The 69,346-nt window shown below is 50.3% G+C and overlaps 4 protein-coding genes across 7 annotated transcripts in view; all 4 read right to left on the bottom strand.

Annotated features, from left to right (window-relative positions):
* LOC144274538 (zinc finger protein RFP-like) overlaps positions 1–6,931 on the bottom strand; it is an 18,669-nt gene extending 11,738 nt beyond the window's left edge. Inside the window, exon 1 of the mRNA XM_077833416.1 lies at positions 6,727–6,931. The gene's annotated coding sequence lies outside the window, so the exon portion shown is untranslated. The remainder of the gene's footprint in view (positions 1–6,726) is intronic.
* A 6,187-nt stretch (positions 6,932–13,118) lies between these two features.
* On the bottom strand, positions 13,119–28,346 carry LOC144274144 (zinc finger protein RFP-like). Its single transcript, XM_077832789.1, has 8 exons — positions 28,226–28,346; positions 20,656–21,050; positions 18,935–19,030; positions 17,701–17,931; positions 17,379–17,401; positions 16,538–16,653; positions 14,962–15,006; positions 13,119–13,633 (listed from the first exon to the last, which is right to left on the bottom strand). The coding sequence occupies exons 1-8, from the start codon at positions 28,344–28,346 to the stop codon at positions 13,119–13,121; spliced, it is 1,542 nt and encodes a 513-aa protein (XP_077688915.1).
* A 2,463-nt stretch (positions 28,347–30,809) lies between these two features.
* On the bottom strand, positions 30,810–49,434 carry LOC144274519 (butyrophilin subfamily 1 member A1-like). 4 transcript variants are annotated; one of them, XM_077833390.1, is made up of 10 exons: positions 49,194–49,434; positions 46,862–46,981; positions 45,513–45,866; positions 43,257–43,538; positions 41,759–41,863; positions 38,987–39,007; positions 36,695–36,715; positions 33,954–33,974; positions 33,208–33,240; positions 30,810–31,542 (listed from the first exon to the last, which is right to left on the bottom strand). In XM_077833390.1, exons 2-10 carry the CDS (start codon positions 46,959–46,961, stop codon positions 31,028–31,030), a joined length of 1,452 nt encoding a protein of 483 aa, XP_077689516.1. In that variant the 5' UTR covers positions 46,962–46,981; positions 49,194–49,434; the 3' UTR covers positions 30,810–31,027. The 4 variants fall into 4 exon arrangements, with proteins under 4 accessions (XP_077689516.1, XP_077689518.1, XP_077689517.1 ...); XM_077833392.1 differs by lacking the exons at positions 36,695–36,715; positions 38,987–39,007 and adding an exon at positions 40,750–40,770; XM_077833391.1 differs by lacking the exon at positions 36,695–36,715.
* Positions 49,435–53,013: 3,579 nt separating this feature from the next.
* On the bottom strand, positions 53,014–68,481 carry LOC144274143 (zinc finger protein RFP-like). The gene is made up of 9 exons (XM_077832788.1): positions 68,361–68,481; positions 66,900–67,151; positions 60,794–61,188; positions 59,073–59,168; positions 57,839–58,069; positions 57,517–57,539; positions 56,677–56,792; positions 54,973–55,017; positions 53,014–53,603 (listed from the first exon to the last, which is right to left on the bottom strand). The coding sequence occupies exons 1-9, from the start codon at positions 68,479–68,481 to the stop codon at positions 53,014–53,016; spliced, it is 1,869 nt and encodes a 622-aa protein (XP_077688914.1).
* Positions 68,482–69,346: the final 865 nt, after the last annotated feature.

Here is a 69,346-nt window from a genome sequence, read left to right as displayed (position 1 = left end):
AGAAAGAAAAAGGTTGAGAACCTCTGATCTAGACCATCCCTGGCAGGTGTTTGTCTAACCTGCTCTTAAAAATCTCCAGTGAAGGAGATTCCACAACCTTCCTAGGCAATTGATTCCAGTGCTTAACCACCCTGACAGTTAGGAAGTTTTTGCTGATGTTCTACCCAAACCCCCCTTACTGCAATTTAAGCCCATTGCTTCTTGTCCTATCCTCAGAGGTTAATGAGAACAATTTACCTCCCTCCTCCTTGTAACAACCTTTTAGGTACTTGAAAACTGTTATCATGTGCCCTCTCGGTCTTCTCTTTTCCAGATTAAACCATCTTCCCTCATCAGTCATGTTTTCTAGACCTTTAATCATTTTTGTTGCTCTTCTCTGGACTGTTTCCAATTTGTTCTCATCTTTCCTGAAATGTGGCACCCAGAACTGGACACAATACTCCAGTTGAGGTCTAATCAGTGTGGAGTAGAGTGGAAGAATTACTTCTTGTGACGTTTGCTTTTTTTGCAACAGTGTTACACTGTTGACTCATATATAGCTTGTGGTCCACTATGACCCCCAGATCCCTTTCCACAGTACTCCTTCCTAAGCCGTCATTTCCAACCCCAGAGCCCACAACTTCACCCACCCTGCACTCCAAACCCCTCAGCTCCAGCCTGGACACCCCTCCTACATCCCAAACCTCTCGGCTCTGGCCCTACCCCAGAGTCCTCCTGACCCAGCCTGGAGCCCCCTCCTGCACCATGAATCCCTTGTTTCTGGCCCCATCCTGGAGCCTGCACCCCCAGCCAGAGGCCTTATCCCCTCCTGAGCACTGTGGGAGGGGGTTTGGAGTGCAAGCTCTGGGAGGGAGTTTAGGTGAGGGGTGCGGCTCTGACCTGGGGCAGAGGATTGGGGTGCAGGAAGAGGTGCGGACGTGTGGGCTCTTGGAGGAAGTTTAGCACCTCAGCATGTTATATAGGAGAAAGGAACAGCAGTGACACAGACACAGAAACTGACAGAAGACTCTTTTAAATACTCAAAATGTGAGCGGCAGAGTTTGAGGGAGGGAGCGTCTGTGCAATATTTCCCAGCATTCAGTCTGCTGGCGGGAGCAGGAACGTAGCCCCGCAGCGCTTACATACGACCGAGCGGAGCTGCAGTGTCTAAGCACTGACAGTCGAGGGATTGGGATGCCTGTGCCTGCAAGAACACAGCCCTCTGCTCTGGCAAACAGCATCCTGGGAGGAGATATAAAAAAGCCTCTGCCCCTTCCCCCCACCTCAGGGCCATCCTTATCCCTGTCCTTAACCATATGCCATGTACACAGTTGCGTAGGGCACCAGGAAATTTGCTCCGGTTCTTCCTGCCTTTTCCCGCCCCACCCCTTCCCCACCCCAGCCTGCCTCTTCCCGCCCCCACTCCACCCCAGCCCCGCCCCCGCTCCACCCCAGCCCCGCCCCCGCTCCCCTGAGGAGTGCAGCAGGGCCGGGACTGCACTCCCCGGTCTGTGCGCTGGGCTGGAGCCTGTCCTGTGTCACTCTCCTGTGCCCCGTGCAGCCGGGCTCCCCACCCTGTCAGTCCTGCTCCCCCAGCCATCCCCTGGGCTGGTTCCAGCTGCCGGCTGGGAGGCGGGCAAGGTCCGGGGCCAGGAACACCTGGGCAGATGCTGAAGTGTCACTCAAAAACTTTCCTTCACCTGATTAGCTGCTGTTGTTGCCATTCCGGGCTAAGAGCCAATGACTGGTAGGCGCTGTGGGTGCCAGCCCCTCACCTGCACCCCCACCATCCCTGACCTGTGCCCAGGCGCTGCCCCACAGTGGTGGGTGCAGGGTCAGTGCAATCCCTGGCTGGAAGGGGCTGTGTCCAGGCCCTGGGACTCTGGGGCAAGAGGTCAGGGCAGGGCGGAGCAGAGAAGCTGTTGCGGGTCACATTGGGGCTTCGTGGACGGGGGAGCGCCCGCCTACCCTCCGTCTGGCCCTCGCTGTCGGAGGGAGCCAGCCCAGTTCATCACCATGGGTGCTCTGAGCCTCTGCCCCAACCCGGATCACAGCGCTATGTGCCTCTGGGCCTGCCTCTTGCCCTCTCCTGCAGTCTCAGTTAACTGTGCCTGTACCATGCACCGAGCCTGCCTGTTCTTAGTGCTGCGTTGGTCTGAGCTCAGTGTGTCTGGGCCCCATCCCTGTGCCATGCGCCGAGCCTGCCTGTTCTCAGTGCTGCATTGGTCTGAGCTCAGTGTGTCTGTGCCATGCCCCCAGCATGTCCCATCACAGCACCAAGCAGAGCCAGCCTGCCTGGTGTTGCTGGGCAGGAGTCCAGACAGCCTGGCCCCGCAGAGAACAGACCCAGCCCAGCCAGGATCCTGGCACCAGCCTGGCTGGGGGCTTTTTCAGCCTCATCCCGCATCACTGTCCTGTGCTTCTGACTCCCCCGCAGCATGGCCCTCCAGCCTGAGCCTAGGATGCCAGGGTGTGTGTGAAAAGCATCACCAGGCTCCGGGTAACCATAGGTGGGTTTTTTAAATAACTTCAGCAAAAAATGATTTGGGGGAAGTTTGTTTCTGTGCAAACTTCCTGCCTTTCACCATCAACCCCTCCCTCCATCTCTTTCCCCTCCCCTTCCATGTCATTGAAGGCAAGTGGAGACTTCCTCTGCAGGAAGGAAGGAAGGAAGCCAGGTAAGCAGGGATGGTGGGCTGGGTTGTTTCTAAGAATTTGCCACTTGATATGTTTAACCTGAGGTAAAATATTCATCCTTGTGTGACCCTCCTGCCAGATGGAGTCGGTGGCGAGAAGCGCCGGGTTCAGTATCCAGGGTGCCTCTTAACAATACAGCACAGAACCAGCTCGAGTCCCCACCCCGTAACCTGGGACAATTACACACCACCCCAGTTGCCTCTAGAGGCAACACTTTGCCCTCTCACAAGCACAGAGTGGGAGAGGGGTAGAGAAGAAACATCTAATAAAATGGAGGAAAGTAACCCGGCGTTGACTCCGGAAAATGCCGCACGCAGGATTCATAAGCATAGTACCACAATCAAAACACCTACCCCGAGTATGCTGGCCAGTGTCCTTTTGCCTCAGGGTCTTACATCCAGCAACCAAAAGTTCCCCTTTAACGTGCCCCTCTCTTCTCTCTCCAAAGCACCCCACTCACACTTGATATCCTTGGTCAGGGAGGACACAAAATTCATAGATGGGTTCACTTGAGTTCACCTCCCACCCAGGAAAGGGTGGAAGGGGGAAAAAATGTCACTTGCTCTTCCAGCCACTCCATAGCACCCACTGGGATGTCCTATGGTCCCACCACTTTGCACAGCTCTCAGTGATTTCAGCTGTTAGCAGGGGAGCCTCACCGCTAGTGCAGACTGCACAGTGTCTTTCACCAGATAAATTGTCCTATAGAGCTGGTTATCAGTGATTTCAGCTCTAGTGGTCACTTAACAAAACAAAAGACTCTTCACAGAGCCTAAGGAGCTTTATTTCTAAACAGGGAAGAGGAAACACCTACAACTTTTAAGCAGCATCCACACTACCAGACAGAAGACACCAACACCCATCTCCACATAGATTTGGCATCTGAGCCCCTTGCTTAATGGGTTCAGTTGAGTTAAGGGTGACCCCCCTCAATCAGGACCAGCTCAGCACAGTTCTGCTGCCCTTTACTCACACAATCAGGATAACAACATTCCACGACCCCTGCATTCAATACTCAAGTGATTTGTAACCCAACACCAGTTAAAATTGATCACTTGGGCAACATTACACAGCTCTGTCTGCTAGATACCTGGGCGGAATGGGTGTGTTCATGTAAATACAGCCTGGTCCTGAAGATTCCCCCCATCCCTAGCTCATCACTAGCTGTCAGGGTACAGTTCATTCACACTTTGCATACACCCAGGTCAAAGGATAAAACAAAAATCATTCCCCTACCTTGTGTCTATGTAACAAATGTCGCCACAGCACCAGGGTCTCTGGGGAGCTCATGGCTACCCCTTTCCTTTGAGTTACATTGAATCCAGCAGAAGCCTTTTTAATAAAGTAGTTTATTCTAAAGTATAGATTGTTTCATCTGAGCATCTGGGGTAATTTGAGTGGTTTCTAATGAATGTTTGAATTCTTCCCCCTCTCTGTGCACTGACTGAGGCTCAATGCTAGAGGAAAAGGAGGGGAATAGCAAGAAATCAGGATAGAGAAGAGAAAAATACTTTACCAAAACATGATTTGCGTTCAAATCTGATTTGTTAGAAAAAGGAACTATTAACTGTAGTTTCTGGTCACTGTGTCCTTCAAGGTTTTAGAGCTGGTAGATCTCATCCTCTCACACCTTGTTTTTAATGATAGGTTCGAAGCAGAAAACAAACATTCCTGATTTTTCAACTCCCAACTGGTTTCTCAACTTTGAATGGATAATTCATTGAACTGAGCTAGTTGGGTACATGGAAATGAATAAAATATTTTTTTTGCACTTGCAGAAGAGGTTAGTGCTGTCAAAAGCTGGGTGAGCCCTTCACAAAATTCTGGTTCCACCACTTCATTGATCTTATTTTCTTTAAAACTTCTGCAGCAAACATGTACTGCTTGAATGTTATATATATATATATAGTATCAGTTGTCATAGTATCAGTTGTCATAATTTTAATTTGAGAGATAAACCAGTATTTAATTTAAATTAAAAAATCCAAGTGAAAGAAAAACCTCTGATATATTTTTTAATCATTTTTTAAAGATCAATTTTCTTCCACCCTGAGTGTCTGACATTTCCTTCAGACCCCTATTGCCAGCACTTTGAGGAATTAAATGAATAGGTGTGATACATTGGTTTGTGTAGATTGGATGAATTATTGCAGAAAGCTGAAATTTGTCTGTGCCTTTCAAAAACAGACCAGCAGCACCGCCAACCCCAGTATTCAAAAGTCAGTGTAACTCCCACCCTAATATGTTAGGTGTGTGTGGTATTGTCCGATGTTGTGTTGTCTGCAGTGGCACTTGAACAGTTTTTACAGTGGGGGTGCTGAAAGCCAGTGAAAGTACCCCCAACATTATTACCTCGTGCCCCCCCTTACCCCGTCCACACCCCACATGCCCTCCCCTCAGAGCTGGGGCTGGGAGCAGGGCTGTGTCTCCAGAAGGGTGGGGCACAGACAGGGGTACAGGGGCTGTGGCTGGGGTCACAGCTAGTGGCAGGCAGGAGTGGATCCCCACATGCGGGGCCAGGATCAGAGCCCTGGGACCAGGAGTGGAGCCCCACATAAAATCTGGGAACGCTGCACCCCCCCACACCCCTACTTCCCATGCCTATGATTGTGTAGTCTTGTAGCTTTGATTCGCTATAAAACTGCATAATTGCTTAATTATGGGAACATATACAAGCTATAAATTTTTGTGGGGTGGGTTTTTTTTTTGTGCTTTATAAAACTAGAACATTACGGCTTTCAGAAAATTACCGAATACTGTGAGATTTAAAAAAAAAAAAAAAAATCACAAAAATCACAAGTAACTATGAGAGTTGACAATACTGAACCTGGTCAAAAATGCTTAAACAAAAATGATTTTTCAATTTAATATGGCTTTTATAAAAAAAATTAAAAACTGATGATTTCCTATTATTTTAATGTTTCTAATTTCTCAACAAAATGATGCTAAATGAAAAAAATATTTCAAATTGATTCAAAATGAGAAACTCTAATCAAATGGAATAAAAGCATTTTATTCACCCATCCCTTATCCTGTCTCAAAGGAGAAAAGGGAGAAAAAATAAAAACTGGAAAAAACCCTAAAAACTAATATTTTGTGCAATAATACATGATTAAAAATTTAAAAATAAACAAAAAATGTTTTAAAAATACAAACATAAATTTCCCAACAATACGACCATTTGTAAATAGCTGTACTCCGATAGGTTTCTTCATGATATTGCCCCTTGAATGGCTTTTCACACAGGAGGAGATAATCTGTTACACAATGTATAAATTTCCCTCTTTTAGTATGGCCTGAAGTCCCTACTCAGTGACACTCCTGAACACAGGATCAACATTAGGCACATGCTTAAGTCCCACTGAGTTCAGGAGGAGAAAAGGAGGCAGTTTTCTGTTTCAATTGATTCTGAGCATAATTTTATTTTTTATAAGAACAAAAGGATTCACCGCCCCCCCGCACCGCAGTCAAGAGGCAGAAAACTGCAATGAGAGCACAGGCAGAAAACTAGACTGATGACCGCTGGGTTTGGTGCAGGAAGCTTCCTGCATTTAAAATAGAGGAAGTTACAAATCTCCTCCAAGAACAGTCTTGGGCCCACTGTTCTTGAATAAAATTCAGCAAAAGAAAGAAATGACAAATTCAACAAGCTGCAAAAGTCTCGTCTTACATTGCTATGAAAACAATCTGAAATCTATTTGATAGTACATCACTTTGAATGTAGACATACTGTAAACTTCCCAGAGAATCACAGACTATCAGGGTTGGAAGGGACCTCAGGAGGGCATCTAGTCCAACCCCCTGCTCAAAGCAGGACCAATCCCCAATTTTTGCCTCAGATTCCTAAAGGCCCCCTCAAGGATTGAATTTACAACCCTGGGTTTAGCAGGCCAATGCTTGAACCACTGAGCTATCCCTCCTCCCTCCCATAAAGAGAGAAACAAATTCTCACAGGATTATTTACTCCTTGTGTTTTGAATAATCTGTCCAAGCAATAAGGATCGTGCATTAGACGTTAGAAACAGTCCTTCTGGAGCAAAATTAACCCACCTGGTTGGGTCTTCTGAGAAGTTTAACACCTCCCGGGTGTGGCCAGACTTGGCTCCTCTGGCTGGGACAGTCCCATGCTCGGTGACTGTTCCCGTCGGTCTCGGAGGCGGCTCAGCTCATTCTGGCGAGCGAGGAGCTGCAGTTTTGCCTCGGGGCTTCTCCGGGGAAGGCTGTGAACAGAAACGGGGGTTTGTTCCGATCGATAAACGTGGCTCGGCTCGCAGCCTTCGCCCGGGGACAGTGAAAGTAACACTGGAAATTGCCTCAGTCCAACCCCTGTCCCGGGGGGAGGGGAGAGTTTCCTCTTAAAGACACAGCCCCAGTCCCGCGGGGCCGCCAGTGGGGGGAAACCGGAACTTTCTGTTAAAAATTAACATAAAGGGGCTTTGTTGTTGTTGTTGTTGGGGGGGGGGTGTGTGTGGGGGGGTTTTTTTTTCTATTTAGTTTATTAGACTCAGCAAAAGCAGGAAGCAGATTCTCTCTGAAATCAGGCCTGGATTCAGGTAACTGGGTCGCCTGAACAACGGACTCTCAGTCCAGTCAGGATTTCAAAAAGAGAAAAGCTTTTGCTGAATATCATAAATTAAATGGCAAAAAAACACCCACCCACCCCAGCCAACAACAAAGCCCCTTTTGTTAACATAAAGTGACAGTTTCCCACTGACGATCGTGACCTTCCAAAACAGCAAGGTCATCAGAAGTGATTTGCTCTGTTGTTGCCGCCGTGCTGGCCCCGGTCTATGAGAGAGACAAGGTGGAGGATGTTTGATCTTTTATTGGATCAACTTCTGTTGGGGAAAGAGACAAGCTTTCCAGCAACACAGACCTAAAGAAGAGCTCGGTGTCACTCCAAGGGAGGAAGTATTGTTTCATGGTCTCTGTGCGTATATAATGTCTTCTGCAGTTTCCACGGTATGCATCCGATGAAGTGAGCTGTAGCTCACGAAAGCTCATGCTCAAATAAATTGGTTAGTCTCTAAGGTGCCACAAGTACTCCTTTTCTTTTTGCTCCAAAGCTCGTCTCTCTCAACAACAGGAGTTGGTTCCATAAAAGATTTTATCTCCCCCACCTGGTCTGAGTTCATCAAAACTCAATCTTCTGAAAACCAAGAAATACAAAGTTAAGGTACGGGCCGGTGCACCCTTAACTCTGCCCCCATGGGGCTGTCACTAGTCACTGGGAAATGATCTGGATGCACCCCAGCTGTATTCCTAGTGTGAGGTATAGCTCGACCAAATGGGAGAGCTGTGACTCCAGGATGAGGGGATAGGAGATTAATTTGAGGGCTTCCTGCTGTCACATGGGGGCTGCATCTTGCCAGAGCCCATGGCCCTCCCACCACCCTCTGGTCACTCCTGGCTCACCAAGGGCACCATTTCAGATTTTTGGAGGCGGGAAAAACTTTAAGCGTGATTCCAGGCAGGGGTGAAAGTAAGTAGAGGGCCTTACCGGTACGCCAGGTCCCTCCTGGGCAAGGTGGGGGGTGGCTCTGGCCCCTGGAAAGGGCAGGGCCTGGGGTGGAAGGGATGGGATGGGGACCAGACTCCCGCAGCCAGCTCTTCATGGCCACCACTGCCGCAGCGGCTGGGAGCACTAAGGACTTTTAAATTCCCGGGGCCCCTCCAGGGCAGCTGCCCCTTTTGCTTCCCCCCAACAGTCGCCCTGCCGGTACGGGCAAGCAAAAGGGGCAGCGATGTTAAAAGTGCTGCCCCGGAAGTGCTTAAATGTTGGCCATGTACAGGCCGGTACCGGCAGCCGGTGCTTGTCAGTTCACCGTACTGGCCCGCACGAGCCCTCTTTCACCTCTGATTCCAGGGGCTACTTAGACACCTGAAAATTCTAGGTTTTTTGCAGATAACTTAGGAGTTAGCTGACAGGAGCCCTGTATCTAATTCCTGTATAAAGAAAGACAATATATCTACAAACTGCAATTAAAGCCACATTTTGAGTATATGTAAATTTAGAAAAATCAGGAGATAATACAGCAAAATATTCCCAATCCCAAGTCTTGAGGTATCAATTCCGGAGCTTTACAAAAGTATCAGAAACACATGTTTGATACTTTGTACGCTATCTTTAGTAGACATAAATAAAATCTGCTTAATTTCTCTAACAGACACATTCTGTATTACTGCCATTATCTACTCCGTTTTAGTTAACTGTTTTTCACACCACTAAAAATGTATTTACTTAATTTTAACATACATGATTAAGGTTTTTCTCTCTTTTATTAGGAATGGGAATTTATTTTTCTAATTATTTTGGCATTTTTGTTTACTGATCACAGTCATGTACGCGACTCACTAACTTTTGACTCCATCATTGCTATTAGTATCAGACTTGGAACTTTTATTTTTGTGTGACTTTTAAGTTATTTTACAGATAAAAATACCCTTTGTAAATAAGCAACCTGCATCTGCACAGTGTCTAAAGTTATGTGTTTAGCTATTTTTTTTAAAAAAAACTGGCATTGCTAAGTTGATAACAAGCTAAATTTACATTCGAGGAGGATACTATTAGTGGATTGCATCACTTTAAGTAATGAATGACAAAGCACAACATGCTAATAACAGTAATACTGAGAATTACTCCAGCCAGGACAGGTTAGGCGTTTTAGAACTCACTCCTCAAAGAATTAAATTTAAGCATAAGAGAGAAATAAAATTATGAAATGCGCAGACCAGTCAAAAAAAACCCCTAAAATAACAGCCCTGCAATCCTCAACCAACTTTGAAAGAATAAAATTACAGAGAACATAGGTGCCTTGCTCATTTCAACAGGAAGTAACAACAACAATAATACAAGTGTGTGTTGCAGGAGAGTGTGTGTATCTGGGGAGTGAGAGACAGTGTGTGGGTGTGTGAGAGAGACAGCGCGCTGTCACTTTAAGCTCAGCACTCACTAGTCTGAAGGCTTGTTCAGACAGCAGCAGCTCCCACTCCTCACCCAGAAGCAGCAGCAGAGACTCCTGTCCCCACACCCCAGCTCAGCAGAGACAGGGTACATGGGTGGGGGAGGGGGACACCCCATTATTAGTCCACCCCTGCCCTCACCCCACTCTGCACAGCAGACAGGAGGTTCCCAGGAACAGGGTGGCCAGGGGGGCTCCAAGGCGGGGGTAGGAGGGCTGCAGGAGCAGTGGTGGCTGCAGACTGGAGAAGAGCAGCAGGGAGAGGAGGGGCACCCTGCACCAGAGGTTTCCCCCCATAGAACGGCACCCCTGGGTGGTCAGCCATCCACCCACCCCTAAGGCTGGCCCTGTTATCAGAGACAACATTTATCAAGAGACACTGGGCACTAGAGGGTCACAGGAACAGCCCTGCAATGCACAAAGCTGAGTGAGGGGCCTAGACTCCCTATACCAGGGGTGGCGCATAGGCCCTGACTCCAGGGCTGGAGCTACAGACGCCAACTTTCCAATGTGCCGGGGGGGCTCACTGCTCAAGCCCATGCTCTGACCCAGGCCCTGCTCCCACTCCACCCCTTTCCCCAAGGCTACTGCCCCTTCCTCCCCCCAAGCCTCCAGTGCATGTGAAACAGCTGATTGTGGCAGGGAGGAGGCATGGAGAGGAGGGGGAGGCACTGATTGGTGGGGCCCATGGCAGGTGGGAGGCACTGGGGGCTGGAGGGAGGGAGCTGATGGGGGTGCTGCTGACATATTACTGAGGCTCAGCTCTACACCAGGGGGTTAGGCAGGGGGCTAGGCAGCGGGTTTCACACCTCAGATAGGGGGAGAGTCCCCAAAGAATGTGCCTAGGGACCCCAAGACTGGAGCAGTGGATGGCTCTGTTCCAGTCCCAAAGGCTTGAATTATCTGGGGATCCTGGGGCTCAGATGCTTGGGTTCCCCTCACTGCAGTCCGATCGCACCTCACCAGGTCTGAGATACAGACTCACACACCAGTAAACAGAAACCCTCTCAGAGCCCAGCATCCAAACCCCCTTAACTCTGACCAGGTGAGTTCTGGAGACATGAATGGAGAGGTCTCCCCCTCAGGGCTGCCACATCCCTTTGCCTTGGGCTGAGGGGGGCTCTTTCCTGGATGCTTCTCCCTGTTCCTGGATAAAAGTCTCTCCCTCCAGGGCTGCCACCTCCTGCTCCCTTTGCCTTGGGGTGGGAAGGTTTCTATTAATGGTTGTTCCTGGGCTGGGGAGAGGCTGTCTCCTGTTCCACATCTTCCACCGTTCTGTATGGCCAGGATAGAGCAGCTGGTGACTTTAACCAGAGACATCTGTGGCCAGGAGCTGCCCCGACTCTGCTGCTGGGAATGTGGCAGCCCCGGCAGGGGGAGCGGGGAGATGGAGCACGGGAGGAGGCAGAAAAGCAGCAAGATAGACCGGAGAACCCAAGGGGCCTGTCTGTGACTCCATGTTCAGGCTGTTCTGGTGCTTGAGGGGTTCACATTTGATATCTAGCGTGGGGTTTGTACCCTGGTTTGTAACTGTTTGCCCTGAGGTTGGTACTCACATTCGTGAGCTACTCTAGACCGTGGAGTTGAACCTGGGTCTCCCACGTGCCAGCTGAGGGCTCTCACCGTGGGGGTAAAAGTTATCAGGCAGGTGACATCACAAAACCCACCTCCACCTTCTCCCCACCCCCACAATCACATTGTGTGTGGAGCGAGGCAGGTGCCTGACTCATTCCAGCAAGAAACGCCTCAGGTGCCAGAGCCACCGGAGGTCAGGCAGTGGGTTCCCGTCTGTGGGTGGCTGAGCAGAGACCGACGCCCCCCTGCAGCCCTGATTTAGGCATCTGTCGGTGAGAGGGGGAGGGCTTAGGACACCCCTCCCCCCTTGTCAGCATCTCCCCTTGTCTCGCTTAGATGGCTCCCCGCCTAGTGAGCTGGCTTTTGTGAATCACATTGAAAGGTGCCTCTGATGCCCACGCATTGTCTAGGGGGTTCAGGCACCTGACTCAGCTTTGCAGAATGTGATTTTCTGGTTGCCTACAAACTAGGCCCTGTGGCGCTCAGCATTACAACACCAAGTCCCGTCATGAATTGTCCCCTGTGCAACCAGCCATCTCTCCACAGAGCACAGCTGAGCAACTCCTCATTGACACGGGTGTGGACAGGACAGAGGCAGAGCACAGGCTGGTTAACGACACATCCCAGTAAAACACAAAATTCTCCTCCTAGAGGCGCGATATTCCCTGTGGGGGTTGGGGGGACACAACCAAGTCAGGAAGCAAATCCCAGGACTCTGCCCCCGACAACTGCAGCTGGGACATTAAAGTGGAACAAACAAGAAGAATTGTTTGTAATGTTTTATTTTAAAGTAAATAACTAAAGGTGGTAAGTAAACAGAGCTGAGAAGGAGCCTTAAAAACCACAGCACGGCAAGCAGATCCCCAGCTAGGAGAACAGTTTTCTTAATGGCTCTAAAATAGCACCAATGGCCAGGAATTAATGTAGGGAATTAATGAGTTACACTCTCACTTTCAGTAACATATCATAAATCTCTCTGTTCCCTTTCCTTTATACTCTCCTTTTCTGTTCATTATTCTTACCCTCACTTCTGATCCTTATTTAATTTTCTGTGTTTCTCCCACTCTCCTCCCCTCCCTGTAACAGATCAGCCCCCATGGCTGCTCCATTCCACCCCCTCCACCCCCAATTTTATCCCTTCCCCTCTTGCTGCCCCCAGGCTGGTTCCCCTGTCAGGGATAGTTTCCTGTCACTCTTCTCATTTATATTTTCCACCATTTCTCCTGGACTCTCCCTTTATTCTTGTTTTATTTTCATTCACATTTTCCTTCTTGCTTCTTCTAATTCCCACTGGTTAAACCTGCCCTGTCCCTGCCCCCCCCCCACCCCAGTGCTGCCAACCTCAGGAGTTTAAAAAATCATGAGACCGACCGAGTGATGATTTTGTTAAAGTTATACAATGGTTTTTCCAGCAATCTGCACCCCCTACCCATCTCCACCACCCCCGCGTGTGTGTGGGACCATGACAGTGCGACCAGTTGTCCTGAAGTGACTTGGGCCCATGGGGCAGGAGCGCTGGCTGGGAGACCCCATGAGATCCAATCCCACAGATCTGCACAAACCGCTCCCTGCTGCTGCTTCTCCCCAGCCCCTGAAACTCTGATTGATTCATGCTGGGTCCCTGCCCAGCCCCCACCTCTGCCTGTCCCCAGCCCGGCTGTTAGTTCTGCCCCCTGCCCAGCCCCCACCTCTGCCCCTCAGGGCCCCTCTGCCCCTCCTGCAGCCCCAGGGTTTTCTTCCCCTCCCCCTCCCACCACAGGGGGCTGCAGGGAAGGGGAGGAGCTTCCAGGGGTCCTAGAGATGAAGGTCCAGGGGCTGGGTAGATGGGAGTCACCCAAGGTCATAGAGACCAGGGTCCGTGAGGCTTGAGGGGCTGATTTCTGGTTCCCCCCTCTGCTGTGGGTCTCAGGGACACAGTCGGAGCCGGGATCCTGTCCACACCCAGATCCAGGGGCAGATTCTCTCCCCAGGGACCGAGTCCGGCGGGAAAGTGAAGATCGGGGCCTCGTCACCAGCATCGATAAACGTCACCTGCCCCCAGCCACAGTCCAGACAAACCCAGATCCTGCTGGGGGCCCGGCTCCGGGGCAGGGGGGTCACAGGGGAGGTGAGAGCCCGGAACTGATCCCAGTCCCACCCCACAGCCCAGATCCCCCCCTCAGGGCTACAGCTGATCCCTCCCTTCCTCCCCACAGACTCTCTGGCCACCCCCACAGCCCAGTAGCCTTCACCCCCCACCTCCACCTCCCAGCAATGTCTCCCCGCGGTGAATCCCTCACAGCCCAGCACACAGAGTTCAGTGTCAAATCTCTCAGGGGTGTCGGGCAGTCGCTGCCGCGTGTCTCCCCATCTCACACTTTTCCCACCCTCAGACAGGACGAGGATGGGATGAGCCGTGTCTGGATCCAGAGTCACATTCACTGGAGAGAGAGAATCAGAGCGTTAGGGGCAGAGCTCGGCCCTGGGGGAGGCTGGGGCCATTTCTCACTCTCCCCAGCAACCCTGTTCTGGCTGGGACAGGCCTGGATTGCAGGGAGCTGCCTCTGTCCTGGGCACCTGAGACTGAGCAGGGATGTCACTGCACTTCCTCAGTCTCTGTAAGGAGACCCACTTCATTAGTTTCCCATTTGCTTGCATAAGCTTCAGCTCCCAGCTACCCCTGCTGATTCTGCTCCATTCCCAGCAGGAGAGACACACCAAGAAAGGTTTTTGTGGGGAGGGAGCAGAGGAAGCAGGTCCAGTTTTGAAGCCCAGAGGAAATCTCCCTCCTCTAATGCAGTCTCCACTCCCAGGGCTGGGAACAGAGAGGAAGATGCAGCACTGGGGAAGAGCTGATTAACACCAGAGAGTAGGAGGTGGCATTGGGTGGGGTAGCCCCATCCCCAGCCCAGAGAGAAGGGAGGAGCTGGCAGCATCAGAGGGAGAGGATCTCCCCAATCCAGGAAGCAGGGAGCAGCTCCAATGGGAGAGCCCAGCCCTGCCTGGAGGAAAGGCAGGATGTTGGAGAAGAGCAATGGGGAGACCCCCTGCACCTCAGGGCATTGAGCTCTGTTTGGGTGCTGCTCAGGGAGAGTGTTTCTGTTCATTAGCATGGGCATGAACTCAGCACTCAGGTTGGTGTCAGGATTATTTGTGTGATGTCAGCTTGGGATCTCCCCAGGTGTTCCGGCACCTTGGCAGAAGTTGGGGAGGGGGGTACGAGGTCCCACCACCTGTGGCCCTGCCCTCTCCCTGGCCCTGCCCCACTCTTCATCTTCCCGCCGAGGCCCTGACCCTGGCCAGGCTGGGAGCCTTGGCCCCTATGGAGAGCCCCTGACCCTCCACCTTCCCATGTCCACTCTCCGGCGTGCAGCACCCAGGGCAGGTGGAGGGTCCGGGGGGAAGAGGAGCAGGGGTGGGGCCACTGAGAGGGACAAGCACCAGGAAGAAGCTGCACTACACAGGGCGGAGTGGATCAGCCACCCCTCCATGAAGCACAGCCAACGCTGCGATGCTCCACGCCTGCCCAAGGCTTGCAGTTTGGGGGGCCAACCTGGCCCCCTGCCCCCAAACTATGCCCATCTTAAAAAGAGGGTGAGCTTGGCCCTCTCACCCCCCATGTTCCAGTGCCCCTGGACCCCTCACTGTTAATAGGTTTTTTTAGGGCTGTGTGTGTTGATTTGGTTGGTAACTTTCGTTACAATCTCATGAAGATGTTTTGACTGGAATTTTCTCCTAATGTAAAGACAATCTCCAGCTGCAAACTCACCCTGTCTGTGTGCTCCTAGGGATTCCAGTGCAGACGGCAGAGTGTCTGGCGGGGGAAAGGAGAAAAGAGACGAGATTTCAGACTTTCATATTTATAACAGCGTCCCCACTCTGAACGCATAGAACTGTGTTTTCATCATGACCGAGAAACAGATCGAGAGGCCCAGAGACACACTCAGGCATTTCATAGAAACTAACTGAAACCTTCTATTTCCTCTCTCATTCAGATATCTCCCAGCAATGGAACCAACGTCCTTTCAGCCTCACAACCATCCCAGGACACACAATCTGTAAGAGAGATTTACTTTTCCCCTCCTCATCCCCTCCCACCCTTCCAACTCCAGTTGGTTTGTCTCATTCACTCACGGCCTTTTGTCATAACCTAGACCCAGATCATATAATGCAGCTTGGGGAGGGGTAGCAATGAGGGGCTGGAGCTTGGCTGAGGGGAGCTGTGCAATATGGAGGTGGCACTGAAGAGCTGGAGTTAGGCTGAGGGGGGCTGAGCAGTGTACGGAGGTTGTGCAGTGGGGGGCGGCACTGAGGGGCTGCAGCTAGGCTGAGGGGGGCTGTGCATCCAGCCACAGAGAAGTTAGCAAAGTCCAATACCCCCTGTGTGGAGACAAGGGGGAAAGTGGCGTGTGCATAATCAGTGGGAATAAACCAATCAGAGAAGAGAACAATAACATGAAAATAACTTGAAGGAAAAAAGCCCTGCCAATGATGTGTTCATGCATGTGTAGTGTGTGACCTATATAAGGTACTTAATATTCATACCGCTCAACGGTGATTGGAGAAGAACTAGTAAATATGCAATTTGGAGGTGTCTAATATTCCAGACATTGCAAGGGGTAATTAGAGCTTCCTAGGAGAAATCCCCCGTGACCCACCTATGCCCCAGGAGAAGGGAACTGACCAGCACTTCTTTCTATATGCGATGGCTAGTAGCAAATATCCCAATGGCTGGTGATGGGGCACGAGTCGGGGAGGGAGTTAGAGAGAAATCTTTCCCAGGTGTCTGGCTTTTGGGTCTTGCTGAAATGCTCAGTGTCCAACTGACCACCATATTTGGGATAGGGAAGGAATTTTCCACCAAATCAAATTGCCAGAGACTCTGGGGTTTATTTTTGCCTTCCTCTGCCATATGGGGCACGTATCATTTACCGATGTTAAACTAGAAGAAATGGTGGATTCTCTGTAACTTGAAGTCTTTAAATCATTATATGAGGGCTTCAGTAATTCAGCCAGAGTTTACGGGTAAATTGCAGGAGTGGGTGGGGAGATTCTGTGGCCTGCAATGTGCAGGAGGTCAGAGTCGATGGATCATGATGGTCCCTTCTGACCTGAAAGTCGATGAGTCATTTCTTACTTTGTAACTGTCATTGAAAAGCGTGTTTCTGGTGCAAACAAAGGTTTGAATTAATCAACCTGAGTGTCTTCGACCCAAATGTCTGGCCTTCTCACCCAACAATTAAATAGAAGCATCATCTAAGTGTGAACCAATTGACCAGCACCATTCTCTTCCCACAGTCTCAGAGGCTCTTCCCAATTTCCATTCCTAGATCCCTTCTGGGTACCTTTGAACTTCCTCAGAGTCTCCATTAGCACAATAGTTTTCTGGGAGAAATCACTGACTCGCTCTTCCAGTTCAGGAGAGATCTCCTCTGGCTGCTGGAACTTCCCCTTCTCACACCTGGAGAGAAACAATTTCACATGATTATATTTCATTTAGTGACTCATTATAAGTGCTTACTACTGAGTCGCTGCTCTAATGTGCCTGGTGTTCGAATTTCTCGACTTCTCCCAGCCTCAGAGCAGGTGCAACACAGCCCATGGCCATACATCCTTCCCTAAGGACTCCTTAATATTCTTCAACTCTGGTCTGGTGAGATGAGCTCTGGGGATAAAAAGGGGAATTGAGTCTTCATGGCCAATTCACTCCTTGGCCTCCATGCTCTGAGGGACAGGAGGTTTCTATGTAAAGTGCTGTCGAAATCTGTCCACTAGGAACTAAACTGAGACACCAACTCCCCCATTCCCAGCTCACTCCACACAGGTCTCCAAACAGTCCTCAGGCTGGGACTCAGGTGGGAAAGACTCTTGACCACTGCTGCCTTTGGCTGAATGGTAACCAGGGCCCCAGTAGTGACAGGCCCATATTCCATCCCCACAATCCTGAGGCAGCCACTCCCCCAGGGATGTGACATTTCTAGGAAACACTTGAGGTCAGTCTTTCCCACTGAATGGAGAATTCCAGAGTCTTCTGTACCAGGGTGAGAACCTCAGGATTAAGTTTATCTGAGAGATTTGTTTCCAAAATCCCCACACATGTTGCTGTGGAGAAGCGGTGCAAACATCATCTCCATGCTCTTCCCCAGCATTGCCAAGTATGTGTGGGAGTGAGAGAGAGCCACGTACCTACGCAAGGTGCTTCTGACATCCTAGAGAGGAGAGAGAGATTAAAAAAAATTTCATACCACCTGACACACACTTGGGATTCCAGGAAAGGGATTTTGCAAATACAGGGAAACAAGGGCCATGGTTTCACTGAGCTAATGGGGCTCTTCCATCTCTAAAACCAATGTGTCTGTGAGTCTGCAAAGAACAGTAGTCATTCACATTTCAGCAATGCACACATTGAGTTACACTGAGATCTCTGACTGCTGGACCCCGGTGCCCGTACTTCAGGAGCTCTCCTGTCCCTGTGTTGGGATTTGGGATGTTTCTAGCTCAGTCTCACCTGCAGGAAATCACTTGCTGGCTTCTGACACTTCCCCTCCATCTCACTGATCAGCTCACTGAGACGGGAAATCCCCTCTGAGAGTTTGGTGATATTTTCATTCTGTATCTTCACAATCTCCTTGTCCAGCTTTTCTAGCTGGGCCAGCAGGAGTCGCTCTTGTTCCTCCAGGAGCTGCCGCAGTTGCTGAAATTCAGACACAATCTTCTGCCTCTCGGTTTCTGTCTGTTTCTAGAAGAAATAAGGAAAGGGCTGGTCAGGAACATGGATGGAACGTGGAGACCTTTCATACAGTCTTACAAGAGAGAGTTTCTTTACAATCTCTAACCCATCTGTGCAGAGACCAGGCCATGAGGCGTCAGGCCTAGTGCTCAGAGCTGGAGTCAGAAGTCAGGAACTACAGCCGAAGTCAGAGCTGGAGTCAAAGTCAGGATCTCACCAAGGGTTGGGGCTACAGTCGAGCTCAGAAGTCATGCCAAAGGCTGAGCCAGAATCAGTGTCTGGAGTCACACGGGGGATCAGGACTGGAGTCGGAGTCAGGCAGCCACGCGAAGGGTCAAGCCAAAGTCAGACAGCAGTACTGCAGGTCAAACCTGAGTCAGGAATAACGCCAGGGCCAAGCCAGAGTCAGGGTCCAGTCCAGCAGCAGATCGGGAGTTCACTCAGTTGTTTGGACAACTTCCCGTGACTCCTGCTGGCGTAATTCATGCAGCCGAACGTCTGCTCCAATCAGGAGCTTCGTAGGCAGATCCGCTGGTGGGCCAGAGTTCCACTAGCCCCTCCCCCCCGGCTCTGGAGAGCGGTCGGGTTGTAATGAGAGTCTCTGTGGGCTGAGGTTCAAAATCCACCATTCTTCACATCCTGACACTTGACTATACACTGTGATCACAAAGGAGAGGATTTTCTTACCGCTTCCCATTTGGGCCCAATCTCTCTGCAAGGGCTGTCTCCATCTCCACTGGGATATAGTCAGTGCGGTTTGGGAGAAATTTTGTGAAAGCCACAAGGGGTCGTAATTAACTCATTGATTAAAATGCATCTTAGATCCTGCAGAAGACGCTGTTGTCCTTCTCCAGGGAGAGAACATTTGTGATATGCACATCTGCAGACACACACACACACACACACAGAGTATCCCATGATCCTGGAGAAACATACACAAGGCCACAGAGAAATCTACCAATAAACATCCCTCCCAGCTCCATGTCCCAGCAGGCGAAGAACAGGCACTGACCAGATACTCCCAGCTTCTCTTCTCTCCAGTCACTTTCAATCCCAGCAGCTTTTCTCTCTCTTCCCTCAGAGTCTGCAAATGGGCTTGTATTTTTTCCTGACAAACAGAAATGATTTGGTGGGTTTATTTTCAGGGTTGTAGGGGGTGGATGAGGTGTTTTCCCACCCAAAATTCTACAGAACAGTCAGTCTTCCAAGACTGACTAGCTGGGTACGGCAATACCTTCTCCTGGCCCAGCTCGTGTTGGTAAAAGAGTTACACACAACTCAGCTCTGGGGAACACACTCTTTCCCAGGCCTGAAGAAGAGCTCTGTGGGAGCTTGAAAGCTTGTTGTTCACCACAGAAGCTGCCCATGAGCAGATATTACTTCACCTACCTTGTCTTTCTAATAGCCCGGGACCAACACAGTTACAACAATATTGTGTACAACAGTGGGTCTTTCTCTTGGTAGGACATCCGAGACACCAAGGAAATGAAACCTTATTTATGGAAATTGGGCGGGTTTTGTATTCAGATTGTTTGAAGTTATTACATCCACTTTCTCCATTGAGTCGAATCAGTGGAAAACTGGTGTCCCATGGTGGTGAATCTATAAAACCGTTTTTGAGAAGATTTAACAAACAGTGATACCAATCCCAGAAACCACTGGGGGCAGCCATGTAGGCTAGGATGCTCAAAGGAGTCCAACTCCATTGACTTTCAGCCCTGTACCCGGGGGATGGGACGGGTTGGACAGCACTGATCTAAGGCCTAGGGCAAACCCCATTAGATGTGTTGATTTGTGTTAGGAACAGCTGGGGTTTGCCCTAGTGCTGTCCTAGCCCCTTTCCCTGCAATGGCCTCTGGGTAGCTTCCCCAAAGTACCTAGCAAAGACCCCAGAAGCGGTGGATTCTGGCAGATTTCAAAGGGCTGCCTGGTGGGACTAAGGGAACCACGTTGGCTGGTCCTTGCCCATGAACACAGGAGAACAGGTCAGACTGGCACTGGTCTGCACTGCCCAGGGGTTAGTTTTGCTGCAGATAAGTCTGATCCCAGTGGTATGTGGCATGGACCTGCACTGACTGGAGCCCTTGTGGGTGTGGACTGAAGGTGCTCTGGGTCCCACACCATGTTCAGCCCTGTGATCTCATCTAGTGCAGGCCAGCAGCATCTGAGTTTAACCCCTCATGGAGCAGGACAGGAGTTAACAATCCCAGCGGGAAACCTCCTCTCCCTGCTGGGCCTAGGACCTGTATCAAGGAGTCTTTTCCTCCTTCTGTCTGCACTTCATCACTACTCAGTGCTGCTGAAAGGGGCAGAGTAGCTAGTGGTTAGAGCACTGAAGTGGGCCTTGGAAAACCAGGTTTTTATATCCAGCTCTGCCACTGATCTGCTGAGTCACCCTGGACAAATCACTTCCCCTCACTGTGCCTCAGTTTCCCCTCCCACCCTTTGTCTGTCTTGCCTAGTTAGACTGTAAATGGCTCGGGGCAGGGATTGGCCCCCACTGGGTTTTGTGCAAGGAACCCACAATCGAGGTCAGATCTCATCTGGGGTCTCTACGGGATGCAAATAACAATAAACACTGTGATACAACCAGTAATACCAGCCACAGCTTGTAACTCCCCAAATCAGCTTTCATGCAATGAAGGCTACACACAGCAGAATGACACGGTTACACCATTAAGCTGTAATTAACATCCAAAGTTATCACCTATTAGACAGGCAGCAACTCCCTACCTTGTACTCCTGGGCAGCTTCCTGTATGGGAACCACCCTGTGAGCGCGGTGAGCCCGGGACTCTCTGCAGATCACACAGATGGGGGTTTGATCCTCTTCACAGAACAGTTTCAGAGCCTCCTGGTGTTCCCCACACACCCCGCCCTTTCCTCCTCCCTTTGCTACCTGGAAACTCAGCCGCTTGGCAATTTCTAGGACATTTGCCAGCTGCCTGTTGGGCCTGAGGTTTCTCTGTTGCACAGTTTCTCTGCACTGAGGGCAGGAGGTGGCTGTGTCGGGTCCCTTCCGGCACTGGGCGATGCAGGCTCGGCAGAAATTGTGCCCACACTCCAGAGTGACAGGGTGTGTGAAATACTCCAGACAGACGGGACATGTTGCTTCCTCCTGGAGACTTTCTTATTGGAACCCTCCGTGAAGTCCTGCCTGAAATACTCCTTGATGTAAAGACATCCCCTTTGTTGATTTTAGCTCCCTGAAGCCAACCCTGTAAGCCGTGTGGTCAGTCGCCCCTCCCTCCGTCAGAGCAACGGCAGACAATCGTTCCGCGCCTTTCTTCTGTGCGGACGCCATACCAAGGCAAGCATGGAGGCCGCTCAGCTCACTTTGGCAATTAGGAGCACATTAAACACCACACGCATTATCCAGCAGTATATGCAGCACCAGAACCTGGCAGAGCGATACTGGGCGAGGAGGCAACGTCAGCGCGGTCACGTGAGTGATCAGGACATGGACACAGATTTCTCTGAAAGCATGGGCCCTGCCAATGCATGCATCATGGTGCTAATGGGGCAGGTTCATGCTGTGGAACGCCGATTCTGGGCTCGGGAAATAAGCACAGGCTGGTGGGACCGCATAGTGCTGCAGGTCTGTGACGATTCCCAGTGGCTGCGAAACTTTCGCATGCGTAAGGGCACTTTCATGGAACTTTGTGACTTTCTTTCCCCTGCCCTGAAGCACATGAATAGCAAGATGAGAGCAGCCCTCACAGTTGAGAAGCAAGTGGCGATAGCCCTGCGGAAGCTTGCAACGCCAGACAGCTACCGGTCAGTTGGGAATCAATTTGGAGTGGGCAAATCTACTGTGGGGGCTGCTGTGATGCAAGTAGCCCACGCAATCAAAGATCTGCTGATATCAAGAGTAGTGACCCTGGGAAATGTGCAGGTCATAGTGGATGGCTTTGCTGCAATGAGATTCCCTAACTGTGGTGGGGCCATAGATGGAACTCATATCCCTAATTTGGCACCGGAGCACCAAGCCGCCGAGTACATAAACCGCAAGGGGTACTTTTCGATAGTGCTGCAAGCTCTGGTGGATCACAAGGGACGTTTCACCAACATCAACGTGGGATGGCCGGGAAAGGTACATGACGCTCACATCTTCAGGAACTCTGGTCTGTTTCAAAAGCTGCAGGAAGGGACTTTATTCCCAGACCAGAAAATAACCGTTGGGGATGTTGAAATGCCTATAGTTATCCTTGGGGACCCAGCCTACCCCTTAATGCCATGGCTCATGAAGCCGTACACAGGCAGCCTGGACAGTAGTCAGGAGCTGTTCAACTACAGGCTGAGCAAGTGCAGAATGGTGGTAGAATGTGCATTTGGACATTTAAAGGCACGCTGGTGCAGTTTACTGACTTGCTTAGATCTCAGCGAAACCAATATTCCCACTGTTATTACTGCTTGCTGTGTGCTCCACAATATCTGTGAGAGTAAGGGGGAGCCATTTATGGCAGGGTGGGAGGTTGAGGCAAATCACCTGGCTGCTGGTTACGCGCAGCCAGACACCAGGGCGGTTAGAAGAGCACAGGAGGGCGCTGTGCACATCAGAGAAGCTTTGAAAACCAGTTTCATGACCGGACAGGCTACGGTGTGAAAGTTCTGTTTGTTTCTCCTTGATGAAACCCCCCCACCCCTTGGTTCACTCTACTTCCCTGTAAGCTAACCACCCTCCCCTCCTCCCTTCGATCACCACTTGCAGAGGCAATAAAGTCATTGTTGCTTCACATTCATGCATTCTTTATTCATTTATCACACCGTGTTCTTGGGCGTCTGGGTGTGGAGGCTATGGAACTTGGGGAGGAGGGTGGTTGGTTACACAGGGGCTGTAGCGGCCGTCTGTGCTCCAGCTGCCTTTGCTGCAGCTCAACCATACACTGGAGCATATTACTTTGATACTCCAGCAGCCTCAGCATTGAATCCTGCCTCCTCTCATCACGCTGCCACCACCTTTCAGCTTCAGCTCTCTCTTCAGCCCACCACTTACACTCTTCAGCCCGCCACCTCTCCTCCCAGTCATTTTGTGCTTTCCTGCACTCTGACATGATTTGCCTCCACGCATTCGTCTGTGCTCTGTCAGTGTGGACGGACAGCATGAGCTCAAAGAACATTTCATCGCGAGTGCATTTTTTTCGCCTTCTAATGTTCGCTAGCCTCTGGGAAGGGGAAGATCCTGTGATCATTGAAACACATGCAGCTGGTGGAGAAAAAAAAAAGGACAGTGGTATTTAAAAAGACACATTTTATAGAACAATGGCTACACTCTTTCACTCTTTCAAGGTAAACCTTGCTGTTAACATTACATACATAGCACATGTGCTTTTGTTACAAGGTCGCATTTTGCCTCCCCCCACCGCGTGGCTAACCCCTACCCCCTCCCCCCTCCCCGTGGCTAAGAGCGGGGAACATTTCTGTTCAGCCACAGGCAAACAGCCCAGCAGGAATGGGCACCTCTGAGTGTCCCCTGAAGAAAAGCACCCTATTTCAACCAGATGACCATAAATGATATCAGTCTCCTGAGGATAACACAGAGAGATAAAGAACGGATGTTGTTTGAATGCCAGCAAACATACACTGCAATGCTTTGTTGTACAGTGATTCCTGAGTACGTGCTACTGGCCTGGAGTGGTAAAGTGTTCTACCATGGTGGATGGAATAAGGCTGCCCTCCCCAGAAACCTTTTGCAAAGGCTTTGGGAGTACATCCAGGAGAGCCGCGAATGCCAGGGCAAATTAATCATTACACATGCTTGCTTTTAAATCATGTATAGTATTTTAAAAGGTACACTCACCGGGAGGTCCTTTTTCCACCTGCTGGGTCCAGGAGGCAGCCTTGGGTGGGTTTGGGGGTACTGGCTCCAGGTCCAGGGTGAGAAACAGCTCCTGGCTGTCGGGAAAACCGGTTTCTCCGCTTGCTAGCTGTGAGCTATCTACAACCTCATCATCATCATCTTCTTCATCCCCAAAACCTGCTTCCGTGTTGCCTCCATCTCCATTGAAGGAGTCAAACAACACGGCTGGGGTAGTGGTGGCTGAACCCCCTAAAATGGCACACAGCTCATCATAGAAGCGGCATGTTTGGGGCTCTGACCAGGAGCGGCCATTCGCCTCTCTGGTTTTCTGGTAGGCTTGCCTCAGCTCCTTAAGTTTCATGCGGCACTGCTTCGGGTCCCTGTTATGGCCTCTGTCCTTCATGCCCTGGGAGATTTTGACAAAGGTTTTGGCATTTCGAAAACTGGAACGGAGTTCTGATAGCACGGATTCCTCTCCCCATACAGCGATCAGATCCCGTACCTCCCGTTCGGTCCAGGTTGGAGCTCTTTTGCGATTCTGGGACTCCATCATGGTCACCTCTGCTGATGAGCTCTGCATGGTCATCTGCAGCTTGCCACGCTGGCCAAACAGGAAATGAGATTCAAAAGTTCGTGGGCCTTTTCCTGTCTACCTGGCCAGTGCATCTGAGTTGAGAGTGCTATCCAGAGCGGTCACAATGGAGCACTCTGGGATAGCTCCCGGAGGCCAATACCATCTAATTGTGTCCACAGTACCCCAAATTCGACCCGGCAAGGACGATTTAAGCACTAATCCACTTGTCGAGGTGGAGTAAGGAAATCTATTTTAAGAGCCCTTTAAGTCGAAAAAAAGGGCTTCATTATGTGGACAGGAGCAGGTTTACATCGATTTAACGCTGCTAAATTCGACCTAAAGTCCTAGTGTAGACCAGGGCTTAGAAGAGAAAAATGGCTTTTGAATTTTCTGTATTTTGGGGAATTTACCTCACAAACAAAATTTATCAAGAGACAGCGGGCTCCAGAGAGTCACAGGAACAGCTCTGCAATCCACAAAGCTGAGTGAGGGGCCTAGATTCCCCATGCAATTCCCCTATGCTCAGCATCTCCAAATGGCTACCTTAGGCAGCTCCCTACCTAGTATGCTGGCTTTTGTGTAACCTATTCTAAGACACTTACATCGCCCCATAACTCAGGCTTTCTGGCTCACAGTGTCATTCCAGTGATTTTCTAGGCAGCTAGTTTAGACGCAGTGACATTCAGCATTGTAATACCTGAGTCCCTTCACGGATCTCACTCTTTGTCTCCAAATAAGAAGGAGAGAGCAAAGTCCTCCAGCATGCAGAAGCCTCATGAGGCCAGGGGCCCTGCCTGCTTTCCTGGTCCCAGATGGCCCCCAGGACTCCTAAGGGAAGGATGAGCTAGTGAGGGACACTGCAGTTAGGTTGATTATTTTGTGCTATGTGATCTGAACTCTCTTGGGCTTTATCTGGCGAAGTGAAAGAGCAATAGTGTGTTAGATTGTGCAAAGAGTCTGTCTCTGTGTGTGAAATGCTTCACAACTACTGCGTGCCTCCAGAGAGAGTTCAGCTGAAACCAGCATGCTCTCCCCTTGGCTTGGAGTTTGGGAGATGCGTGTTTAAGCACGCGACAGTCTGGAGGGTCAGCTCTACACCAGGGGATTAGGCAGTGGGTTTCACAGCTGAGATGGGGTAGAGTCCCTAAAGAATGTGCCCAGGAACCCCAAGATTGGGGCAGTGGATGGGCTCTGTTCCGGTCCCAGAGTCTGGACTTCTCTGCAGATCGTAGGGCTCAGATGCTTGCATTCCCCTGACAACAGTCCACTGGCACCTAACCAGGTCTGGGATACACACACACACCAGTAAACAGAAACCTTCTCATGGCCCAGAATCCAAACACCCTTAACTCTGACCATGTGGGGTCTGATGAATATTTCTACATGTCTGAAATATTAAATTCAGAGATATGAATGGAGAGATCTCCCCCTCAGGGCTATCACATCCCTTTGCCTTGGGCTGAGGGGGGCTCTTTCCTGGATGCTTCTCACTGTTGCTGTATTTAGGGAGAGATTCTACCTCCAAGGCTGCCACCTCCTCCTTCCTTTGCCTTGGGGTGGGAAGGTTTCTATTAATGGTTCTTCCTGGGCAGGGGAGAGGTTGTCTCCTGTTCCACATCTTCCACCGTTCTCTGTGTCCAGGATGGAGCAGCTGGTTGCTTTAACCAGATACCTGTGGCCAGGAGCTGCACAGGCTGGGCAGTGACACATCCCAGTAAACCCCAAACTCTCCTCCTAGGGCAGGATATTCTCTATGAGGACAAATTTCCTGCTTCCATATTTATAAAGCATCCCCACTCTGAACTGACCTAGCACACAGAGAGCCATTTCACAACTGGAGCAGACCCCCACTAGACCCCACCCCCAGCTGGGGCACCTCAGACGCCCTAACACTGACCAACAATTAGCAGAGGACACTGGGTGCCACTCCCCTCCCCAGCCCAGTGGGGCCAACCCCCCTGTCCCCAGCCCAGCTGGGCCAATCCCTCCAACTCCCCCGAACCCTGCTGCAGCCTCCGCCTGCCCCCCCCCCGCCACAAAGCCTGTGTGTCCTCCCGCCCCAACAAAGCCTGTGTGTCCCCCCCAGGTGCACTGCAACTGCCAGGGGAGCAGGGCAAAGGCAGGTAAATCGATACTGCCCCACTGCAGCTACTGCTGTTCCCCCTCCCTCAAACCAAGAACCCCCCTGCAGTGAGCCAGGCGCAGCCACGTGGGGGTGGGGAGCGCAGGATTGAGGCAGCCAGTAGCCCCCACCCCCATACGAACAAGTCAAGGCCCCTGCACCCGAGCCCGCCGCCTGCAGCCACGTGGCGCTGCAGGAGAAGTGGGATCAGCAGCACCCGGGGGATCCCGAAAGCGAAACCAAACATCGCACAGGTGCAGTAACGAGCCTTTACAGCTTTTTTTAAAGCTGATTGGGGAACCGGGAGCCAATCGCGCTCTCGGGAGGGAAATTAAAACCCAACCCACCAAACAAGGCAGAAGCCCCGCCCCCAGGGGCCCGCCCCAGGTCACGCACCAGGCTCCTCCCAGGACGGAACCGGCCACATGAATTGCAGGAGAGAAGCCGAGTGAGGCCGGCCCGGCTCTGCCTGGGCCGCTCCTGCAGCAGGAACCGGGTGTTTCCCTTCCTGGGACTGACTCGGCTGCTGCTGGACGGGGAGCAGCCCACGGGGAACATTCCAGCCTGCAGGCGTCGCTGTGACATGGGCCCCTCGGGCCCTGTGGCGGGTGGGCGTCCCCCGAGGGCGATGCCCTTGAAGGACCAGAGTCTGTGTGTCTAAGGAGGGATAGTCAGGCTTGGCAGAAATCACTGAGATATATGTATAGAATATTAATGGATAGCATTACAGCTAGTTTTAAGCATTTTTTCCCTTATTTATTGAGTTAAATTTTGACAATTGCACAAAAATTTCGGTTTTAGCATTTCTTTCCAATTGTTCTCCATTTCAGTTTTCACAGTTGCGGGAAATTATGGGGGAATACATCAATAGCGAGTCAGAGCACAGTGATCTCATGTCCGCAGACACCGAGATTCAAAAAGTTGAAGCTTTATAACCATGAAAACACAGATGGTCGCATTTCCTGTCAAAAGTTGCAGAGTCACTCTCCTTCAATCAAACTCAAATAAGTTCTCAAGCAGCCTTGTTCTTACTTTGCATATTTGTAATGATCATTTATTATCAATTGAAATATTTTTTTCATTGGTCTGTGTGTAGACAACAAAAGCAAGGTTTGCCAACATTTATGAATAAAAGCTAATCCTTCCAAGCCTTGTGATAATAAACTCAGAGGCTAAAAGCTTGGTAAAGCTGGAATCAGTGTTTTCAAGACCCAATTCTCATTTACACTAATGCTGCTTTGGCTCAGTGGAAAGGGGCTGCAGCATCGCCAACTTTCATGATTTTATCACGAGTCTTGCAATATTTGGTATGTCTGATGAAGCCCCAGCTCCTGGAAGCATGTGAGGAGGTGAGACTCTCGGCTTTTGTTTTCTAAACAAAGGAAGTATCTAGCTTTCTTTGTTGCAGAGAAACACTTAAAATTTTCACCCCAATGCAGTGTAAACCTCTGAGACACCAAAAGGCAAATAAAATAATACTAATATTTACTATTTATTATTATTATTAAATCTCATAATTTTGGGGGAGGGGGGCTGGCCTGCTTAAGATTTTTAAAGTACTGTGCCAGTGAGAATTCACACCATAAATCTCTATCAGTTACCCAAGGGAAGCCCCCTAAATGAGTGCCATCATTTATCTAAAACAGCACAGTGAGCTGACAGGGAAATGGACAGAGAGGACAAGCTATGGGAACGCATACGGAGCCGGGCTGTGGGGCCCAAGCAGCACATAAGCGCAGTCCCCCCAGGCCCACCGAACAGCAATTCCGGGCCCCAGGGCAGAACAGTCAATGGGCCGGTGCTGGTACCCGCATGCACAAGCTGCGCCCACATGGACTCCGTCCGCTGGATATTTGGGTAGTGCTGCACCTTTGCTGGCTGGTGCCCAGCGAGATGCCGGCTGCCCTGCGGGGGGCGCTCTTCCGGCATGGCCAGGGATTCCACATGCCCACCCGGCTGCCTTCGCCATAACCGATACCACCCCACACACCATAGGTGCTGGCTTTTGGTTGTGCTGGTGAGTGCCGCATCCCGGCTCCACTCCCTTCCCCAAGGCCAAGCCCCCACTTTGCCCCACTCCACCTCTTCCTGCCCCCGCTCTGTCCCCTCCCCCTAGGTCCCCTTCCCCGAGTGACTCCTGCACACTGCTCACTCCTTTCTGCCCTCTCCTGCCTGAAGGATGAGAAGCGTGTGTGTTTGGCTCAGCCTCCCCCCAAAACTGACAATTTTCAGCATATTTATACACACACTTCCTTCATATTCTAGTTATTGAATGTGTGTCTATCATTGGTATCCTAACAATGTCATCATTATGAAAATAGTAATGAACGACATCATTACGTTATCATGAATTACAGTGTATTAAAATCATTACACTCAGCTACAAGCTGTCTTCAGTAACACCCCTATTGGCTGTGGGAAGAAGGTGGATGGGAGGCACAAGCAGTGGGGAGTCTTTCCCCTCTCCCTTCTTCTTTTCTCCCCTCCCTTCCTATCACTCTCCCTGCCCCTTTCCCTCCCTCTTATTTCTTCTCTAAGTCCTTGCTCCCTCCCCTTCCTGATGTTTCCCATTCCTTGCTTCCCATCCATGTCCATTTACCCATCTCTCTTTGCTCCCCACCTCCTGGTGGCTCTGTCTAGTGCCCGCAGAGGAGGTTCCCCCTCCTCAGGTAGGAAGGGTGGCCTAGTGGTTAAGACACAGGCTTGGGGCTCAGGTGTCCTGGGTTTGGTTCTCTGCTCTGCCACTGACTCCCTGCTGAGTCTTGGGAAAGTCACTTCACCTCTGGGTGCCCTAGATCCCACCTGCCAAATGATGCTACTGCTGACCCTGCCTCCTAGGCTGAATCCCTTCATGGCTGTGTAGTGACGGGGGAAATGGTGATACCAAGGTGAGTAGATTTGGGCTGAATTTCTCCACAGCCTGAGAGTGAGAGCCAGCTCCATGCAGGGGGCACGGGAGAGGGAGGGGCTCAGGCCAGCTCCGCATACAGGGGGGTCAGGGCTTCAGCCCTGCACCTTGTTCTGCCGGGGTCATGGGCTTCTTCTTTCCCCCCACCCCGCCCAGCGTGGCTCCTGACGCAGGGCTTTCCCTTCCCCTAATGTTCCACTGCACCCTTCCAGCGCGAGCGCCGAGGAGCCCTGCAGCCTGCTGGGGTGATTTCAAAGGGCCCAGGGCTCCCAGCCACTGCCAGCACTAGCAGGCACTGGAAGCAGCCGCAACTGGAGGCCCCGGATGTCAGGGGGTGGGTTCCTGTTTGTGGGTTGCCAAGCAGAGACAGACACCCCTCAGCAGCCCAGATTTAGGCACCTATTTATGAGAGGGGTGTGGCTCAGGACACCCCTTCCCTCCCTTGTCGGCATCTCCCATTGGTTACCTTACATGGCTCCCCGCCTACTGAGCTGGCTTTTGTGAATCCCACTGTAAGGTGCCTGTGTTGCCCATGCATTATCTCGGGAGTTTAGGCCCCTGACTCAGCTCTGAGGGTCACAGTGCTGCTGTTCCTGTGATTGTCTCGCTGCCTAAAAATTACTCACTGTGATGCTCAGCATTGCAACACTCAAGTCCCTTCATGGATTGCCCCCTGTGTAATCAGTCACGTCTCCGCAGAGCACAGCTGAGCAATTCCTGATTGACACGGGTGTGCACAGGACAGAGACCCAGCACAGGCTGGAGAGTGACACATCACACAGTAAAATCCAAACTCTCTTCCAGGAGGTGCGACATTCCCTGTCGGGGTTGAGAGGACACAACCAAGTTGGGAAGCAAATCCCATGACGCTGCCCCCAGCAACTGCAGCTGGGACATTAAAGTGGAACAAACAAGGAGAATTGTTTGTAATGGTTTATTTACAGTAAGTAGCTGCAAAATAGCAAAGTAAAAGGAGCAGAGAAGGAGCTTTAATGACCGCAGGAGCTTGGCCAGGAGATCCCCAGCTACTGAGAACAGTTTTCTTTATGGCACTAAAATAGCACCAACGGCCAGGAATTAATCTAGGGAATTAATGAGTGACAGTCTCACTTTCAGCAACACGTCATAAATCTCCCCATCCCGCCCACATTCCCTTTCCTTTCCTACTGTTCTTTTCTATTCATTATTGTTCTAGCCTCACTTTCCAAACCCTGGTTATTTTCCTGTGTCTCTCCTCCCTGTCACAGATCATCCCCCTTGGCTGCTCTCTTCTTTCCCTGATTTTATCCCTTCCACAATTGCTGAGCCCAGGCTGGGAGACCCCAATGAGATCTAAGGACACATCTGCACAAACCGCTCCCTGCTGCTGCTGCTTCTCCCCAGCCCCCCAAACTCTGATTGATTCATGCTGGGTCCCTGCCCAGCCCCCACCTCTGCCTGCCCCCAGCCCGGCTGTTAGTTCTGCCCCCTGCCCAGCCCCCACCTCTGCCCTTCAGGGCCCCTCTGCCCCTCCTGCAGCCCCAGGGGTTCCTCCCCCTCCCCCTCCCATGCCTGGGGCTGCAGAGAGGGAGGGGGAGGAGCTTCCAGGGGTCATAGAGATGAGGGGCCAGGGGCTGGGTAGATGGGAGTCCTCCAAGGTCATAGAGACTGGGGTCCGTGAGGCTAGAGAGGCTGATTTCCGGTTCCCCCTCTGCTGTGGGTCTCAGGGACGCAGGCGGAGCCGGGTTCCCCACCCCACCCAGAGCCAGGGGCGGATTCTCTCCCCAGGGACGGAGCCCGGCGGGAAAGTGAAGATCGGGGCCTCGGCACCAGCACCGATAAATGTCACCTGCCCCCGGTCACAGTCCAGACAAACCCGGATCCTGCTGGGGGCCCGGCTCAGGGTCAGGGGGGTCTCAGGGGAGGTGAGAGCCCGGAACTGATCCCACCACCGCTCCACAGCCCAGATCCCCCCCTCAGGGCTACGGCTGATCCCTCCCTTCCTCCCCACAGACTCTCTGGCCACCCCCACAGCCCAGTATCCCCCACCCCCCACCTCCACCTCCCAGCAATGTCTCCCCGCGGTGAATCCATCACAGCCCAGCACACAGCGCACAGTGTCAAATCTCCCAGGGTTGTCCGGCAGTCGCTGCCGCGTGTTCCCCCATCTCACGCTTTTCCCATCCTCAGACAGGACGAGTTGGGGATGAGCCGTGTCTGGATCCAGAGTCACATTCGCTGGGGAGAGAGAATCAGAGCGTGAGGGGCAGAGCTCGGCCCTGGGGGAGGGTTTGATGGGGTCAGTGACAGAATCTGCCCCAGCTGGAGAGTGACTCAGGGAATCTCCTTCCTCCAGGATTTACCCATCACCTCAGAGATCTCAGCACCGGGCTGGGGAGAGTCACTGCCCTCGCAGAGACGGGTCAGTGACGGTGAAAGAAGCAGATGGGCCAGGCCTGGGACTCAGAATCTTTCCCCTCCTTCCCCCACCTTTTCCCGGGGAGGGGACTAGAGACTCTGGCAGCCCCAGCAGATGGTACAACTCAGTGAATATTGACAGCGCTTCCCCCCACCCCACCTTCACTCTCACTGTGTCCCAGCTGCCCCTGTGCTGGACTTTGCTATGGGGCCTCCCCACTGCACCCGGCCTGCTCTGAAATGTCACAGCTTGGACAGCAACAGGCCACACGGTACCAGGATTGAACCTGCCCAGAATGTCACTGCTCAGCAGCAGTCGCAGCACCCAAGTACATTAGCCTGGGGCAGGGAGTGAGGGGGCTAAACAAGGGAAGGGGGTTCATGGTGGAAGCTACAAGTGTCGGTGGTGCCAGGACAGATTAAGGTTTTGTGAGGCCCTGGGCCACAGCAAGTGAAGGCCCCTTCCTACCCCTTCTGCTTGCAGAACCCCCCCTCCCCCACACTCCTGCTGGGGAAATGGGGCCGGGGTGCAGGGGCGTGCCCTGCTCTGCCCACCTGGTGCTCCAGCTGCAGAGCAGGGCAAGACCCCGCACCCCGACGCCATTCCCTGGCTGGAGTTCTGGGCGGATGGAGTGGGGCAAGCCCCCCGAGCCCTGACCCCACTCTCTGGCAGGAGCACTGGGCAGGCAGAGCGGGTTGGGGCACAGAGGCGCCCATTTTTCTGGGGCTCCTGGGCACAGGCCACATTGGCCCAGTGGCAAATCCGCCACTAGGGAGGAGGTACGGAATAGGTGGCTGGTGGAAAGAGGGGGCGGGTCATGCTAGTAATGGGGAGGCTGACTTGACGTCCTGTTTACCAGAGACAGGACCATGCTGGGGTCATGGTGGATGGAGAGAGGAGAAAAGACACAAGCTCACACCGGTGATCACAGGAGCTTCCCAGATCTGTATAATGGAGCCAGGGGAGCCCCTGTCTGTGATCAAGGCTCAGTTCCTCTGCTTGAGACAGGAGCAAGGGTCTCACACAGACAAAGTCCCTGCTCACCCAGTCAGTGTGGGGTCACTGCAGAGCTACTGGCTTTCTTCATGGGGGAAAAGATGAAGGAAGAAACAAAGGGACACTGGAGATCGGACATCAGCACGGGGAGACAGAACAAACTCCCCCTGGAGAAGTGGCTGTGGAGGTGATTGTCCCACTGGTTCTGTACAAGGGGTGGCAGCGGCTGGCACAGATCTCTGCAGGGTGCAGTGCACATGCGAGCGGTGGAGGGGCAGGAAGCATAGATTCAATATGCGATGGATTCAGTATGGTGTGGTAGGACATAGGCACAAACCTCACCTCAGCTTGTGATGCGCCGTGAAATGAAGGGTGCTGGGGAGGTCTGCCCTGAACTATCACATCCACTCCCATATACAAAGAAAATGAGGCACATTGCCTCATGGGAACGGGTATTTGGACATTGATAAAATATGATCTTTAATTACCTTCTTCTATAGGTGCCACAGATCTTCTCCACCCTAAAACCAGGAACATAATTAGAGAGGAGAGCAGATCTGAACACGTATTGCATAATCCAATATTGTACAAACTAATACACTGAGGGAAAAAGAAAGTTATAAGTTCATCAGAACCTCCACTGGACTGCATGAGTGTGTCTCTCCCAGGGTGGATCTTCACTGCAGAGTTAGTCCAGAATCTTACCTGGCTGTTGCCCCAACCTGTTTAATGCGCAAGCACAAAAACTCTGACTCAAGTTTGGTGGTGCTTTGCACCCAGGTTAGCTGGCAAGACTTTGGGTAGAAGCTAGAGCCCAGGTATCACTTTACTTCAGGTTGGTTACATACCTACTCTGCAGTGTGGAGGGAAGATAATCATCTCAGGTGCTGATAGTCCACCAGGGCCTTCACACAATTCCTCCTGGGCCATATTTTTTTTTGGCCAATACCTACTTTACTACTGTATTGCTTATCAACTTTTCAAATTAGCTTTTGGTGTGAAATTCATCCAGTTTAGTCTTTCCCCACATTTTATAAAGTTACATTAACAAACAAACCCCAAAAGAATGATGATGATAAAAAAGCAAACAAATAACTAAAAAGATTTCCTATTGCAACAATTTTTAAATTTAAATTTAAAAGCAAACAACCCCACCACAATTAAACAAACAGCCACATGAGTCTCCAAAATGGTACAAAAAGTTTCATTTCAAAGGAAAGATAATGATACTTACTTATCTCGTTATCTCGTTTCTCTGAAAAGGAAAGAGAAATAAATTTTTTAGGCATTTCCCTTTTCTTATGTTTTATTTGTCTTTATCATCGATACGACAGTAAAGCCTGAGAGAAATCAACATCTTCTTCAGGACATCAGACAAGAGGATCCAGTGGTCCCTTCTGGTCTCACACACATGTGACTCTATTACATCTCAGTTTTTCAAATTAGCTTTTGGTATGAAATCTCTCCACTTTAGTGGTTCCCCACATTTTATACAATCACACTAACCCTTCCACAAAAGAATAATAATAAAAAGCAAGTAAACAAAAAAAGGTTTCATATTACAACACAATTGTAGAAGTTAAATTTTACAGCGAACTCCACAACATTTTAACAAACTGCCCCATGAAGATCCAATTACAAAAAAAAAGTCCTTTTCAGAGTGTGGATAATGACACTTATCAATTTCTATATCTCGTTTGCCTAAAAATTAAACAGACAGACACATAATGTTTGTTAGGAGTTTTGCTTTTTTTATGGTTTATTTCTCTTTATCATCACTGTGACAGGTAAGACGGATTATTTCTATTCAATCTCTTCTTCAGGAAATCAGACAAGACCAGTGGTGCCCAAACTTTTCCGATCACTCCCCCCTTGCAGTAATGAAATCTGTCTGCGCCCCCCCCTTCCGTTACTGCACAGTTGACTCAGCAGAGGTGCTTGGGCTGAAGGGGGAGCTGGGGACGGAACTGGGGATGGGGGAGGAGCTGGGGCTAGAGGCAGAGCTGGCCTGGGGGAAGGGAGGGAATTTGGTAGGAACTGACCTGGGGGCGGAGCAGGGGGAGGACTGGAACTGTGGCAGGAGCCGGAGCTTAGTGGGGGGCAGGGGGCGGAGCGCAGCTGCAGATGGGATTGGATCTGGGCTGGGGGCAGAGCGGGGCTGGGTGGGGCTCCCTCCCCTCTCCCCATGAGGGCTGGCAGGGACCCTGCCTTGCACCTGTTCAGGGCTGGTTTAAGAGAGGGGATTTAGGGGCTGCAGGCCAGGGCCCCAGGCAAAGGCGGGCCCCCGCGAAAAGATCTCCAGACCACCAAAAGTGCAGATCTTTTTGCAGGGCCGCCTTAGCCCAGGGCTGTGGGCTGCAGCCACTGAAGCCCCTGCATTCCGGCCCAGCCTGGCGTTGGCGGGGAGGCGGCTCTACACGCTGGCATGTCATTCCCCCCTCCGCTGGGCTGGAGCTGCGCGTGCCGGAAAGCTCAGTCCCACACGCTTCCTTGACTTGCAGACACCGCCCCCGCAGCTCCCATTGGCCAGGAATCACAGCCAATGGGAGCTATGTGGGGTGGTGCCTGCAGGCAAGCACAGGACAGAGTATGGAGCCACGTGCCCCCCCTCCCCAGGGCCTGCACCACCAAAGGGGAGCTGTCCCAGGTAAGCGCCCTGCACCACAACCTCCTGCCCCAGCCCTGAGCCCTCTCCTGCACCCTAACTCCCTCCCAGACCCCACACTCCCAACCTCCTGCCCTGAGCCCCTTCCCACGCCCTAACACCCAGAGCACACCCCCACCCCAGCCCTGAGCCTCCTCCTGCACCCTAACTCCCTCCCAGACCCCACACTCCCAACCTCCTGCCCTGAGCCCTCTCCCGCACTCCAGTCCCCTTGGTACCAGCCTGGAGCCCCCTCCTGCATCTGAAAGCCCTCATCCCCAGCCACACCCTAGAGTCCACAACCCCAGTCAGAGCCCTCACCCCCTTCCACACCCACACCCTGCCCCAATCCACAGCCCCCTCCTGCACTCTGAATCCCTCATTTTTGGCCGTACCCCGGAGCCTAGGGGGCCCCACAAACTCTAATAGTCCCAGGCCCCCAGAAGAGTTAATTGCGGACCTGCACCCATTTGAATTTCCTCCACGTGCCCCTAGGGGCCTGCCCCACAGTCTGAAGACCTCTGAACTAGAGGATCCAGTCATCCTTTCTGGTCTTAAACAGTAAGACTCTTTAACTGTATTGCTTATCAATTTTTCAAATTAACTTTTGGTGTGAAATTCATCCTCTCTAGTCTTTCCCCATGTTTTATAAAACTATATTAAAGTTGACCCCCGCCCTCCCCCCCCACACATCTTCCCAAAAGACTGATAATAATAACAAAGTAAGCAAACTAAAAAGGCTTCGTACTGCAGCAATGTTAAGTTAAATTTAAAATCAAACACCTCCACCACTGCTACACAAACTCCCACATTAGAATCCAAACTGGTACAAAAAGTTTCTTGTCATAGGAAGGACAACGACACTTATTTCTTTATCTCATTTGTCTAAAAATTAGAGAGAAATAAATAGATATTTTTGTTAGGTGTTTCCCTTTCCTTATGTTTTATTTCTCTTTATCATCAATATAACAGTGAAGGCTGAGAGAAATCAACCTCCTTTTCAGGACATCAGAGAAGAGGATCCAGGGCTCTCTTCTGGTCTTAAACTCGGTGACTCTATTGCTTATCAGTTTTTCAAATTAGATTTTGGTGTGAAATCTACCCAGTTTAGCACTTCCCCACATTATATACAATTACATTAAACCCCACAAGAAAGAATAATAAGAAAAAGCAAGTAAACAAACAAGGGCGTTTGTATTGCAACAAAATTGTAAAAGTTAAAGTTAATATCAAATAACTCCAAACCATTTAAACAAACTCCCACATGAAGATCCAATTCCCGGCCCCTGCCAAAAAAAAATCCTTTTCAGAGTGTGGATAATGACACTTACCAATTTCTATATCTCGTTTGCCTAAAAATTAAACAGACACATAATGTTTGTTAGGTGTTTTCCTTTTTTTATGGTTTATTTCTCTTTATCCTCACTGTGACAGTTAAGAAGGATTATTTCTATTCAATCTCTTCTTCAGGAAATCAGACAAGACCAGTGGTGCCCAAACTTTTCCGATCACTCCCCCCTTGCAGTAATGAAATCTGTCTGCGCCCCCCCCTTCCGTTACTGCACAGTTGACTCAGCAGAGGTGCTTGGGCTGAAGGGGGAGCTGGGGACGGAACTGGGGATGGGGGAGGAGCTGGGGCTAGAGGCAGAGCTGGCCTGGGGGAAGGGAGGGAATTTGGTAGGAACTGACCTGGGGGCGGAGCAGGGGGAGGACTGGAACTGTGGCAGGAGCCGGAGCTTAGTGGGGGGCAGGGGGCGGAGCGCAGCTGCAGATGGGATTGGATCTGGGCTGGGGGCAGAGCGGGGCTGGGTGGGGCTCCCTCCCCTCTCCCCATGAGGGCTGGCAGGGACCCTGCCTTGCACCTGTTCAGGGCTGGTTTAAGAGAGGGGATTTAGGGGCTGCAGGCCATGGCCCCAGGCAAAGGCGGGCCCCCACGAAAAGATCTCCAGACCACCAAAAGTGCAGATCTTTTTGCAGGGCCGCCTTAGCCCAGGGCTGTGGGCTGCAGCCACTGAAGCCCCTGCATTCCGGCCCAGCCTGGCGTTGGCGGGGAGGCGGCTCTACACGCTGGCATGTCATTCCCCCCTCCGCTGGGCTGGAGCTGCGCGTGCCGGAAAGCTCAGTCCCACACGCTTCCTTGACTTGCAGACACCGCCCCCGCAGCTCCCATTGGCCAGGAATCACAGCCAATGGGAGCTATGTGGGGTGGTGCCTGCAGGCAAGCACAGGACAGAGTATGGAGCCACGTGCCCCCCCTCCCCAGGGCCTGCACCACCAAAGGGGAGCTGTCCCAGGTAAGCGCCCTGCACCACAACCTCCTGCCCCAGCCCTGAGCCCTCTCCTGCACCCTAACTCCCTCCCAGACCCCACACTCCCAACCTCCTGCCCTGAGCCCCTTCCCACGCCCTAACTCCCAGAGCACACCCCCACCCCAGCCCTGAGCCTCCTCCTGCACCCTAACTCCCTCCCAGACCCCACACTCCCAACCTCCTGCCCTGAGCCCTCTCCCGCACTCCAGTCCCCTTGGTACCAGCCTGGAGCCCCCTCCTGCATCTGAAAGCCCTCATCCCCAGCCACACCCTAGAGTCCACAACCCCAGTCAGAGCCCTCACCCCCTTCCACACCCACACCCTGCCCCAATCCACAGCCCCCTCCTGCACTCTGAATCCCTCATTTTTGGCCGTACCCCGGAGCCTAGGGGGCCCCACAAACTCTAATAGTCCCAGGCCCCCAGAAGAGTTAATTGCGGACCTGCACCCATTTGAATTTCCTCCACGTGCCCCTAGGGGCCTGCCCCACAGTCTGAAGACCTCTGAACTAGAGGATCCAGTCATCCTTTCTGGTCTTAAACAGTAAGACTCTTTAACTGTATTGCTTATCAATTTTTCAAATTAACTTTTGGTGTGAAATTCATCCTCTCTAGTCTTTCCCCATGTTTTATAAAACTATATTAAAGTTGACCCCCGCCTTCCCCCCCCCACACATCTTCCCAAAAGACTGATAATAATAACAAAGTAAGCAAACTAAAAAGGCTTCGTACTGCAGCAATGTTAAGTTAAATTTAAAATCAAACACCTCCACCACTGCTACACAAACTCCCACATTAGAATCCAAACTGGTACAAAAAGTTTCTTGTCATAGGAAGGACAACGACACTTATTTCTTTATCTCATTTGTCTAAAAATTAGAGAGAAATAAATAGATATTTTTGTTAGGTGTTTCCCTTTCCTTATGTTTTATTTCTCTTTATCATCAATATAACAGTGAAGGCTGAGAGAAATCAACCTCCTTTTCAGGACATCAGAGAAGAGGATCCAGAGCTCTCTTCTGGTCTTAAACTCGGTGACTCTATTGCTTATCAGTTTTTCAAATTAGATTTTGGTGTGAAATCTACCCAGTTTAGCACTTCCCCACATTATATACAATTACATTAAACCCCACAAGAAAGAATAATAAGAAAAAGCAAGTAAACAAACAAGGGCGTTTGTATTGCAACAAAATTGTAAAAGTTAAAGTTAATATCAAATAACTCCAAACCATTTAAACAAACTCCCACATGAAGATCCAATTCCCGGCCCCTGCCAAAAAAAAATCCTTTTCAGAGTGTGGATAATGACACTTACCAATTTCTATATCTCGTTTGCCTAAAAATTAAACAGACACATAATGTTTGTTAGGTGTTTTCCTTTTTTTATGGTTTATTTCTCTTTATCCTCACTGTGACAGTTAAGAAGGATTATTTCTATTCAATCTCTTCTTCAGGAAATCAGACAAGACCAGTGGTGCCCAAACTTTTCCGATCACTCCCCCCTTGCAGTAATGAAATCTGTCTGCGCCCCCCCCCTTCCGTTACTGCACAGTTGACTCAGCAGAGGTGCTTGGGCTGAAGGGGGAGCTGGGGACGGAACTGGGGATGGGGGAGGAGCTGGGGCTAGAGGCAGAGCTGGCCTGGGGGAGGGGAGGGAATTTGGTAGGAACTGACCTGGGGGCGGAGCAGGGGGAGGACTGGAACTGTGGCAGGAGCCGGAGCGTAGTGGGGGGCAGGGGGCGGAGCGCAGCTGCAGATGGGATTGGATCTGGGCTGGGGGCAGAGCGGGGCTGGGTGGGGCTCCCTCCCCTCTCCCCATGAGGGCTGGCAGGGACCCTGCCTTGCACCTGTTCAGGGCTGGTTTAAGAGAGGGGATTTAGGGGCTGCAGGCCAGGGCCCCAGGCAAAGGCAGGCCCCCGCGAAAAGATCTCCAGACCACCAAAAGTGCAGATCTTTTTGCAGGGCCGCCTTAGCCCAGGGCTGTGGGCTGCAGCCACTGAAGCCCCTGCATTCCGGCCCAGCCTGGCGTTGGCGGGGAGGTGGCTCTGCACGCTGGCATGTCATTCCCCCCTCCGCTGGGCTGGAGCTGCGCGTGCCGGAAAGCTCAGTCCCACACGCTTCCTTGACTTGCAGACACCGCCCCCGCAGCTCCCATTGGCCAGGAATCACAGCCAATGGGAGCTATGTGGGGTGGTGCCTGCAGGCAAGCACAGGACAGAGCATGGAGCCACGTGCCCCCCCTCCCCAGGGCCTGCACCACCAAAGGGGAGCTGTCCCAGGTAAGCGCCCTGCACCACAACCTCCTGCCCCAGCCCTGAGCCCTCTCCTGCACCCTAACTCCCTCCCAGACCCCACACTCGCAACCTCCTGCCCTGAGCCCCTTCCCACGCCTTAACTCCCTCCCAGACCCCACACTCCCAACCTCCTGCCCTGAGCCCTCTCCCGCACTCCAGTCCCCTTGGCACCAGCCTGGAGCCCCCTCCTGCATCTGAAAGCCCTCATCCCCAGCCACACCCTAGAGTCCACAACCCCAGTCAGAGCCCTCACCCCCTTCCACACCCACACCCTGCCCCAATCCACAGCCCCCTCCTGCACTCTGAATCCCTCATTTTTGGCCGTACCCCGGAGCCTAGGGGGCCCCACAAACTCTAATAGTCCCAGGCCCCCAGAAGAGTTAATTGCGGACCTGCACCCGCTTGAACATTCCTCCTAGGGGCCTGCCCCACAGTCTGAAGACCTCTGAACTAGAGGATCCAGTCATCCCTTCTGGGCTTAAACACTATGACTCTATAACTGTATTGCTTCTCAATTTTTCAAATTAACTTCTGGTGTGAAATTCATCCTCTCTAGTCTTTCCCCATGTTTTATAAAGCTATATTAAAGTTGACACCCCCACCCCACACCTTCCCAAAAGACTGATAATAATAACCAAGTAAGCAAACTAAAAAGGCTTCGTACTGCAGCATTGTTAAGTTAAATTTAAAATCAAACACCTCCACCACTGCTACACAAACTCCCACATTAGAATCCAAACTGGTACTAAAAGTTTCTTGTCATAGGAAGGACAATGACATTTACTTATTTCTTTATCTCGTTTGTCTAAAAATTAGAGAGAAATAAATATATATTTTTGTTAGGTGTTTCCCTTTCCTTATGTTTTATTTCTCTTTATCATCAGTATGACAATGAAGGCTGAGAGAAATCAACCTCCTTTTCAGGACATCAGAGAAGAGGATCCAGGGCTCTCTTCTGGTCTTAAACTCGGTGACTCTATTGCTTATCAGTTTTTCAAATTAGATTTTGGTGTGAAATCTACCCAAATTAGCGCTTCCCCACATTTCATATAATTACATTAAACCCCACAAGAAAGAATAATAAGAAAAAGCAAGTAAACAAACAAGGGTTTCTTATTGTAACAAAATTGTAAAAGTTAAATTTAAGATCAAACAACTCCAAACCATTTAAACAAACTCCCACATGAAGATCCAATTACCAAAAAAAAAAAGAAAAAAAAAATCCTTTTCAGAGGACGGATAATGACAATTTCTATATCTCGTTTGCCCAAAAATTAAAAAGAAATACCCATATTGTTGGTTAGGAGTTTCCCTTTTCTTATGTTTTATTTCTCATTATCATCAATACGACCGTTAAGACTGAGAGATTATTTCTATTCAAACTCCTCTTTCGGAGATCAGACTAGACCAGTGGTGCCCAAACTTTTCCTGTCACACCCCCCACTTACCAGTAGTAGCGTCTCTCTCAGCCCCTCCTCCCCCCTCCATTACACCACAGTTGGCTGAGTCCAGGAGCTTGGGCTGAAAGCAGAGCTGGGGATAAGGGAAGAGCTGGAAATAGAGGGCTGGGAGTGGCGAGGGATTGTGGGCAGAGTTGGGCTGGAGGCAGGGCAGGCGGGGAGTGGAGCTGCAATTGGGTGGGAGCTGGGCTGGGGGGACAGTGGAGCATTCTTCTTCTTTTTTTAGGACCAGATCAGCAGATCACACGTTCTTTTTATGTTAAATTTCTAAATTGCCCTTATTTATTTATTAGAATAAAACCTTTACAGTATATTTCTCCCTCTGATATTTACCTTTCATTTTAAAGAGAGAAACAGTGAGGCCAATGAAACCAAACAAAACCACCAGGGTCACACTCAGCGCCACCATCCAGGGATTTACCCTCGGGAAAAAGGGATCTGAAAAACAAAACACCCAGGGCTTCCCTTAGTTTGGAAGTGGTGACTAAAAGCAGATTTTTTTTTCATACAAATACAGAAATAGTACCCAACTGGATTTGTGTGAGCTAAGAGTGAAAGAATGGCCATGTCCACACTACACAAAAGACCAGAAACTGATTTTAAATATGGCTCCAATCAACAGAGCTTTACCACTGATTTATCCTTGAAAACACAGCCCTGATTTGATTCATTACTACTCAGAGGGCCATAGAGATCAGGGGCAAATTCTCTGCTCATAAAACCCCATTGATTCCAATAGGGTTATACCAGAAAAGGATTTGGCCCTTAACAGCAAGCAATATTCAGAAGCTGCCAGATTAATTAGCATATTTTTGAAAAATCCACTGTTACCTCCTTATATTGGGAAAAATCATAATCACAATTTGTCCAAACACTTGTGCAGCAAATTAACTAATTTCCATTTGCTCTTCTTGTGTTCACAGTGATTCAGTCATCTAAACAGGATGGAATTTTCAAATGTGCCTGGTGTCTTTTCCACACATGGTTTGTGCTCTGATTTAGTGAACCTGGGCCAACCCTCTTATGGGGTCATTCTTAAATTGGTTCAAGAGTTGACAACATATCAGGGTTGCACCAATTTAAATAAATTGATGCACAAAACCTTAAATCATAAATCAGCTTCATAGTGCTCTATCTCCATTTAGTTGAAGTTGATAAAAAACTGACTGAAGCTAAATCAATAAAGGGCACTCTGAAATTTATACAAGGAGTTTTCACACAAGCAGGTGGCATTGCTTAACTAGTTAATCAGTGCATCTTTTGTGTGTAGACAAGGGGTAAAATGAGTCCTCTAGTGGATCCAGACCAAAGTAATTAAGGAGCACAAGTCCCATTGAACATCAGAAAAACAATATCACATGACTTAGGTGATATTTCACACAAGTAATGAAGTTGGTGAAGTGAACAGATCACTAGAGCCCTGTGTGGATACAAAATTGGTATCCGCATCCAATCTGCAAACCCCCCAAAATGATGAGGGTATCTACGGATATATATCTGTGGGTTTACAGGGCTCTACAGATCACAATCAAGCCAGAGTACAAAATTTATCACATTCCAAAAAATTAAGGTGAATTTAAGGTTACAGGAACCTACTGAATCAGTGGATTGAATGAAAGTTTCCTCTCAAAACGTGTATAGTCTGAATACTCACAATTAAGGGGATCAAGTTGCCTAAACTGTGACCCTGTAAAGACACCAGCCTCCCATAGTCTGTGTTTGTACGTGGATTATGAAATATCCATCACATATGTTTCAGTTCTTTTCTTCCTATATTTTGTTTGGTTTCTAGTGGTGGTGAGTTCAGTGTGGGGTTTGGATGGTAACTGACCTGCTATATAAACTGCCGATTCCTTTTCTTGATTGAGAACGGTGTTCCTGATGCAACAGGACAAGTTTTGGTTTGAATGTTCTGTTACAATGATCGCAGTTTCTGTTTCAAACAGGTTGTTATCTCCTGTGGATGTTTTTGCAGAGAGTGATGGTAAACATCGCCCATTGAAATCTTTCCACAACACCTCAGGCTCTGGGTACCAACCAGCTGATCTACAAACCACCCGAATCCCTCCATCTTGGTGACCCTCAACAGAGATGAGAGGAGCAGAGCCCAGACCTAAGGGGAAAATATATAAGGGTGTTAATTCCATACATTAATTTATAAAGCAGAAGGGATGAGGGACAGTTTGGGGATCCGTCACTCACATGAGAATGCACTAATTCATGCGGGTAGTCAGTAGAAGGGATAAATGAATACTGGAATGTCTGATATCCCAGTGCTCATGGACACACAAAAATGTGAACAAATATATAAAATAATTTCACTGAGTCAGTGGGAGATACTGTTGGCTCAAGACAGGAGCAACTGAGTGCTGAGCACCTTTGGAGATATGACCACGTAGATACCTGAATAGGATCTGAACATTTGAAACTCTGAGAAATATATCTATCTAATGCACTAATTATTTTTTTAAATCAAATTGGCATATGATTATGATATAATTATGTAGCATCTTGTGCAAGATGTGTCAAATAAGGTGTCAATGGAAGAGTTATGATTTGCTGAATAAGATTGTCCTATTCGAATGCATGTATCATTTTTGTATCTGGAGTTATGAATATTGACTATCCATCTGTATTTCAAATGTTATTGTTCTGGGTAACACCCATAACTAGCCTTTCAGGTACAACAGTGAAGAAGTTAGACAGGGCGAATGGCCCATCAGCGAAAACAATGAGCCATGGAAAAGTCTTGTCCTCACCGTGGGACACTTCAGACAGCCTATGAATAATGGCTGCCATGACTCATCAAGAATGCGGGTGCATGTGACTAGATAACATAATACTGAATTCCTTTTTGGTACCTATATTTTTCCACAAACTGGGCTGGGAACCTGGCTTGGAACAAAGGGGTTCCTGCCGTATGAAAGAAACTGTAAAAGGTTGAAGTGACATCACCAATGGGCCTCACTTTCCCCATAACTAAACTCCTGGATATACCTCTGGAAGAGTACACACTTTGAACTGGGGAAGTGCTGGTCCCAGGTGGGAAAGATGGAAACCCTGCCTATGTATGAAACATCTACAAACTGCTTGTACTATTTAACAGGGTGAGACACTGTTTGATTCAAACCTTGTGTGGTATATTAGGCTTAGACTGGGTTTTTGTTTATTTGCTTAATAATCAACTTTGATCTGTTTGCTTTGATTTATAATCTATCTTTCTGTAGTTAATAAATCTCTCTCTCTTTTTTTTTTTTTTTTAAACGTAAAACAGTGTGGTTTGAGAGAAGTGTTTGGGCAAAATCTCAGCTCAGTTAACAAAGATTTTCTGAATATTCCTCTCCACACTGAGGGAGGGGAAAACTGGGTAATTGTAATAATCTTTACTGGTCAGGTTTTTGACCAGGGTGGGTCCCAGGTTGGGGTGCTGGGATGTGTTTTGGCTGAAGCCTCGCTATTGTTGGTTCATGAGTGCCTGGCCAGATGCATTCATGAACACAGCTGGGTGTGGTCCCGCCTCTGGATGTTGGTGTGAGTGCAAGTGTGGAGGGCTTTACGGCTTGCCATAATGTCACAGTGCAAGAGGGAACCCAGATTGGTGAGACAGGGGCTCAGCTGTACCCCAGTTCCAGGTGGTACCCCGGGGAGAAATCATCACACCCACCACCACCATCACCATTATACAGTATCAGCAAATAAGAACACTCCATTTCATTTTAACTACACCCCAAAGCAACAACCAACCCATTAGAAGGCCATAAATGTCTGTCAGTCCTACCTTAGCCACACATCCTAGAAATGACTGCAGAGCAACTGGAAAGCCATATTTGTAGAGAAGTCCTTTCCCTCTTAACTGAAGACCCCTTTTGGAGTCAATCAAGATTGGGCAAGAAAGTGTCTTGGCCATCCTGAAAATGTGTTTAATAACATTTTGGGAAAGTTTTCAGCATATTTTCCCAAGTATGAAAGTGGCTGTTTGCTGAAATTTAGATATGCTGTGTTATGGTAAAATATTTCACAAGTAGGGAGTCACAGTTGTTGTAATAGGAAAGACCACACAAAGCTAAAACTGACACAAGGCACTGACCTGCTATCCGCAGTTCCAATACGGCTTCTTCATAAAAAGTATCATCTTGAACAAAACAGAGGTATTGTCCTTCATCAGAGGGTCTGATATTGAGAAGCCGCAAGTGAACATTTCCATCTGTGAGTCCGGCTTTCAAAAGCACTGTCCTTCCCCGATACTGTGGCACCTGCTCTTCATACTGATCCTTCCCATCACGGTACAGGTGCACAACGCTTAAAAACTCAGAGCGGAACCATCTCATCTCCATGTTTGCAGCACTCATCCGGGGGGACAGGTGACAGGGTAACACAATGTCCTCACCCACAATGGCAGTGACAGGGTGATCAGGTCCAATCACTGTGAATTTTGCTGAAACTGCACCAGGACAGCAACAATAACAAAAAGCAGGTCAGAGGAAAATGGCAATTTGATATGAAGGACACGGCCAAGAGGTTCCATTTCAGACAAACTTTCCAAAAACTTCAGCCAGGGACAAACACCTGGCATGGAACATTTCAGCCTGAATGCCTAAGAGAAAGGAGCGCTCATGGGCAGTGGGACTGGGGCTCTAAGAACTCAGCCTGCATGTATGGCACAGTACACAGCATTGAGATGGGGCTTGGAGCTGATAACAGGATTGGATACCACATTCTAAACCAGGTGGGTGTAGAGGTACATCCCAACCAATGCTAGGACACACCTTTCATGGCTTTGATAGACTTCCTATTTTCTATTGTGAACACTAACTTCAGAATTGTGAAGTGGGATATTCAATATTGGTGAACAGAATTGTGGGGAGAACATAAAACATTCAAGTTAACTTCCCAACTCTCTCCCTCTCTCTCTCTCATATGTATATTATGGGACTACCATGCATATAATGCCTAATAATACAGTGTACACGACACCTAACATATATGGATTAGCTAACAGGCCCAATTAAAAAAAGTCACACAACATCATTATATTCTGGTTTTTCTTTTGTTTTTGTGCACATTAGTCTCAAATTATGGCTCTTATTTTTTTTTTTTACATCTGAAACCCACTAAGTTATTTGATTTTCTTATTTCTTATTGTTATTATTAAACTCTTCAGTAAGTGTCCATCAAATTCCCTGGGCATCTTTGACAATCTTTTAAAAATACTTGTGTGAAGAAACAGACCTGGGCACTATCCCAGGAGCAAATAAAATCACCCAGGAGCAACACAATCAGGGCAAAAATTGAATAATGAAGGTGCTGATCTTGCTGTGGGGTGAAGTTTACACACTGTGAGTAGTTACATCGACTCTGAGTGAAGCATGTTGTTAAGGCACTTCAGGGGCCTAAATTAATCCCCTAAGATACAGCAGACACAGTGCGGATTCCTACCTGATTCCATCTTGTGAACATAAGAAGTAAGGAAGAAAACAATAAAACCAGGGAGAGGGGAGCTGGCTCTGGAGCTGTGGCAGAATGAGAGAACCTTCATCTTCTTCACTGGAACTTGATCTAGAAAACAGGAAGAAGGAGGAAAAAACTTTCCATAGTGAGCATAACACTGACTAACATTAAATTATTAAAGTCAAACATTAAAGAAGGCACAGTGAATAAAAAAGGGACAAATGCATTGTTAAGTGAACTCTTTCATATTTGGAGTGAGAACAGCCATTGCATTAAAATTGAAAATGTGTTTCCTTTATGGGTCTGATTTTTTCCCATCTCTACAAAACCCACATTAAAAAAAAAAAGTCATAGCAGCGGTGAAGTTGGCAGTAATTCCATCAATGGAGAAAAAAGTTTTAAGGAATGAGAAAGTGTGTGTGTGAGAGAGAGAAAGATTCTTGTGTTGTCTGCAGTGGCACTTGAACAGTTTTTAAAGTGTGGGTGCTGAAAGCCAGTGAAACTGCCCCCAAACTTTTCACCTCGTGCCCCCCTTACCTCTCTCCATGGCCTCCGCCCCCTCCCCTCAGAGCTGGGGCTGGGACCAGGGTTGTGTCTCCAGGAGTGCAGGGACACAGACAGGGGTCAAGGGGCTGAGGCAGGTGGCGGACATGGGGCCAGGAGTGGATTCCCCACATGCGGGGCCAGGAGGGGAGCCCCAGGCACAGGACCGGGAGTGGAGCTCCATGTAAAACCTGGGGACGCTGTAATACCCCCCAACGCACCTGCTTCCCGTGCCTATGATTGTCTGGTCTTGTAGCTTTGATAAGCTGTAGAACTGCATAATTGCTTAATTTTATTAGTGCATCCATGAAGAATGCAGTATTTGGGAACATATGCAAGTTGTAAATTGTTGTGGTTGTTTTGTACTTTATCATGTTTGTTTCCTTATGAAAATCAATCCAAAAAAATCCTCTCCTCCCTCCTCCTCCTCCCCCCACCCCCCATCATGCACACACATAATTGAAAAAAATCACAATTGGGTCAAAAAATATAAGTGATTGACTTAAAAAATCAATATTTTAAAAAATACATTTTGAGTTCCTATTTTTTGCCATTTGGTTTCTGAGCCCTGACTGTGCACTCAGGTCTTAATCTTAAACTTTGCCCTCCAACCATAAAAGCTAGAAATTCATTTTTACTTTAAATGAAATTTGAGATTCTCACATCAACTCATAACTAGAGCATTCGGGCTTTCAGAAAATTACCGAATACTGTGAGACTTAAAATAAAAATCACAAAAAGTTATGAGAGTTGGCAACACTGCAGCTGGTCAAGAATGTTTGAACAAAAATGATTTTTTCAATAGAAAATGGCTTTTAGACTTTTTTTAAAAAACTGATGATTTCCTATTATTTTAATGTTTCTAATTTTTCAAAGAAATGATGCTAAATGAAAAAAATATTTCAAATTGATTCAAAATGAGAAACCCTAATCAAATGGAATAAAAACATTTTATTCGCCCATCCCTTATCCTGTCTCAAAGGAGGAAAGGGAGCAAAAATGAAAACGGAAAAAAGAAAAACTAAAATCTAATTTTTTGTTCAATAATACGTGATTGAAATTTGAAAAATAAGCAAATTGTTTTAAACAAAAACATAATTTGTAAATAGCTGTACTCCGACAGGTTTCTTCATGATATTGCCCCTTGAATGGCTTTTCACACAGGAGAAGATAATTTGTTACACAATGTATAAATTTCCCTTTTTTAGTATGGCCTGAAGTCCCTACTCAGTGACACTCTTGAACACAGGATCAACTTGAGACACATGCTCACTTCCCACTGAGTTCAGGAGGAGAAAAGGGGGCAGTTTTCTGCTTCGATTGATTCTGAGCATAATTTTATTTTTTACAAGAACAAAAGGATTCACACCCGCCCTGCAGTCAAGAGGCAGAAAACTGCAATGAGAGCACAGGCAGAAAACTAGATTGATGGCCGCTGGGTTTGGTGCAGGAAATTTTCTGTATTCAAAATAGAGGAAGTTACAGATCTCCCCCAAGAACAGTCTTGGGCCCACTGCTCTTGAATAAAATTCAGCAAAACAAAGAAATGACGAATTCAACAAGCTGTAAAAGTCTCGTGTTACATTGCTGTGAAAACAATCCGCAATGTATGTGACAGTCCATCACTTTCAATGTAGATGCACTGTCAAGTTCCCATAAAGAGAGAAACAAATTCTCACAGGATTATTTACTCCTTGTGTTTTGAATAATCTGTCCAAGCAATAAGGAGCGTGCATTAGACGTTAGAAACAGTCCTTCTGGAGCAAAATTAACCCACCTGGTTGGGTCTTCTGAGCAGTTTAACATCTCCCGGGTGTGGCCAGACTTGGCTCCTCTGGCTGGGACAGTCCCATGCTCGGTGACTGTTCCCGTCGGTCACGGAGGCGGCTCAGCTCATTCTGGCGAGCGAGGAGCTGCAGTTTTGTCTCGGGGCTTCTCCGGGGAAGGTTGTGAACAGAAACAGGGTTTGTTCCGATCGATAAACGTGTGCTCGGGTCGCGGCCTTCGCCCGGGGACAGTGAAAGTAAAACTGGAAATTGCCTCAGTCCAACCCCTGTCCCGGGGGGAGGGGAGAGTCTCCTCTTAAAGACACAGCCCCAGTCCCGCGGGGCTGCCAGTGGTGGGGGGGACCGGAACTTTATGTTTACAAAAGGGGCTTTGTTGGTGGTGGGGGGGGCGTGGGTTGTTGCTATTTAGTTTATTAGACTCAGCAAAAGCAGGAAGCAGATTCTCTTTGAAATCATGCCTGGATTCAGGTAACTGGGTCACCTGAACAACGGACTCTGCTTTTCCTGAGCCCAGATGGCCCCCAGGACTCCCAAGGGAAGGGTGAGCTAGTGACGGGCACTGCAGTTAGGCTGGTCATTTGTGCGATGTGATTTGAATGCTCTTGTGCTTTATCTGGTTAAGAGAAAGAGCAATAGTGTGTTGGACGTGAGCAAAGAGTCTCTGTGTGTGTGAAGGGGCCTGTCTACACTGGCAATTCTCAGCGCAGTAACTGGCTGGCTCAGGGGTGTGATAAATCATGCACACACCCCGAGCGCAGCAAGTTTGAGCGCTGTAAAGCCCCAGTGTAGACAGGCTCTGAGCGTCGACCTGGTTTACCAGGAGAGCTGGGAGATCTCTCTCCCCAGCGCTCGCGGGTGACCACACAGGCAGCGGTTTGCTGTCTAGTGTAGACAGAGCCAAATGCTTCACAACCACTGCGCGCCTCCGGAGGGAATTCTGCTGAAACCAGCGGGCTCTCACCTTGGCGTGGAGTTCTGGGAGATGGTGCGTTTAAGCACGCAGGAGTCTGGAGGGTCAGCTCTGCACCAGGGGGTTAGGCAGTGGGTTTCACACCTCAGATAGGGGGAGAGTCCCCAAAGAATGTGCCTAGGGACCCCAAGACTGGAGCAGTGGATGGGCTCTGTTCTGGTCTCAGAGGCTTGAATTATCTGGGGATCCTGGGGCTCAGATACTTGGGTTCCCCTTACTGCAGTCCGGTGGCACCTCACCAGGTCTGGGATACAGACTCACACACCAGTAAACAGAAACCCTCTCAGTGCCCAGCATCCAAACCCCCTTAACTCTGACCAGGTGGGTTCTGGAGACATGAATGCAGAGGTCTCCCTCACAGGGCTGCCACCTCCTGCTCCCTTTGCCTTGGGGTGGGAAGGTTTCTATTAATGGTTCTTCCTGGGCTGGGGAGAGGTTGTCTCCTGTTCCACATCTTCCACCATTCTGTATTGCCAGGATAGAGCAGCTGGTGACTTTAACCAGAGACACCTGTGGCCAGGAGCTCCCCCGACTCTGCTGCTGGGAATGTGGCAGCCCTGGCAGGGGGAGCAGGGAGATGCAGGAGGGGAGGAGGCAGAAAAGCACCAAGATAGACCGGAGAACCCAAGGGGACTGTCTATGACTCCATGTTCAGGCTATTCATAGAATCATAGAATATCAAGGTTGGAAGGGACCTCAGGAGGGCATCTAGTCCAACTCCCTGCTCAAAGCAGGACCAATCCCCAATTTTTGCCCCACATCCCTAAATGGCCCCCTCAAGGATTGAACTCATAACCCTGGGTTTAGCAGGCCAATGCTCAAACCACTGAGCTATCCCTCCCCCCCAAAAAATGTTAACCTCCCCCTCGGGGAATCGAACCCAAGTCTCCCATGTGACAGGCGGGGATACTCACCACTATACTAATGAGGAAGCGATTGAAGCTCTAGTGCTTGACAGGTTCACATCTGATACCTAGCGTGGGGTTTGTACCCTGGTTTGTAACTGTTTGCCCTGAGGTTGGTACTCACATTCGTGAGCTACTCTAGACTGTGGAGTTGAACCTGCATCTCCCACATGCCACCTGAGGGCTCTCACCGTGGGGGTGAAAGTTATAAGGCAGGTGACGTCACAAAACCCACCTCCACCTTCTCCCCACCCCCACACTCACATTGCGTGTGGAGCGAGGCAGGTGCCTGACTCATTCCAGCAAGAAACGCCTCAGGTGCCTGAGCCACCGGACGTCAGGCGCTGGGTTCCCGTCTGTGGGTGGCTGAGCAGAGACCGACGCCCCCCTGCAGCCCCGATTTAGGCATCTGTAGGTGAGAGGGGGCAGGGCTTAGGACACCCCTCCCCCCTTGTCAGTATCTCCCCTTGTCTCGCTTAGATGGCTCCCCGCCTAGTGAGCTGGCTTTTGTGAATCACATTGAAAGGTGCCTCTGATGCCCACTTGCATTGTCTAGGGGGTTCAGGCACCTGACTCAGCTTTGCAGAATGTGATTTTCTGGTTGCCTACAAACTCAGCCCTGTGGCGCTCAGCATTGCAACACCAAGTCCCTTCGTGGATTGTCCCCTGTGCAACCAGTCACCTCTCCGCAGAGCACAGCTGAGCAATTCCTCATTGACACGGGTGTGGACAGGACAGAGGCAGAGCACAGGCTGGTTAATGACACATCCCAGTAAAACACAAAATTCTCCTCCTAGAGGCGTGATATTCCCTGTGGGGGCTGGGGGGACACAACCAAGTCAGGAAGCAAATCCCAGGACTCTGCCCCCGACAACTGCAGCTGGGACATTAAAGTGGAACAAACAAGAAGAATTGTTTGTAATGTTTTATTTTACAGTAAATAACTAAAGGTGGTAAGTAAACAGAGCTGAGAAGGAGCCTTAATAACCACAGCATGGCAAGCAGATCCCCAGCTACGAGAACAGTTTTCTTAATGGCACTAAAATAGCACCAATGGCCAGGAATTAATATAGGGAATTAATGAATTACACTCTCACTTTCAGTAACATATCATAAATCTCTCTGTTCCCTTTCCTTTCATACTCTCCTTTTCTGTTCATTATTCTTACCCTCACTTCTGATCCTTATTTAATTTCCTGTGTTTCTCCCACTCCCCTCCCTGTAACAGATCAGCCCCCATGGCTGCTCCATCCCACCCCTCTCCAGCCCCAAATTTATCCCTTCCCCTCTTGCTGCCCCCAGGCTGGTTCCCCTGTCAGGGATAGTTTCCTGTCACTCTTCTCATTTATATTTTCCACCATTTCTCCTGGACTCTCCCTTTATTCTTGTTTTATTTTCATTCACATTTTCCTTCTTGCTTCTTCAATTTCCCACTGGTTAAACCTGCCCTGTCCCTGCCCTCCCCCTCCCCCCCCGCCCCACAGTGCTGCCAACCTCAGGAGTTTAAAAAAATCATGAGACTGACCGAGTGATGATTTTGTTAAAGTTATACAATGGTTTTTCCAGCAATCTGCACCCCCTACCCATCCCCTCCACCACCCCCGCGTGTGTGTGGGACCATGACAGTGCAACCAGTTGTCCTGAAGTGACTTGGGCCCCTGGGGCAGGAGCGCTGGCTGGGAGACCCCATGAGATCCAATCCCACAGATCTGCACAAACCGCTCCCTGCTGCTGCTTCTCCCCAGCCCCCGAAACCCTGATTGATTCATGCTGGGTCCCTGCCCAGCCCCCACCTCTGCCCCTCAGGGCCCCTCTGCCCCTCCTGCAGCCCCAGGGGTTCCTTCCCCTCCCCCTCCCACCACAGGGGGCTGCAGGGAAGGGGAGGAGCTTCCAGGGGTCGTAGAGAAGAGGAGCCAGGGGCTGGGTAGATGGGAGTCACCCAAGGTCATAGAGACCTGGGTCCGTGAGGCTTGAGGGGCTGATTTCTGGTTCCCCCCTCTGCTGTGGGTCACAGGGACGCAGTCGGAGCCGGGATCCTGGCCACACCCGGATCCAGGGGCGGATTCTCTCCCCAGGGACGGAGCCCGGCGGGAAAGTGAAGATCGGGGCCTCGTCACCAGCATCGATAAATGTCACCTGCCCCCGGCCACAGTCCAGACAAACCCGGATCCTGCTGGGGGCCCGGCTCCGGGGCAGGGGGGTCACAGGGGAGGTGAGAGCCCGGAACTGATCCCACCACCGCTCCACAGCCCAGATCCCCCCCTCAGGGCTACAGCTGATCCCTCCCTTCCTCCCCACAGACTTTCTGACCACCCCCAAAGCCCAGTATCCCTCACCCGCCACCTCCACCTCCCAGCAATGTCTCCCCGCGGTGAATCCCCCACAGCCCAGCACACAGAGCTCAGTGTCAAATCTCTCAGGGGTGTCGGGCAGTCGCTGCCGCGTGTCTCCCCATCTCACACTTTTCCCACCCTCAGACAGGACGAGGATGGGATGAGCCGTGTCTGGATCCAGAATCACATTCACTGGAGAGAGAGAATCAGAGCGTTAGGGGCAGAGCTCGGCCCTGGGAGAGGCTGGGGCCTTTTCTCACTCTCCTCAGCAACCCTGTTCTGGCTGGGACAGGCCGGGATTGCAGGGAGCTGCCTCTGTCCTGGGCACCTGAGACTGAGCAGGATGTCACTGCACTTCCTCAGTCTCTCTAAGGAGACACACTTCATTAGTTTCCCATTTGCTTGCATAAGCTTCAGCTCCCAGCTACCGCTGCTGATTCTGCTCCATTCCCAGCCTCAGAGACACACCAAGAAAGGTTTTTGTGGGCAGGGAGCAGAGGAAGCAGGTCCAGTTTTGAAGCCCAGAGGAAATCTCCCTCCTCTAATGCAGTCTCCACTCCCAGGGCTGGGAAGAGAGAGGAAGATGCAGCATTGGGGAATAACTGATTAACACCAGAGAGTAGGAGGTGGCATTGGGTGGGGTAGCCCCATCCCCAGCCCAGAGAGAAGGGAGGATCTGGCAGCATCGGAGGGAGAGGATCTCCCCAATCCAGGAAGCAGGGAGCAGCTCCAATGGGAGAGCCCAGCCCTGCCCAGAGGAAAGGCAGGATGTGGGAGAAGAGCAATGGGGAGACCCCCTGCACCGGGGTAAAGCAGAGGGATGTGTAAGTCCTCAGGGCAGAGAGCTCTGTTCGGGTGCTGCTCAGGGAGAGTGTTTCTGTTCATTAGCATGGGCATGAACTCAGCACTCAGGTTGGTGTCAGGATTATTTGTGTGATGTCAGCTTGGGATCTCCCCAGGTGTTCCGGCACCTTGGCAGAAGTTGGGGAGGGGGGTTCTAGGTCACACCACCTGTGGCCCTGCCCTCTCCCTGGCCCTGCCCCACTCTTCATCTTCCCGCCGAGGCCCTGACCCTGGCCAGGCTGGGAGCCTTGGCCACTATGGAGAGCCCCTGACCCTCCACCTTCCCATGTCCATTCTCCGGCGTGCACCACCCAGGGCAGGGGGAGGGTCCGGGGGGAAGAGGAGCAGGGGTGGGGCCACTGAGAGGGAGAAGCACCAGGAAGAAGCTGCACTACACAGGGCGCAGTTGATCAGCCGCCCCTCCATGAAGCACAGCCAACGCTGCGATGCTCCACGCCTGCCCAAGGCTTGCTGTGTGGGGGGCCAACAGGGCCCCCTGCCCCCAAACTATGCCCATCTTAGAAAGAGGGTGAGCTTGGCCCCCCGGCCCCCCATGTTCCAGTGCCCCTGGATCTCCTCACTGTGAACAGGTTATTTTTAGGGCTGTGTGTACCACAGCCACTGGTGAGTTGGTTGGTAACTTTCGTTACAATCTCATGAAGATGTTTTGACTGGAATTTTCTCCTAATGTAAAGACAATCTCCAGCTGCAAACTCACCCTGTCTGTGTGCTCCTAGGGATTCCAGTGCAGACGGCAGAGTGTCTGGCGGGGGAAAGGAGAAAAGAGACGAGATTTCAGACTTTCGTATTTATAACAGTGTCCCCACTCTGAACGCATAGAACTGTGTTTTCATCATGACAGAGAAACAGATCGAGAGGCCCAGAGACACACTCAGGCATTTCATAGAAACTAACTGAAACCTTCTATTTCCTCTCTCATTCAGATATCTCCCAGCAATGGAACCAACATCCTTTCAGCCTCACAACCATCCCAGGACACACAATCTGTAAGAGAGATTTACTTTTCCCCTCCTCATCCCCTCCCACCCTTCCAACTCCAGCTGGTTTGTCTCATTCACTCACGGCCTTTTGTCATAACCTAGACCCAGATCATACAATGCAGCTGGGGGAGGGGTAGCAATGAGGGGCTGGAGCTTGGCTGAGGGGAGCTGTGCAATATGGAGGTGGCATTGAAGAGCTGGAGCTAGTCTGAGGGGGGCTGTGCAGTGGGGGCAATACTGGAGGGTTGGAGGTCTGCTGAGGGGCGCTCTGCAGTGGGCGGTAGCACTTATGGGCTGGAGCTTCGCTGAGGGGGGCTGTGCAATGGAGGGCAGCACTGGAGGGATGGAGCTAGTCTGAGGGGTGCTGTGCAGTGGGGTGAGGCACTGAGGGGCTGGAGCTAGGCTGAGGGGGGCTGTGTATCCAGCCACAGAGAAGTTAGCAAAGTCCAATACCCCCTGTGTGGAGACAAGGGGGAAAGTGGCGTGTGCATAATCAGTGGGAATAAACCAATCAGAGAAGAGAACAATAACATGAAAATAACTTGAAGGAAAAAAGCCCTGCCAATGATGTGTTCATGCATGTGTAGTGTGTGACCTATATAAGGTACTTAATATTCATACCGCTCAACGGTGATTGGAGAAGAACTAGTAAATATGCAATTTGGAGGTGTCTAATATTCCAGACATTGCAAGGGGTAATTAGAGCTTCCTAGGAGAAATCCCCCGTGACCCACCTATGCCCCAGGAGAAGGGAACTGACCAGCACTTCTTTCTATATGCGATGGCTAGTAGCAAATATCCCAATGGCTGGTGATGGGGCACGAGTCGGGGAGGGAGTTAGAGAGAAATCTTTCCCAGGTGTCTGGCTTTTGGGTCTTGCTGAAATGCTCAGTGTCCAACTGACCACCATATTTGGGATAGGGAAGGAATTTTCCACCAAATCAAATTGCCAGAGACTCTGGGGTTTATTTTTGCCTTCCTCTGCCATATGGGGCACGTATCATTTACCGATGTTAAACTAGAAGAAATGGTGGATTCTCTGTAACTTGAAGTCTTTAAATCATTATATGAGGGCTTCAGTAATTCAGCCAGAGTTTACGGGTAAATTGCAGGAGTGGGTGGGGAGATTCTGTGGCCTGCAATGTGCAGGAGGTCAGAGTCGATGGATCATGATGGTCCCTTCTGACCTGAAAGTCGATGAGTCATTTCTTACTTTGTAACTGTCATTGAAAAGCGTGTTTCTGGTGCAAACAAAGGTTTGAATTAATCAACCTGAGTGTCTTCGACCCAAATGTCTGGCCTTCTCACCCAACAATTAAATAGAAGCATCATCTAAGTGTGAACCAATTGACCAGCACCATTCTCTTCCCACAGTCTCAGAGGCTCTTCCCAATTTCCATTCCTAGATCCCTTCTGGGTACCTTTGAACTTCCTCAGAGTCTCCATTAGCACAATAGTTTTCTGGGAGAAATCGCTGACTCGCTCTTCCAGTTCAGGAGAGATCTCCTCTGGCTGCTGGAACTTCCCCTTCTCACACCTGGAGAGAAACAATTTCACATGATTATATTTCATTTAGTGACTCATTATAAGTGCTTACTACTGAGTCGCTGCTCTAATGTGCCTGGTGTTCGAATTTCTCGACTTCTCCCAGCCTCAGAGCAGGTGCAACACAGCCCATGGCCATACATCCTTCCCTAAGGACTCCTTAATATTCTTCAACTCTGGTCTGGTGAGATGAGCTCTGGGGATAAAAAGGGGAATTGAGTCTTCATGGCCAATTCACTCCTTGGCCTCCATGCTCTGAGGGACAGGAGGTTCCTATGTAAAGTGCTGTCGAAATCTGTCCACTAGGAACTAAACTGAGACACCAACTCCCCCATTCCCAGCTCACTCCACACAGGTCTCCAAACAGTCCTCAGGCTGGGACTCAGGTGGGAAAGACTCTTGACCACTGCTGCCTTTGGCTGAATGGTAACCAGGGCCCCAGTAGTGACAGGCCCATATTCCATCCCCACAATCCTGAGGCAGCCACTCCCCCAGGGATGTGACATTTCTAGGAAACACTTGAGGTCAGTCTTTCCCACTGAATGGAGAATTCCAGAGTCTTCTGTACCAGGGTGAGAACCTCAGGATTAAGTTTATCTGAGAGATTTGTATCCAAAATCCCCCATATGTTGCTGTGGAGAAGCGGTGCAAACATCATCTCCATGCTCTTCCCCAGCATTGCCAAGTATGTGTGGGAGTGAGAGAGAGCCACGTACCTACGCAAGGTGCTTCTGACATCCTAGAGAGGAGAGAGAGATTAAAAAAAATTTCATACCACCTGACACACACTTGGGATTCCAGGAAAGGGATTTTGCAAATACAGGGAAACAAGGGCCATGGTTTCACTGAGCTAATGGGGCTCTTCCATCTCTAAAACCAATGTGTCTGTGAGTCTGCAAAGAACAGTAGTCATTCACATTTCAGCAATGCACACATTGAGTTACACTGAGATCTCTGACTGCTGGACCCCGGTGCCCGTACTTCAGGAGCTCTCCTGTCCCTGTGTTGGGATTTGGGATGTTTCTAGCTCAGTCTCACCTGCAGGAAATCACTTGCTGGCTTCTGACACTTCCCCTCCATCTCACTGATCAGCTCACTGAGACGGGAAATCCCCTCTGAGAGTTTGGTGATATTTTCATTCTGTATCTTCACAATCTCCTTGTCCAGCTTTTCTAGCTGGGCCAGCAGGAGTCGCTCTTGTTCCTCCAGGAGCTGCCGCAGTTGCTGAAATTCAGACACAATCTTCTGCCTCTCGGTTTCTGTCTGTTTCTAGAAGAAATAAGGAAAGGGCTGGTCAGGAACATGGATGGAACGTGGAGACCTTTCATACAGTCTTACAAGAGAGAGTTTCTTTACAATCTCTAACCCATCTGTGCAGAGACCAGGCCATGAGGCGTCAGGCCTAGTGCTCAGAGCTGGAGTCAGAAGTCAGGAACTACAGCCGAAGTCAGAGCTGGAGTCAAAGTCAGGATCTCACCAAGGGTTGGGGCTACAGTCGAGCTCAGAAGTCATGCCAAAGGCTGAGCCAGAATCAGTGTCTGGAGTCACACGGGGGATCAGGACTGGAGTCGGAGTCAGGCAGCCACGTGAAGGGTCAAGCCAAAGTCAGATAGCAGTACTGCAGGTCAAACCTGAGTCAGGAATAACGCCAGGGCCAAGCCAGAGTCAGGGTCCAGTCCAGCAGCAGATCGGGAGTTCACTCAGTTGTTTGGACAACTTCCCGTGACTCCTGCTGGCGTAATTCATGCAGCCGAACGTCTGCTCCAATCAGGAGCTTCGTAGGCAGATCCGCTGGTGGGCCAGAGTTCCACTAGCCCCTCCCCCCCGGCTCTGGAGAGCGATCGGGTTGTAATGAGAGTCTCTGTGGGCTGAGGTTCAAAATCCACCATTCTTCACATCCTGACACTTGACTCTACACTGTGATCACAAAGGAGAGGATTTTCTTACCGCTTCCCATTTGGGCCCAATCTCTCTGCAAGGGCTGTCTCCATCTCCACTGGGATATAGTCAGTGCGGTTTGGGAGAAATTTTGTGAAAGCCACAAGGGGTCGTAATTAACTCATTGATTAAAATGCATCTTAGATCCTGCAGAAGACGCTGTTGTCCTTCTCCAGGGAGAGAACATTTGTGATATGCACATCTGCAGACACACACACACACACACACAGAGTATCCCATGATCCTGGAGAAACATACACAAGGCCACAGAGAAATCTACCAATAAACATCCCTCCCAGCTCCATGTCCCAGCAGGCGAAGAACAGGCACTGACCAGATACTCCCAGCTTCTCTTCTCTCCAGTCACTTTCAATCCCAGCAGCTTTTCTCTCTCTTCCCTCAGAGTCTTCAAATGGGCTTGTATTTTTTCCTGACAAACAGAAATGATTTGGTGGGTTTATTTTCAGGGTTGTAGGGGGTGGATGAGGTGTTTTCCCACCCAAAATTCTACAGAACAGTCAGTCTTCCAAGACTGACTAGCTGGGTACGGCAATACCTTCTCCTGGCCCAGCTCGTGTTGGTAAAAGAGTTACACACAACTCAGCTCTGGGGAACACACTCTTTCCCAGGCCTGAAGAAGAGCTCTGTGGAAGCTTGAAAGCTTGTTGTTCACCACAGAAGCTGCCCATGAGCAGATATTACTTCACCTACCTTGTCTTTCTAATAGCCCGGGACCAACACAGTTACAACAATATTGTGTACAACAGTGGGTCTTTCTCTTGGTAGGACATCCGAGACACCAAGGAAATGAAACCTTATTTATGGAAATTGGGCGGGTTTTGTATTCAGATTGTTTGAAGTTATTACATCCACTTTCTCCATTGAGTCGAATCAGTGGAAAACTGGTGTCCCATGGTGGTGAATCTATAAAACCGTTTTTGAGAAGATTTAACAAACAGTGATACCAATCCCAGAAACCACTGGGGGCAGCCATGTAGGCTAGGATGCTCAAAGGAGTCCAACTCCATTGACTTTCAGCCCTGTACCCGGGGGATGGGACGGGTTGGACAGCACTGATCTAAGGCCTAGGGCAAACCCCATTAGATGTGTTGATTTGTGTTAGGAACAGCTGGGGTTTGCCCTAGTGCTGTCCTAGCCCCTTTCCCTGCAATGGCCTCTGGGTAGCTTCCCCAAAGTACCTAGCAAAGACCCCAGAAGCGGTGGATTCTGGCAGATTTCAAAGGGCTGCCTGGTGGGACTAAGGGAACCACGTTGGCTGGTCCTTGCCCATGAACACAGGAGAACAGGTCAGACTGGCACTGGTCTGCACTGCCCAGGGGTTAGTTTTGCTGAAGATAAGTCTGATCCCAGTGGCATGTGGCATGGACCTGCACTGACTGGAGCCCTTGTGGGTGTGGACTGAAGGTGCTCTGGGTCCCACACCATGTTCAGCCCTGTGATCTCATCTAGTGCAGGCCAGCAGCATCTGAGTTTAACCCCTCATGGAGCAGGACAGGAGTTAACAATCCCAGCGGGAAACCTCCTCTCCCTGCTGGGCCTAGGACCTGTATCAAGGAGTCTTTTCCTCCTTCTGTCTGCACTTCATCACTACTCAGTGCTGCTGAAAGGGGCAGAGTAGCTAGTGGTTAGAGCACTGAAGTGGGCCTTGGAAAACCAGGTTTTTATATCCAGCTCTGCCACTGATCTGCTGAGTCACCCTGGACAAATCACTTCCCCTCACTGTGCCTCAGTTTCCCCTCCCACCCTTTGTCTGTCTTGCCTAGTTAGACTGTAAATGGCTCGGGGCAGGGATTGGCCCCCACTGGGTTTTGTGCAAGGAACCCACAATCGAGGTCAGATCTCATCTGGGGTCTCTACGGGATGCAAATAACAATAAACACTGTGATACAACCAGTAATACCAGCCACAGCTTGTAACTCCCCAAATCAGCTTTCATGCAATGAAGGCTACACACAGCAGAATGACACGGTTACACCATTAAGCTGTAATTAACATCCAAAGTTATCACCTATTAGACAGGCAGCAACTCCCTACCTTGTACTCCTGGGCAGCTTCCTGTATGGGAACCACCCTGTGAGCGCGGTGAGCCCGGGACTCTCTGCAGATCACACAGATGGGGGTTTGATCCTCTTCACAGAACAGTTTCAGAGCCTCCTGGTGTTCCCCACACACCCCGCCCTTTCCTCCTCCCTTTGCTACCTGGAAACTCAGCCGCTTGGCAATTTCTAGGACATTTGCCAGCTGCCTGTTGGGCCTGAGGTTTCTCTGTTGCACAGTTTCTCTGCACTGAGGGCAGGAGGCGGCTGTGTCGGGTCCCTTCCGGCACTGGGCGATGCAGGCTCGGCAGAAATTGTGCCCACACTCCAGAGTGACAGGGTGTGTGAAATACTCCAGACAGACGGGACATGTTGCTTCCTCCTGGAGACTTTCTTATTGGAACCCTCCGTGAAGTCCTGCCTGAAATACTCCTTGATGTAAAGACATCCCCTTTGTTGATTTTAGCTCCCTGAAGCCAACCCTGTAAGCCGTGTGGTCAGTCGCCCCTCCCTCCGTCAGAGCAACGGCAGACAATCGTTCCGTGCCTTTCTTCTGTGCGGACGCCATACCAAGGCAAGCATGGAGGCCGCTCAGCTCACTTTGGCAATTAGGAGCACATTAAACACCACACGCATTATCCAGCAGTATATGCAGCACCAGAACCTGGCAGAGCGATACTGGGCGAGGAGGCAACGTCAGCGCGGTCACGTGAGTGATCAGGACATGGACACAGATTTCTCTGAAAGCATGGGCCCTGCCAATGCATGCATCATGGTGCTAATGGGGCAGGTTCATGCTGTGGAACGCCGATTCTGGGCTCGGGAAATAAGCACAGGCTGGTGGGACCGCATAGTGCTGCAGGTCTGTGACGATTCCCAGTGGCTGCGAAACTTTCGCATGCGTAAGGGCACTTTCATGGAACTTTGTGACTTTCTTTCCCCTGCCCTGAAGCACATGAATAGCAAGATGAGAGCAGCCCTCACAGTTGAGAAGCAAGTGGCGATAGCCCTGCGGAAGCTTGCAACGCCAGACAGCTACCGGTCAGTTGGGAATCAATTTGGAGTGGGCAAATCTACTGTGGGGGCTGCTGTGATGCAAGTAGCCCACGCAATCAAAGATCTGCTGATATCAAGGGTAGTGACCCTGGGAAATGTGCAGGTCATAGTGGATGGCTTTGCTGCAATGAGATTCCCTAACTGTGGTGGGGCCATAGATGGAACTCATATCCCTAATTTGGCACCGGAGCACCAAGCCGCCGAGTACATAAACCGCAAGGGGTACTTTTCGATAGTGCTGCAAGCTCTGGTGGATCACAAGGGACGTTTCACCAACATCAACGTGGGATGGCCGGGAAAGGTACATGACGCTCACATCTTCAGGAACTCTGGTCTGTTTCAAAAGCTGCAGGAAGGGACTTTATTCCCAGACCAGAAAATAACCGTTGGGGATGTTGAAATGCCTATAGTTATCCTTGGGGACCCAGCCTACCCCTTAATGCCATGGCTCATGAAGCCGTACACAGGCAGCCTGGACAGTCGTCAGGAGCTGTTCAACTACAGGCTGAGCAAGTGCAGAATGGTGGTAGAATGTGCATTTGGACATTTAAAGGCGCGCTGGTGCAGTTTACTGACTTGCTTAGATCTCAGCGAAACCAATATTCCCACTGTTATTACTGCTTGCTGTGTGCTCCACAATATCTGTGAGAGTAAGGGGGAGCCATTTATGGCAGGGTGGGAGGTTGAGGCAAATCACCTGGCTGCTGGTTACGCGCAGCCAGACACCAGGGCGGTTAGAAGAGCACAGGAGGGCGCTGTGCACATCAGAGAAGCTTTGAAAACCAGTTTCATGACCGGACAGGCTACGGTGTGAAAGTTCTGTTTGTTTCTCCTTGATGAAACCCCCCCACCCCTTGGTTCACTCTACTTCCCTGTAAGCTAACCACCCTCCCCTCCTCCCTTCGATCACCACTTGCAGAGGCAATAAAGTCATTGTTGCTTCATATTCATGCATTCTTTATTCATTTATCACACCGCGTTCTTGGGCGTCTGGGTGTGGAGGCTATGGAACTTGGGGAGGAGGGTGGTTGGTTACACAGGGGCTGTAGCGGCCGTCTGTGCTCCAGCTGCCTTTGCTGCAGCTCAACCATACACTGGAGCATATTACTTTGATACTCCAGCAGCCTCAGCATTGAATCCTGCCTCCTCTCATCACGCTGCCACCACCTTTCAGCTTCAGCTCTCTCTTCAGCCCACCACTTACACTCTTCAGCCCGCCACCTCTCCTCCCAGTCATTTTGTGCTTTCCTGCACTCTGACATGATTTGCCTCCACGCATTCGTCTGTGCTCTGTCAGTGTGGACGGACAGCATGAGCTCAAAGAACATTTCATCGCGAGTGCATTTTTTTCGCCTTCTAATGTTCTCTAGCCTCTGGGAAGGGGAAGATCCTGTGATCATTGAAACACATGCAGCTGGTGGAGAAAAAAAAAAGGACAGTGGTATTTAAAAAGACACATTTTATAGAACAATGGCTACACTCTTTCACTCTTTCAAGGTAAACCTTGCTGTTAACATTACATACATAGCACATGTGCTTTCGTTACAAGGTCGCATTTTGCCTCCCCCCACCGCGTGGCTAACCCCTACCCCCTCCCCCCTCCCCGTGGCTAAGAGCGGGGAACATTTCTGTTCAGCCACAGGCAAACAGCCCAGCAGGAATGGGCACCTCTGAGTGTCCCCTGAAGAAAAGCACCCTATTTCAACCAGATGACCATAAATGATATCAGTCTCCTGAGGATAACACAGAGAGATAAAGAACGGATGTTGTTTGAATGCCAGCAAACATACACTGCAATGCTTTGTTGTACAGTGATTCCTGAGTACGTGCTACTGGCCTGGAGTGGTAAAGTGTTCTACCATGGTGGATGGAATAAGGCTGCCCTCCCCAGAAACCTTTTGCAAAGGCTTTGGGAGTACATCCAGGAGAGCCGCGAATGCCAGGGCAAATTAATCATTACACATGCTTGCTTTTAAATCATGTATAGTATTTTAAAAGGTACACTCACCGGGAGGTCCTTTTTCCACCTGCTGGGTCCAGGAGGCAGCCTTGGGTGGGTTTGGGGGTACTGGCTCCAGGTCCAGGGTGAGAAACAGCTCCTGGCTGTCGGGAAAACCGGTTTCTCCGCTTGCTAGCTGTGAGCTATCTACAACCTCATCATCATCATCTTCTTCATCCCCAAAACCTGCTTCCGTGTTGCCTCCATCTCCATTGAAGGAGTCAAACAACACGGCTGGGGTAGTGGTGGCTGAACCCCCTAAAATGGCACACAGCTCATCATAGAAGCGGCATGTTTGGGGCTCTGACCAGGAGCGGCCATTCGCCTCTCTGGTTTTCTGGTAGGCTTGCCTCAGCTCCTTAAGTTTCATGCGGCACTGCTTCGGGTCCCTGTTATGGCCTCTGTCCTTCATGCCCTGGGAGATTTTGACAAAGGTTTTGGCATTTCGAAAACTGGAACGGAGTTCTGATAGCACGGATTCCTCTCCCCATACAGCGATCAGATCCCGTACCTCCCGTTCGGTCCAGGTTGGAGCTCTTTTGCGATTCTGGGACTCCATCATGGTCACCTCTGCTGATGAGCTCTGCATGGTCATCTGCAGCTTGCCACGCTGGCCAAACAGGAAATGAGATTCAAAAGTTCGTGGGCCTTTTCCTGTCTACCTGGCCAGTGCATCTGAGTTGAGAGTGCTATCCAGAGCGGTCACAATGGAGCACTCTGGGATAGCTCCCGGAGGCCAATACCATCTAATTGTGTCCACAGTACCCCAAATTCGACCCGGCAAGGACGATTTAAGCACTAATCCACTTGTCGAGGTGGAGTAAGGAAATCTATTTTAAGAGCCCTTTAAGTCGAAAAAAAGGGCTTCATTATGTGGACAGGAGCAGGTTTACATCGATTTAACGCTGCTAAATTCGACCTAAAGTCCTAGTGTAGACCAGGGCTTAGAAGAGAAAAATGGCTTTTGAATTTTCTGTATTTTGGGGAATTTACCTCACAAACAAAATTTATCAAGAGACAGCGGGCTCCAGAGAGTCACAGGAACAGCTCTGCAATCCACAAAGCTGAGTGAGGGGCCTAGATTCCCCATGCAATTCCCCTATGCTCAGCATCTCCAAATGGCTACCTTAGGCAGCTCCCTACCTAGTATGCTGGCTTTTGTGTAACCTATTCTAAGACACTTACATCGCCCCATAACTCAGGCTTTCTGGCTCACAGTGTCATTCCAGTGATTTTCTAGGCAGCTAGTTTAGACGCAGTGACATTCAGCATTGTAATACCTAAATCCCTTCACGGATCTCACTCTTTGTCTCCAAATAAGAAGGAGAGAGCAAAGTCCTCCAGCATGCAGCAGCCTCATGAGGCCAGGGGCCCTGCCTGCTTTCCTGGTCCCAGATGGCCCCCAGGACTCCTAAGGGAAGGATGAGCTAGTGAGGGACACTGCAGTTAGGTTGATTATTTTGTGCTATGTGATCTGAACTCTCTTGGGCTTTATCTGGCGAAGTGAAAGAGCAATAGTGTGTTAGATTGTGCAAAGAGTCTGTCTCTGTGTGTGAAATGCTTCACAACTACTGCGTGCCTCCAGAGAGAGTTCAGCTGAAACCAGCATGCTCTCCCCTTGGCGTGGAGTTTGGGAGATGCGTGTTTAAGCACGCGACAGTCTGGAGGGTCAGCTCTACACCAGGGGATTAGGCAGTGGGTTTCACAGCTGAGATGGGGTAGAGTCCCTAAAGAATGTGCCCAGGAACCCCAAGATTGGGGCAGTGGATGGGCTCTGTTCCGGTCCCAGAGGCTTGACTTCTCTGCAGATCGTAGGGCTCAGATGCTTGCATTCCCCTGACAACAGTCCACTGGCACCTAACCAGGTCTGGGATACACACACACACCAGTAAACAGAAACCTTCTCATGGCCCAGAATCCAAACACCCTTAACTCTGACCATGTGGGGTCTGATGAATATTTCTACATGTCTGAAATATTAAATTCAGAGATATGAATGGAGAGATCTCCCCCTCAGGGCTATCACATCCCTTTGCCTTGGGCTGAGGGGGGCTCTTTCCTGGATGCTTCTCACTGTTGCTGTATTTAGGGAGAGATTCTACCTCCAAGGCTGCCACCTCCTCCTTCCTTTGCCTTGGGGTGGGAAGGTTTCTATTAATGGTTCTTCCTGGGCAGGGGAGAGGTTGTCTCCTGTTCCACATCTTCCACCGTTCTCTGTGTCCAGGATGGAGCAGCTGGTTGCTTTAACCAGATACCTGTGGCCAGGAGCTGCACAGGCTGGGCAGTGACACATCCCAGTAAACCCCAAACTCTCCTCCTAGGGCAGGATATTCTCTATGAGGACAAATTTCCTGCTTCCATATTTATAAAGCATCCCCACTCTGAACTGACCTAGCACACAGAGAGCCATTTCACAACTGGAGCAGACCCCCACTAGACCCCACCCCCAGCTGGGGCACCTCAGACGCCCTAACACTGACCAACAATTAGCAGAGGACACTGGGTGCCACTCCCCTCCCCAGCCCAGTGGGGCCAACCCCCCTGTCCCCAGCCCAGCTGGGCCAATCCCTCCAACTCCCCCGAACCCTGCTGCAGCCTCCGCCTGCCCCCCGCCCCGCCACAAAGCCTGTGTGTCCTCCCGCCCCAACAAAGCCTGTGTGTCCCCCCCAGGTGCACTGCAACTGCCAGGGGAGCAGGGCAAAGGCAGGTAAATCGATACTGCCCCACTGCAGCTACTGCTGTTCCCCCCCCAACCAAGAACCCCCCTGCAGTGAGCCAGGCGCAGCCACGTGGGGGTGGGGAGCGCAGGATTGAGGCAGCCAGTAGCCCCCACCCCCATACGAACAAGTCAAGGCCCCTGCACCCGAGCCCGCCGCCTGCAGCCACGTGGCGCTGCAGGAGAAGTGGGATCAGCAGCACCCGGGGGATCCCGAAAGCGAAACCAAACATCGCACAGGTGCAGTAACGAGCCTTTACAGCTTTTTTTAAAGCCGATTGGGGAACCGGGAGCCAATCGCGCTCTCGGGAGGGAAATTAAAACCCAACCCACCAAACAAGGCAGAAGCCCCGCCCCCAGGGGCCCGCCCCAGGTCACGCACCAGGCTCCTCCCAGGACGGAACCGGCCACATGAATTGCAGGAGACAAGCTGAGCGAGGCCGGCCGGGGTCTGCCTGGGCCGCTCCTGCAGCAGGAACCGGGGGTTTCCCTTCCTGGCGCTGACTCGGCTGCTGCTGGGCGGGGAGGAGCCCACGGGGAACATTCCAGCCTGCAGGCGTCGCTGTGACATGGGCCCCTCGGGCCCTGTGGCGGGTGGGCGTCCCCCGAGGGCGATGCCCTTGAAGGACCAGAGTCTGTGTGTCTAAGGAGGGATAGTCAGGCTTGGCAGAAATCACTGAGATATATGTATAGAATATTAATGGATAGCATTACAGCTAGTTTTAAGCATTTTTTCCCTTATTTATTGAGTTAAATTTTGACAATTGCACAAAAATTTCGGTTTTAGCATTTCTTTCCAATTGTTCTCCATTTCAGTTTTCACAGTTGCGGGAAATTATGGGGGAATACATCAATAGCGAGTCAGAGCACAGTGATCTCATGTCCGCAGACACCGAGATTCAAAAAGTTGAAGCTTTATAACCATGAAAACACAGATGGTCGCATTTCCTGTCAAAAGTTGCAGAGTCACTCTCCTTCAATCAAACTCAAATAAGTTCTCAAGCAGCCTTGTTCTTACTTTGCATATTTGTAATGATCATTTATTATCAATTGAAATATTTTTTTCATTGGTCTGTGTGTAGACAACAAAAGCAAGGTTTGCCAACATTTATGAATAAAAGCTAATCCTTCCAAGCCTTGTGATAATAAACTCAGAGGCTAAAAGCTTGGTAAAGCTGGAATCAGTGTTTTCAAGACCCAATTCTCATTTACACTAATGCTGCTTTGGCTCAGTGGAAAGGGGCTGCAGCATCACCAACTTTCATGATTTTATCACGAGTCTTGCAATATTTGGTATGTCTGATGAAGCCCCAGCTCCTGGAAGCATGTGAGGAGGTGAGACTCTCGGCTTTTGTTTTCTAAACAAAGGAAGTATCTAGCTTTCTTTGTTGCAGAGAAACACTTAAAATTTTCACCCCAATGCAGTGTAAACCTCTGAGACACCAAAAGGCAAATAAAATAATACTAATATTTACTATTTATTATTATTATTAAATCTCATAATTTTGGGGGAGGGGGGCTGGCCTGCTTAAGATTTTTAAAGTACTGTGCCAGTGAGAATTCACACCATAAATCTCTATCAGTTACCCAAGGGAAGCCCCTTAAATGAGTGCCATCATTTATCTAAAACAGCACAGTGAGCTGACAGGGAAATGGACAGAGAGGACAAGCTATGGGAACGCATACGGAGCCGGGCTGTGGGGCCCAAGCAGGACATAAGCGCAGTCCCCCCAGGCCCACCGAACAGCAATTCCGGGCCCCAGGGCAGAACAGTCAATGGGCCCGTGCTGGTACCTGCATGCACAAGCTGCGCCCACATGGACTCCGTCCGCTGGATATTTGGGCAGTGCTGCACCTTTGCTGGCTGGTGCCCAGCGAGATGCCGGCTGCCCTGCGGGGGGCGCTCTTCCGGCATGGCCAGGGATTCCACATGCCCACCCGGCTGCCTTCGCCATAACCGATACCACCCCACACACCATAGGTGCTGGCTTTTGGTTGTGCTGGTGAGTGCCGCATCCCGGCTCCACTCCCTTCCCCAAGGCCAAGCCCCCACTTTGCCCCACTCCACCTCTTCCTGCCCCCGCTCTGTCCCCTCCCCCTAGGTCCCCTTCCCCGAGTGACTCCTGCACACTGCTCACTCCTTTCTGCCCTCTCCTGCCTGAAGGATGAGAAGTGTGTGTGTTTGGCTCAGCCTCCCCCCAAAACTGACAATTTTCAGCATATTTATACACACACTTCCTTCATATTCTAGTTATTGAATGTGTGTCTATCATTGGTATCCTAACAATGTCATCATTATGAAAATAGTAATGAACGACATCATTACGTTATCATGAATTACAGTGTATTAAAATCATTACACTCAGCTACAAGCTGTCTTCAGTAACACCCCTATTGGCTGTGGGAAGAAGGTGGATGGGAGGCACAAGCAGTGGGGAGTCTTTCCCCTCTCCCTTCTTCTTTTCTCCTCTCCCTTCCTATCACTCTCCCTGCCCCTTTCCCTCCCTCTTATTTCTTCTCTAAGTCCTTGCTCCCTCCCCTTCCTGATGTTTCCCATTCCTTGCTTCCCATCCATGTCCATTTACCCATCTCTCTCTGCTCCCCACCTCCTGGTGGCTCTGTCTAGTGCCCGCAGAGGAGGTTCCCCCTCCTCAGGTAGGAAGGGTGGCCTAGTGGTTAAGACACAGGCTTGGGGCTCAGGTGTCCTGGGTTTGGTTCTCTGCTCTGCCACTGACTCCCTGCTGAGTCTTGGGAAAGTCACTTCACCTCTGGGTGCCCTA

The sequence above is a fragment of the Eretmochelys imbricata genome, chromosome 14, assembly GCF_965152235.1.
Source record: "Eretmochelys imbricata isolate rEreImb1 chromosome 14, rEreImb1.hap1, whole genome shotgun sequence".
Lineage (NCBI taxonomy): Eukaryota > Metazoa > Chordata > Testudines > Cheloniidae > Eretmochelys > Eretmochelys imbricata.
Note: the sequence above shows the minus strand (reverse complement) of the source record. Positions and strands in the feature narration are given on the sequence as shown.

What these genes read in the sequence shown, in the direction of transcription:
- LOC144274144 (XM_077832789.1), bottom strand. Translation starts at nt 28,346, where the DNA reads ATGCCGGAAGAGCGCCCCCCGCAGGGCAGCCGGCATCTCGCTGGGCAC. An exon ending in CAGCAAGTGATTTCCTGCAG is followed by an intron (nt 17,402 to 17,700) that starts GTGAGACTGAGC and finishes TCTCCTCTCTAG; the next exon opens with GATGTCAGAAGCACCTTGCG. An exon ending in GTCAGAAGCACCTTGCGTAG is followed by an intron (nt 16,654 to 17,378) that starts GTACGTGGCTCT and finishes GTTTCTCTCCAG; the next exon opens with GTGTGAGAAGGGGAAGTTCC.
- LOC144274519 (XM_077833390.1), bottom strand. Translation starts at nt 46,961, where the DNA reads ATGAAGGTTCTCTCATTCTGCCACAGCTCCAGAGCCAGCTCCCCTCTC. An exon ending in ATTGGAACTGCGGATAGCAG is followed by an intron (nt 43,539 to 45,512) that starts GTCAGTGCCTTG and finishes TTTTCCCCTTAG; the next exon opens with GTCTGGGCTCTGCTCCTCTC. An exon ending in TGTGGCACCTATAGAAGAAG is followed by an intron (nt 31,543 to 33,207) that starts GTAATTAAAGAT and finishes CTCTCTCCCCAG; the next exon opens with CGAATGTGACTCTGGATCCA.
- LOC144274143 (XM_077832788.1), bottom strand. Translation starts at nt 68,481, where the DNA reads ATGCCGGAAGAGCGCCCCCCGCAGGGCAGCCGGCATCTCGCTGGGCAC. An exon ending in GGCGCAGCTTGTGCATGCAG is followed by an intron (nt 67,152 to 68,360) that starts GTACCAGCACGG and finishes CACCCGCCACAG; the next exon opens with GGCCCGAGGGGCCCATGTCA. An exon ending in GTCAGAAGCACCTTGCGTAG is followed by an intron (nt 56,793 to 57,516) that starts GTACGTGGCTCT and finishes GTTTCTCTCCAG; the next exon opens with GTGTGAGAAGGGGAAGTTCC.